Raw genomic sequence first — 72,089 nt, forward strand, 5'->3', positions numbered from 1 at the left:
TTTCGTTTGATTACATGAAGAAGATGAAGTAGTGGTAGTTTGAATCAAATCTGATCCAGCTTTATGCTTTTTCCTTTATCAGCTTTTCTGCCAGATTTGTTAGTTTAGGAAATTTGATCCCCACTTTACTTTTGCATCTTGTCTGTCCATTTTAGGAAAGTTTCCAGCATGCTCTTTTAGATACAGGTGTTCTCAGTTGTTTGATCTTCAATTTGAATGTTTGTTTCAAGTTTAATCGTCAGGCATGTTTTCGTACATAGTCCGTCTAGTGGACCTGTTCGTTAGAGTTTTGCCTTTTCCGCCAAGTCTAGTAGATTAAAACTTAACCCACTTAGTTGCGTGGCAGCAGCCAAAATCCCTCCAAGACATCCTGAACGCATGCTTAACACCTTCTTCCTCGTAGGATCGACCCTTACATCCCTATACTAGTTCTTAGTATTGTGGGTTAAGGTTTTGAAAGTGGCTCTGATAGCGCGTCTGACGACACGCAGATAGGTCTAGGTTCTGCTTGACCAGTCTGGTCCGATAAATATGCTTGATCCATTTGCAACCCTACTTGTTCAATTTTACACTGCCCGTTTTGAGCGAGCTTCAAACACTAATTGTGGATACCCAACTCCTACACTCCAATTTCTCGTTTTAAATTTTCTCTTTCAAAATTTCTCACTTTTCAAATAGATCCCTTTAGCTGCGACGATGCTACCATTGGCGATGATCTTTTGGACACCAATTTAAGCTACTTTTTTTCGATCAGCTCGCAATGTGGTGGCATTGTCGACGCCCCACATGACAACTCAGGAATCCAATCAATGGTGGTTAATATAATACACACTGAGAGAGAGTAAGTCAACCAGCGATGGGGTTCGACGGCCGGCATGCATCAAATTATGTTTTCTTCATTTATGTTTTAAATCATTAATCTATCTGTTCCATAAAAATAAATAATTTTAGATACATAATAGGTTTGAATGAGAAATCAATATGTAGAACAGAGATAGAAAGAATAAGCGACTGAAGTATTGTTAATGGAAAATGAGTTTCACTTCATTAGAATAGAAAAATTTGCCAAAAATATAAATGGTCTTGAGTTCAAAACTTCTACGGCTTACAAATGTACTCCCTCCTTCCGACGCTACTTGACACACTTCTTTTTCACATTCATTTTGGAAAAATGATACTCCCTCGTCCCACAATAATTGTCCACTTTGGTTACGACACGGGTTTTAAGAAATGTAAAAAAAAGAGAGTTGAAAAAGTTAGTGGAATATTGGTCTCACTTTTATATATTAATTTTATAATAGAATGTGAGTGAAATGAGTTAGTGGAATGTGATGCCTATTTACCATTTATGGTAAAAAGTGAAAGTTGACAATTAATAGGGGACAGATGAAAATGGCAAAAGTGTACAAATAATGGGGATGTAGGGAGTAATAAATAGTTACAGTGGAGAAAAATTTAAGTAAGGGAGAAAATACTCATATAGATGAGACTCTTCTTTATATTATTTTATCTCTTACTTTACTTTTTCTTTACTTTAACTATTTATTATCATTTTGTAAAAATAATTATGAAAAAGAAGTGCGCCAAGTAGTATGGGACGTAATGAGTATATATTAGTCTTAAATTAGATGGCTCTTCGTGTCGCCAAAGAAGTTCAAAATATGATTTAGAAGATTTAAGTTGAATATGTTGGGGTAGGCAGCGGAAGCGTGCGTTCAAACGAATCACATAATAATTATAATCTATTTAGCAGATTATTTAGACAAATTTTATTCGCGTAATTCTCACATGTATCATGCTCATAACTTGAATTTATACATGCTTTAGCGCAATTAACACCTAAAACATGTTTGCTACGGAGTAAGCCAATTTACCTCGTTGATTCACTGAAGAATCGAAGATAGCTCCCGCCTTCTCCACGTGAAGATCTTGAGTACTAAACCACAGATCTTCTGACTGGTTTCCGGACTGTAATCTGATGTCAGTGTGGGCTAATCTCACCAGAATACTAGGACTTGAATAAAGAAGACTGACACTGCTCACGGAGGGAGCTGAAAATCGTCCCTCGGCTTAAAGGAGAGGGGGACAAAAATTTGATAGAAAATAATGTGTATTTTCTGTCTTCTTTATTCTCCTACATATATTAAAGTCACATATTGGAACCAGTCAGGGATCTATGGAAGAATTTGGATATGGCCTCCCCCAATTAGCTTTTTACTGATTAAATTGAACCCACAATTTAATATAAGCTTATATTGGAATATTACGAGCAGCCACTACAGAAGTAATATTGCAATGCCCATCCAAATCCGAAATTACAAGTATTCTGTGTTTCCAATTGTTTGTCATTTATTTCTCATGCTTAAGATAGAAACGTCCATTAATTAATTAATTTCTGCTATGGAATTAATTAATTAACATATTATTATCTCCAAGAGTGGACTTAGCAAGAAACGCTTATTTATTATTCATAGAGTAATTAAACTCCAACTAGCTAGGTTCCGAATAATAAAACCTTGTTTCGAACTCCTCTTGTGGACGTTATCAAACGAGACTCACCTCGCGCACGATTCAACATAATAGCAATCCTAGCACCGCTAGATATTAATCACCACTACCCAATATACCAGGATTATTGGGTTGCGAAAAACCCGCACCTTTTGGTAAGTCAAAGTAGTGCATAATCAATACCGTATGCTCAATGCTAATGTACATTGATTAAGAAATTAATTATCAAGACCTCGTCTTTCAGTAGATAGCATAAAGACTCGTCTTGTCGTTAGATCCAATTCAGTGCTATACCCCACCAATGTCATCTTATTTTAGTAAGGCTTAGAAACATGCGGACTAACATTGCAACCTTTCACGATAGGTAGTCTAGGCCTATCTAGGTTTTGAAATTTTTATTTTTCTTTGTTCAGAACTGACCGTGTTACCTTAAAGTGGACGACGCCCACAACCGGTCTACTAAAACAAAGACTTAGACTTTGTTACTTTGCATATACATTTAAATATGCAATAAACATCCATTAAATGTAAAACATAACAACATTATGATAAAAATAATCTGTTTCATTCCTTTGGAAAATAACATATAGAGTTTTACAGTATTCAATCACTCGAAAGGTGATTTCTAGTATACAAACTCTAACAATATCCCACTTATACTCAAAACAGCTTTCGAGTCTACAAAATATAGGTGCACACGTCTAATTCTCCCACTTATACTGAAAGCGAGTTGAGGTCTTGAATGAGTCGAACTCCCATCAAAATATAGGACTTGAACTCCTTCAACATGGCGTTCAAACGGTTTCACCGCCAATGCCTTTGTAAAAGGATCTGCCAGGTTTTTCTCTGACGCAATCTTGACCACTTGTATGTCTCATCTCTGCACTATATCTCTAATGATATGATACTTCCTCTCTATGTGTTTGCTCGCTTTGTGAGCTCTTGGTTTTTTTGAGTTTGCCACAACACCAGAATTGTCACAATAGATGGTGATGCTCTTGGGCAGATTCGTAACCACACCTAAATCCATAAGGAAGTTCTTGAACCATACAACCTCTTTTGCAGCCTCTGAAGCGGCCACATACTCGGCTTCCATGGTCGAGTCCGCGATGCATTTCTGCTTCACACTCTTCCAAATTACGGCTCCACTTCCTAAGCTGAACACATGTCCAGAAGTAGATTTTCTCGAGTCTTGATCAGATTGAAAATCTGAGTCAGTATATCCAAAAGGACAGAGCTCGGCTGCATTGTAAACTGGAGCATAGTCCTTAGTCTGTTTAAGGTACTTGAGTATGTTCTTTACGGCAGTCCAATGTCCTTGGCCCGGATTCGACTGATATCTTGCCACCATGCCAACAACAAAGCAAATATCAGGCTTTGTACAAAGCATAGCATACATGAGACTTCTAACTGCCGAAACATATGGAATCCTTCTCATCTCTTCTATCTCAGATGGCGTTTGGAGCACATCTCTTGAGATAGATGTATGACATATCTAAAAGGTAAGAAACCTTTCTTGGCATCTTGCATGCTAACGCGACTAAGTACAATATTGATGTAGGGTTCTTGAGATAAGCACAACATCCTCTTTTCACGATTCCGAAGAACCTTGATCCCGAGGATGTGTCCCGCGTCTCCCATCTCCTTCATCTCGAACTGGTTCGACAACCAAGTTCGTACTTATGACAACATCTTTTTATTGTTTCCAATTAGAAGAATGTCATCTATATATAAAACCAAGAACACAACATTCCCCTTTTTGACCTTCTTATAAACGCAACTTTCATTTGGGCACTTTTCGAATCCAAACTTATGAATAGTTTGATCGAAACACTCGTTCCATGACCTAGATGCTTGCTTGAGGCCATAAATGGACTTCTTAAGCTTCCAAACCATGTGTTCCTTGCCCTTCGTGGCATATCCTTCGGGTTGTTCCATGTAGATAGTATCCTCAAGACTCCCGTTCAAGAACGCAGTCTTAACGTCCATCTGCCACACATCCCAATCCATGTAAGCTGCTATAGACAATAGTATCTGGATCGATTTGAGCATTTCCACCGGGGAAAAGGTCTCGTCGTAATCGACACCTTCCCTTTGGGTATACCCCTTGGCCACTAGTCTTGGTTTAAAGACTTTAACTCGTCCATCGGGTCCACGTTTACGCTTATATATCCACTTACTCCCAATGGCAGTACAACCTTCGGGTAGGACGGACAAATCGTAGACGTCTTTGTTTATCATAGATTGTAGTTCCGAATCCATTGCTTTCATCCATTGGCAATGATCGACATCTGCCCGCGCCTCTGTAAAGTTCCAGGGATCGAATACATTGTTCCCCCAAACCACTGTATCTATCGGGCTCATGAGAGACCCTCCCACTGCGGTGCAGCACTACAATGTTTAGAGTAGAAGTTGAAATTTCAGGAATTGTTTGTACACTAGGTACAGATTCTTGGTTAATGGAACTTGTGACAGAAGTTAGCTCGTCAAGAGCCACTTCACTGTCGGGTTTATGATTCATTACATAATCTTCCTCTATGAATGTCGCGTGAGTACTCACAATGACTTTCTTTTCTTGGAGACTGTAGAATTCATAAGCTTTCGATCCTCTATGGTACCATATAAACACACATACCTCCGTCCTTGATCCCAGCTTAGTTGGATCCTTTTCCAATACATGAGTCGGGCAACCCCAAATCTTGAGATGTGCTAGATTAGGCTTGCACCCAGTCCACAACTCATAAGGAATAGAAGGTACGGATTTTGATAGTAAGTTTTCTAAACTATGACTTACAAAAAGCAAGGCATGTCGCCAAAATGAAATAGGTAGTCGTGCAAAACTCATCATCGACCGAACCATGTTCAACAAGGTCGTATTCATTCTTTCAGCCACGCTGTTCAGCTGGGGCGTGCCCAGCGCGGTCAGTTGGGATTCAATTCCTGCCACCGATAAGTAGTCAAAAAACTCGGCACTGAGGTATTCGCCTCCACGATCAGATCGCAGGCTTTTGATACTCTTTCCATGATACGTCTCCACATATGCCTTAAACTCTTTGAACTTGTCAAAAGATTCAGACTTGTGACGCATTAAATAGACATATCCAATTTTCGAGAAGTCATCAATAAAAGTGATGAAGTATCGAAAACCACCTCTTTCCTCTGTTGGCATTAGTCGACATACATCGGTATGAACGAGCTCAAGTACTTCATTGGCCCTATTTCCCTTAGTCTTAAAAGACCTCTTGATCATCTTGCATTCTAAGCATGATTCACACTTATGAAAATGTTCCTTCTCTAGACCTTTAATAGGTCTTGTTCCACAAGAGAATGGATCCTCCTTTCATTGGCATGACCAAGTCTAAGGTGCCATAAGTACATTTCGTTCATTGAACTTGAAGGTGCTTTTCTTTTTCCTTTGAAATTTTCGATGTTGTATTGAGTTCTGATTTGTGATTATTAAACTGTGTAGATGTGATTGTGTACAGATTATTTTCCATGATACCACGACAGATATAAGAACCATCTTTCTTAATATCACAATTGTCATTAAAAGAAATCGAATATCCATCAAAAACCAATTTAGAAACTGAAATTAAATTTCTTCTATAAGAAAGTACAACAAAACATTCTTTAAAATAAAAAATCTATCACTACTAAAATGCAAATAAAGATCTCCCACTACAACGGCCGCCACTTTTGTAGCGTCGTCCAGCTGGACTTCGATCTCACGATCATATAGCCGTCTTGTCACCTGCAATAAGTCAGGATCAAAACAAATATGATCAGTGGCTCCAATGTCTATGACCCAAGTATGAGTAGATGTCGAAGTCAAACATGACTCGACCACTAGAGCTTGGTGCATACCTGTAGCCTTGCCCTTTTTAGGACAATCTGGCTTCCAATGCCCCTTCTCTCCAAACTTGAAACACTTCCCCGAAGGCTTCTTGTTAGCCTTCTTCTTCTTCTTCTTCTTCTTCTTCTTTCCCTTAGCAATCTTAGCCGTAACAGAGTTTGGTGCCCTCTTCTTTCCTCGCCAGGCTTAGAGCCAGAGCATTGGGGCGCCAAACTCAACATGGCTGCCTTAGCCTGAACTATAAGGTCCTCCACCGACTGAAGTTCAGTCAACAACTCTGCCAATGTGTAATTCCTTTTGTTCATCTCGAAGTTGAGCTTGAACTGCTGGAAGCTAGGGGGAAGACTCTGAAGGATAATTGTTACTTGGGACTCGGGATCGATCGTCCCTCCCAAAACCTCAATTTGATTGAGGTGGCCCATCATCTCGAGGACATGGTCCCGCACAGACATGTCTTCCTTCATTGTCTTCGTCATGATACTACGAAAGGCTTGAGACTTAGTCGTTCGATTCTGAGTACCAAAAAGATTTGTTAGATTTTGCATAATCTCGGTGGCAGTCGCCATGGCAGAATGCTGATGCTTTAGTAATGAAGACATAGAAGCCAACATATAGAACTTAGCCATCTCATTCGCCTTATGCCACCGTCTATGCGCATCTCTAACTCCTGCCGCAGCGTTAGCCGCCGACACTGGAGGTCGTGGGGTTGTGAGCACAAAACTAGAAGTTTGAGTAGATTAACCGCAAAACTTTTCAAAATCTTACAACTGTAAAATTAAAATTTTATACCATCCTTAAGAGGTCAATACGCATTAAAATTTTACAATTTTACTGGTCACAACACCTACGAATAGTCCAGAGACCACATAATGGCATGGCCGCCTAATGTTGCCTAAGCAAGACCACTAGATTTAGCATTACAGTATCTTATTTCTACATCACACTCCCATAACAATGTTCATGGGCTGCTAATAAAATCAAGCTATCTCATAAATTATGTGTGAACTCCTGAATCTCGTAGTTTCTAAGGATTATTGTCCCCACATAATGCGTGGCGATAATATTGGAAACCACATTCCAGTTCATATTATTTATATTTGAGAAATCCGTCCTCATGAACTTACTATTTCTTAGGATTATTGTCCCCACATAATGGGTGGCGATAATATTAGAAATTAGCTTCACAAATTGCAGACCAATCGATGGAGACCATATACAAACATTAAGTTCGTAATTAAAGCTTAGATATTTGGGTTGTGGTTTTTCTTTAATTATCCTTAGCCTTGAGGCAGATAAATGCTTAATTAAATTCTGTTGGCATTTAATTGACAGAATAATTAGATCTTTCGTTATCTTTTAGTATCTTACTTTAGGAAACTAATTGTTCTAGAATTTAATTCTTATTTATGTCTTACATAAGATACTCTAAAATAAAGGAATTATTTAAATCTTAATTAGACATAAAAAATTAAATTCATATTATTTCCATGTTCAAGATAAGGAAGACAAATTATATTATTGTATTATTTAATGTATTCCTATATATCTATCCTTGTTAGGATTCTATATATATAAATATTAGGAAAGTATTAAATTATTATTGTCCATATCATCTGGGAATCAAAATAATATTATTTATTTCCATAGATATAGTCAATAATTCAAATATTCCTAAAATCTAGGGAAATCTTCCCAAAATATTTATTTCCATTAAATAATAATATTTTAATGATATCTTTTAATTAATGAATTAAATAATCATTAAAATAATCCAACATCGATATCTCGTTGTTCGAGGTTTGCACGAATCAACGACGATGAAGATCCGACGAGTTCATCGTCGGATATATGTCGAGCTTGCGTCTCGGGCAGTGGTGCCTGTGTCTCGGCATCACGGGCCATCGGGCTCCTTCTGCTCTCGGACAGCAGCGCGCACGGAGGCGTTGCTGCTCTCGGCTAGGGGCGACCTCCCGTCTCGGTCCCTCGGCCCAACGGGTGTCGATAGCTCTCGGCTAGTGGCACGCGCGGTGGCGCGGCTCCTCGTCCAGCGACGACCTCCCGTCTCGGCCTGTGCTGCTCCCACTGTTTCGGCCAGCGTCACGCACAGGGCTTGCCACTCTCGGCCATCTTTAGGTGCAGCGACCGGGACACCTTCCGCCTAGGGCTTGGACTGGGTGGCTCGCGGTGTCTCGGCGGTTCTCGGACGAATCGCCATGCCGCGCCAGCAGCCATCGGTCAACCTTGGTGCGGGCGCGGCCTAGGGTTTGGTCTCGGTCGGCTGCGGGGCGCGTCGCCTCGTGATTGTGAACCCTCGGCTCCCACTCAGTCGAAAACCCTCTCTCGATCGCGTGTGGTGCGATCCGTTTCGGCGCGAGCGCCGACGGATCGCACGTCTCGTATGATCGAAAATTCAAGTTCTTTGATTCAATAGTTCTTGAGTTCATGCATAAAATATAAACAAAAACACCAAGAACATGCTTCGCAATCAAATAACACATGCATACATGAATTTCGCGAAATTTAAATTTAAATAATCAGAGCCAAAGACTAGCTCTAATACCAATTGTTGGGGTAGGCAGCGGAAGGGTGCGCTCAAATGGATCACATAATAATTATGATAGAAAATAATGTGTATTTTCTGTCTTCTTTATTCTCCTACATATATTAAAGTCACATATTGGAACAAGTCAGAGATCTATGGAAGAATTTTGATATGACCTCCCCCAATTAGCTTTTTACTGATTAAATTGAACCCACAGTTTAATATAAGCTTATATTGGAATATTACGAGCAGCCACTACAGAAGTAATATTGCAATGCCTATCCAAATCCGAAATTACAAGTATTCTGTGTTTCCAATTGTTTGTCATTTATTTCTCATGCTTAAGATAGAAACGTCCATTAATTAATCAATGTTTGCTATGGACTTAATTAATTAACATATTATTATCTCCAAGAGTGGACTTAGCAAGAAACGTTTATTTATTATTCATAGAGTAATCAAACTGCAATTAGCTAGGTTCCGAATAATAAAACCTTGTTTCGAACTCCTCTTGTGGACGTTATCAAACGAGACTCACCTCGCACACGATTCAATATAATAGCAATCCTTGCACTGCTAGATATTAATCACCACTACCCAATATACCAGGATTCTTGGGTTGCAAAAAACCCGCACCTTTTGGTAAGTCAAAGTAGTGCATAATCAATACCGTATGCTCAATGCTAACGTACATTGATTAAGAAAATTAATTATCAAGACCTCGTCTTTCAGTAGATAGCATAAAGACTCGTCTTGCTGTTAGATCCAATTCAGTGCTATACCACACCAATGTCATCTTATTTTAGTAAGGCTTAGAAATATGCGGACTGGCATTGCAACCTTTCACGATTGGTAGTCTAGGCCTATCTAGGTTGTGAAATTCTTGTTTTTCTTTGTTCTGAACAGGCCGTGTTACCTTAAAGTGGACGACGCCCACAACCGGTCTACTAAAACAAAGACTTAGACTTTGTTACGTTGCTTATACATTTAAATATGCAATACCACACCAATGTCATCTTATTTCAGTAGATAACATAAAGACTCGTCTTGCTGTTAGATCCAATTCAGTGCTATACCACACCAACGTCATCTTATTTCAGTAAGGTTTAGAAATATGCGGACTGACATTGCAACCTTTCACGATTGGTAGTCTAGGCCTATCTAGGTTGTGAAATTCTTGTTTTTCTTTGTTCTGAACTGGCCGTGTTACCTTAAAGTGGACGACGCCCACAACCGGTCTACTAAAACAAAGACTTAGACGTTGTTACGTTACTTGTACATTTAAATATGCAATACCACACCAATGTCATCTTATTTCAGTAGATAGCATAAAGACTCGTCTTGCTGTTAGATCCAATTCAGTGTTATACCACACCAATGTCATCTTATTTCAGTAAGGCTTAGAAATATGCGGACTGGCATTGCAACCTTTCACGATTGGTAGTCTAGGCCTATCTAGGTTGTGAAATTCTTGTTTTTCTTTGTTCTGAACTGGCCGTGTTACCTTAAAGTGGACGACGCCCACAACCGGTCTACTAAAAAAGGACTTAGACTTTGTTACGTTGCTTATACATTTAAATATGCAATACACATTCATTAAATATAAAACATAACAACATTATGATAAAAATAATCTGTTTCATTCCTTTGGAAAATAGCATATAAAGTTTTACAATATTCAATCACTCGAAAGGTAATTTCTAGTATACAAACTCTAATAGAATATACATAAATAGGATTGTTATCAAACAAAGAACCATATCAAAAATGAAAATGAAGAACCAATATTATTCCTTGGATATCAAGATCCAAGGTATCTCATTTATATCATGTGCCAGTGTAACATTTTAATTAGTCTTTAATTTTATTCAAAAATAGTATTATTGACAAAGTAACGATACATTTTTATATTAAAAAATCAAACCAACATTATTTAATGCAATTGAGCATATCAGTTTACAATACATAACATATAAGTTCTCTTTAACATCAATTCCAGTCAAAATCTTTAACATGTTTTGGTAACAATTTTTATCGTATTTTTACACTTAATCCTATAATTGGGTATATCAATTTATAACGCAACACATATTTGTTCTCTTTAATATCAAGCATTAATATGTTTTAGTACACTAACAGCATATTTGGGCTACATCATATCTCTATAACATCAGTAGTAGTATTAGTTTAAAATAAACATATTTTAGTAACGGTTTTATCGTTTTTATGTCAACAACATAATTGAGAATATCAGTTTATAACATGAAACATAACAATTTACAAACACAAAATATATCAGTTCTCTATAAAAATCAAAAGAGGCATAAAAGCTTACAACATATTATCCATGCATATACGCACCCCGTGTAGTCTTTCATTTTCTTAGTGCAAAATATAATTTTAAAAGGAGCCTACTATAATAATCCTATTATTAAACAAAAATGAAAAGATGCATATTTGAAACATCGATCAGATGCCATTAATTCCTATAATGAAAATTACATAGAACATACATATCATGTGCAGCTCGTGTTCGTGTTTACCTATATTATTTAGGTTGTCTTAATATGTGAATAATTGCATACCTTTTGCTAACTATTCATGAATAGTACAAGATCATATGTATGTAACTACAATTATATATAGAGAATAAAGTTTTGATAATATCCAAATGTGATATCGCACCTTCCACTATAGTGACTAATGGAGTGAGTATCCACATGATTACGAAATAAAGCTCTCTTTGGAGTAAAATTTGGTCCTCCATCTTATTTTTCCAATCAAAATCCCAAAATCTTTATATAATTAAGTGTATCCTTGATTGGTTTCCTTTTTGTGTAGCCAAAAGGCTAGCTATTTGACCCTTATTTTAGATTTTAATTACTGTTTATGTTAGCTGTCTATTGTATTCCAGTTTAATTTGAATACGCCACTCCAAAAATAATAATGTTGCATTTCATTTCATCTTTATATGAGTGTTATGCATGTGTATATATATAGTTGATAAAATAATGCGAGTTGTAACATAGCACGAGAAATAATGATATGCAAGATAAAGTTGTGATCAATTGAAAACCACATTATAATGAGAACCGAGAACTACATTAATTCGCTAATTTATAAATATCAGTTGGCATCATAAAATATATCAGATACTAACTTTGAATATCACAAAATTCTACATATATTCATGAATTAGAAAACTGATATTGAGTTAAAAACTGATAATACAAACTGATATTAATGAATCAATAAGATATGATCCTTAATTCTCATTTTACTACCAAGGAATAGGCTTAGTGAATAGGAATAATTTTAAGGAATAGGACCCATTCAAGATACATATAATTAATATATATGTTGGGGGAGTGAAGTAGAGAACAAATGCTCAAGTAATGAAATTCAACTAGTATTTTATAGGTCTCAAAGCTACAGTATAATATATGACATATTATAATCTTGCAAAAAATACACCGAACAAATGGATATATATTCATAAGATAGGTGAGGACCCATTAGACCAACATGGGATTAAAAAATCACATGACATGATGAAAAGTAGAGTAACACATTCAATTGGGGTATGTATGTTTTTGAAAGAATTAAGGGTAGATGGTTTATTCCATGAGTTCCTATCAACATCTTTGCCACACATGCACCAAAAAAATCCCTAATTCCTATAATTAGGCCTTTGCAACTCCAAATTCCCCTTACTCACATAATAGCACAACCTTTATTCCCCAATCAAATATCATTAGTATTAAATATCCATGGCCAAAGCCCTAGCTCCAAACTAACCAAAAAAACCAAAAATGGAGTCCGATCTCCTCACCTTGGACCTCAACCTCCCCGGCGACGTGGTCGAATCATCGGAGCCACGCGTCTTCTCATGCAACTACTGCAACAGGAAATTCTACAGCTCCCAAGCGCTCGGGGGCCACCAAAACGCCCATAAGCGGGAGCGCACGATGGCAAAGAGGGCCGGGGCCGCCTACACGCACCACGAGGCGCTCGGCTACCCTAACATGGCTTCGCTCCCTCTTTACGGCTCCAACTTCAATAGGTCTTTAGGGATTCAAGTCCACTCCATGATACATAAACCGGCTTTTAATGCGCGGCCCGGCTGGGGGAGGAAGCCGCTCCAGCAGCACCCGGCCATAGGGCGGCTCGCGGCCGAGGTGGGATCGTCGTCTAGGAGGTTCTCGGCGGCGGTGGAGGGCTTTAGATGGGATGGTGGAGGGAATCAAGATCATGACTTGAAAAAGTTGGACTTGTCTCTCAAGTTATGATTTTTTCTTTTTAAATTTCGGTTTGATTTTCTTCTTCTTTTTTTTTTTTTAAGATTTTGGATTCTTTTTGCTGAATTTCTTTAGGATAAATATGTAAGTATGTATATTAGATTATATTTTTGTTGCTTTTAAGTTTTTTTTTCTTTTTCTGCAATTTCCGGTGTAGATTTGGAATTGAATTTCAATAATGAGAAGTGGCTCGAAGCATAATAAGTACTCCCTTCGTTCATAGCAGTGGAGTCATTTTGTCATTTTGGTACGTTCCATAGTAGTACAGACATTTCCCTTGTTAGTAAAAGTCAACACATTTCTTCTCACTTACTTTACTTTCTCTAACTGTATTCTCTCTTTATTTCTCTACATTTTTTATTTTCTACTTTACTCTTCATTTACTTAATTCACTTAACAATATATATAGTCTCGTCTTCATTTTGTAGGCGTTAGATCTTAAAATCGAACGATCCAGATTAAGTTTTAATTAAAATATTGTAATATTTAATTTTTTACTTGAATACACTACTATATATATACATAAATTTTCTACAAAATTTAACAAAAATCTAAGCCAAAGGCTAAAAGAGGTGATGTGGCGGTTGTCTCTTTTTATACAAGTGTACATTATTATCCCTCTTGTTTTTCTTATATGAGCAAATACTAACTAATTCTAGATTTATCATATTTTTATAAAAGCGTAAAATATTGTGCTATTGTTCTCAAAGAGATCTCAAGAATCTTATGATAAAATTTGTTGTCTATATTTAATCTGTGTGTGCAACTTCTTTATGTTTCCATATTGTGAACAATTAGGTATAAAGTCATGGACCCACACATATACAAATTAAATTAATTTGTTTATGTGAGGTGACTTGGATCACATAGTTATAATGGACGACTGTGATTTGGCTTCATCAGAGACCCCACCTGCAGTTGGGAGATATTGACTATCTCTTAATATGTCTTCATCAACAGGTTGGTGTGAATTCATGTACAATCTTCAGTTTCTAACTCACCATTAGTCTTCAACTTTTAAAGTAAGCTTCATTTTTTGGAGAATTGCTAAGATTTAGTCCTATGTTTTGATTTTTATTACATAAATATGCCGACAAAGATTGTTGTTTATATAATAGTAGTATGTTCCTTTACCGTGGAGTCATTTCCTTCTCTAGCAAAGTCAATACTTTTTTTTTCTCGTACTTTATTCTCTTGTCATCTATTTATTTTGTTTATTTCTTATTTTAGTCTTACTTTACTTAATACGATTTTTTTAAAATTATGTGTCAAAAAGAAACGTTTCCGCTACTGTAGAACGGAGGGAGTATTAACATGTATCTTTGATTACATTGATTTCTTACCTAAGAGATCTTCAAAAACAGGATTTCATGTTTAATGGTGGGACCAACTTACATTCATGATTCATGTTAAACTTGATACTAATCATGTCATTATCCAATAACTTAACTGAAATCTAGTCATTAATCATGCATTATCTCCATCTCTGTCTCACTACCACTCTCCTCTCTCTCAAGTACCATCATTGCACACCTAAAATAGACCAATCCATAAACAGGTGTTTCTTTCATATTTAGACTTTTCTTTTCCAATTCTTTTAAATGACAACAGTTTTCAATTGCCTTCAGTAATTTCAACAGTAATTTGCTCAGTTAGGTTCGCTCTACATAAATAAATGCATATTTAGTTTGATTCAATAGAATTATAGTAGTACTATTTTGTATACATACATGCCAATATATTTCAGATCTCCACTCCTAAAATTATATATTTTCCTATTTATTCGTTCAATAGAATTATAGTAGTACTATTTTGTATACATACATGCCAATATATTTCAGATCTCCACTCCTAAAATTATATATTTTCCTATTTATTCGTTCAATAGAATTATAGTAGTACTATTTTGTATACATACATGCCAATATATTTCAGATCTCCACTCCTAAAATTATATATTTTCCTATTTATTCATTAAATTGCTATTCTTGTTACCAAATTTTATGATCTACTACTCCCTCAGTTCCATTAAATGTCTCATATTTAACCGGTAGCGAATTTTAAAAAATTGTTTAACTTTGTTAGTAAAAGTTAGTAGAAAGTGAGTCCAACTTTTATATATTAGTTTGATAATAACATATGAGTGAGAATAAGTTAGTGGAATGCAGGGTCCGCTATTAAAAATGGTAAAAATGAAATGAAATATTTATTCGGGACCATCCAAATAATAAAATATGGAATATTTAATGGCGAGGGAGTATTATTTTTCTGAAACGATCGTCCATTATACGGAAACAATGAACCTTCTCTATGGAAAAATGGCTGTACAAATTATAATTGGCAACAACAAGTGTTCGCTTTGAAAAGTATTTTATGTTGTTTAATTGTTTCTTGAGATGAGGAACGAAAATTTATGTATTTTAGATCTACCCTGAAACACTCATATATCGATAAGACTAAGATATATAAGTTATATGGATTATTTGGCTGTTTGGTAGATAAAATAAGGCCATATTAGGCCATTAAAGTCCATCTCGGCCCGCTAAGGCTCGGAATGAATTAGTTCAAAATGGTGGATTATTTAACAGTCCAAAACAGTGAGATAGCATATGCTTATCTTGAAACTCATCTTAATTAATTATCTTGTACTAATTTAACGTGCCTACCAAACATGCGCTAAAGATGAACAATATCACCAAGTTATAAAACCTAATCTACGAATCCTACATTTTTTTGCATAATACTCTCTCCGTCCCACAAGAAAATGCACACTTCCCATTTTAGTCCGTCCCACAAGACTATGCACTTTCTAATTTGGGAAAGTCTTTTATCTCTAATAAGGTGTGACTCATTCTCCACTAACAATACTTTAATTACTTTTCTCTCAACCTCTCTCTTAGTTTACTAATTTTATATTTAAACCTGTGTCGAACTCAAAGTGCATATTCTTTAGGCACGGAGGGAGTAATAGGAGTAATATTCAATCAGCTAAAACATTTGGGATCTTATAATTAAACAAATTGTAACATAAAAAACGTTTGTGCACTGCAGCAATATTTCCACTTTTCCAGTCTATGGATTTGCTAGCAAATTAATCCTACAAAAGACACACAAGTGTGTTATTTAAAGTCAGCATTAACGGCTTACATAAAGTATTAAACAAAAGTCAGGATTTTGGATTATGATTTTTTGTCTTTTTAATACGCTTTATTGTAACACTGTCTAGCGGAATTAAGTCACGATAAAAAAAATACTCCATTCAATCCCTAATACTAATATTGATATTGATATTATACCCAAAATTACTAACTCCAATTTGGGGTCATTTAGTAATGAATATAGATAAGATAAAATATTATAATAACACATATTTTAGGTCATTTACAGTAAAATAACTTAAAGAGGAAGTTGTCTCTCCTGCCAAACGAAGGATGAAGGCTGTGAAAAAGCTCATATAATCAATTGAAGTCGTATGAAAATTGTTTTCTACAAATTCCGAATAGGAATTTAAAAACCAGTGACGGTAAAGGTTTTTTTCTGCATCCGATCATGTGAGCGATGTAGACACATAAGAGATCATAGATGCACTATACTAATTCTTCATCATGAGAATTATTGATGAAGTTATGGCTTAAAAGCAAGCTACTTCAATTTTTCCCCTTCAAAACCATTTTTGAGTTATTGAATACTATGATGGTGTGGGGTTAGTGGGTAGGTAGGGCACCACCAGCTTCATTAATTATATCAAAAATAGGACAAGAAGCACATTTTATGCTACTTCATTCTTCACCAGTGTTGGTGGAATGAATTTAAAGTTCCATCAATGTAGTACTAATTAAAAAAGATAAGATCTATGAGATGAGATGCTGTAATACCTGATAAACAACCACAATCACTATGGATTCAAGTACAAGATTATGGAATATAATTATGTTGGGGAGTTATCTCAATGGAACAAATTGAAATTACAACACATGAAAAAGTTGACACCAACATTATTATAAAATAAAAAACTTTCAGTTCCAACTGCCCTTTCAGTTTTTTAAATGTGGACTTATCTATCTCTTGCAAAGTTCTTATTAGCTCAATGAATGTTGCTACTCAATCATGACAAGATTTGGGGACCTCTTACTGATATCTAGTCTTGTTGATATCATACTCCCTTCGTCCATGAAAAATAGATCCACAAAAAGTAGTTTTATTTCTAGAAATAGAAAGTTTCTCACTCGTACTTTACCCATTTTTTCTCCTTTCTCTCATATTTTACTTACTTTTTCTCCATATCTCTCATACTTTACCTATTTTTTCTTCTACTCTCTTACTTATCAATTTCTCATTAAAACTCGCACCGTTCACAAATGGGACTGTTTTTTTGCACGGATGGAGCAAAAAATGTAAATTATCTTGCCTCAAAAGTCTCAAAGAAACCTACTCTATTCTTTTTTTTTGGTACAAAGCCGCGGCAGCGCCCTCGAAACCTACTGTATTCTAGTGAAGTTTAAGTTGGAAGATACTCCCTCGGTCTGCGAATGGAAGTCCCGTTTTTTAATTTTAGTCCATCCGAAAATAGGAATCCCGGTTCATTTTTACTCTAAATGGTAATAGAGTCCTACATTCCATTAACTCATTCCACTCACATTTCATTTAAAACTAATATATACGAATGAGACCCTTATTCCACTAATTTTTCTTAACATTTCTTAAAACTCGTGCCGCCAAGAAATGAGACTCCTAATGACGGACGGAGGGAGTAGCTTCTAAACTGGTAACTTCTGCTCTATGAACAAGGCTTCATTTTGTAACCTAACATTTGCATGTCACCCAAATAGAAGATGTTCAATAAAAACTTCTACTTACAATCTCAGCTGTATTTTTATCTAAACTATGAATTTGAATCCAAACTTCTTTTACAATATAACAAGATAGGCTCCCATATACACCCAGGCCAATATTTCATTCAATCAATGTAGAATAGATAAAGATATCCCAGAAATAAGCATACAGACTATATGATCCGGCAAACAAAAAACATGAGAATGTACCTTTCTCTATTACTACTTCTGAATAAAGAATTTGGCCAGTCCTCATAATATATTTTTGCCTCTCCTCGTATCAATTTCTAGATCCGCCCCTGTATGCTAGATCCGAGTAATAACACTCTTTGACATAAACGATACGCATGAACTGGTGAAGGCATGCCGTGTGAGGCTTGATTCTGTTTCTGACATTTCACCTGTAAAAGCTTAACAAATATTGATGACATCTGGCCATGGAGATCAAATAAACCAAGACTTGAACCAGTAACATCAGGTTAAGAATGATCATGATTTTTAAAACTTTATCAGATATAATTCTCATTTGCCAAACCACAAATTTTTTTCGACTGACTGGCGAAATTCTATAAATGGGCTATTCTGGAAAATCTATTCCATAATTGGGCCCGGGTTTTTTTTTGTTTGTGTCTTTGGGTGTTACTAGACTAGCATTCAAAGAACTTCCTAAATTAATGAATCTAAACTTTTCATGGCTTCAACCAAGATTGAGTAAAAATGTGGAATTTTACAAAGAGCAATCAGAGAGCTTTTCCTTTTCCCTTTTCTAATCCCCCAATAATTCAGGCAGTAAAAAACAAACAAGGGTCTTTTCCAAGTTAAAGTCAACATAAATCATGGTGAGTAAGAATTAAGATCCTTACAAGCATCAAATTCAACGATTTTTGCATAGGTGAAGGGTTGGTAATGAGAGGTCAGATGCATGAATGCACACATGTTCGAATGATAAAGACATCCAGTTATTCAAAATGGCTGTGGCTAGTTTTTGAGAAACTATAGAAAGAAAAGAAAAGGTATCACCAAACAAGGCGAGTGCGAGTAGGAGTACTCAAATGTGCTACAGCATCTTCCTAATACCATAACAAAAAAATACTCCTCGGAAGAGAACATTTTTTTTGGTCCGCAAACTTTGTCAAGATACCAATTTTGATCCGTAACATTTGAAACTATTTTCTGAACTCCATTAACTTTGATGTAATATCGTTTGAGCTACTTTTTCACTATTTCACTATTTTCCGGCGAGATCTGAGCGATGTTTCTCTAGCAAAGCCAGCTTTTGTGCTAACTCGGCGCTTGGTTGAACGGTTTTGTTATCCCAGCTAAGTGGAGGAGGAATCTTTGGTCGATACAGTGAGTTCCGAGAGCCTAATTAGTCCAACTACTACTTCATCATTGCCTACAAGGTATTTCCTGGACACTAAAGAACCGCAACTCATTAGTCAAGAGAAAATATCAGGTTACCTCTTTGACACCAGAGGGCCTAAGCCTATTAGTCATACAAGACTTTCACCCTTAAACATAAGTGGATCACTTAAGCAGCTGACCCACAATCAAACAATCAAAATGCGGATTTTTGATCCAAGATAACTGTAATGCCCCCAACCAATGTTTTAAAAATCGGACCGGACCGACCGGTCGGACCGCGAATCGGTACGTAGTCTGGTCCGGTTCACCCCTTTAAACCACCACTGCATTGAACCGTCGTGAACCGGTGGAACCGGCCGGTCTGACCGTGAATCGGAAACCGGTTTTCTATTTTTTTTTTCAAAATTTTTTAAAATTTATCCGGTCTGACCGTGAATCGGAAACCGGTTTTCTATTTTTTTTTTCAAAATTTTTTAAAATTTATTGTTGGTAGAGGTTGAACTCATGACCTCTTTGCTAGTTAAGAAGACCTCTACCACTCCACCACATGAGCTCATTGAACAATTTGAACATTAAATATTTTTATACATTAACCATTAATTTTATCTACAAAAACTAATAATTCATTTTAATTTTATTATTCTTTAATATAATTGTTAATTATAATATATATAATTATCATCCTTTATATTTTAATGATGCTCTACTTACCACCTATATTATTATTAGTACCATATAAGATTCATTATTTACTATAAATAAATTTTTTATATTACATACTTAATTTATATACCCTAGACATTAATGAATAATCTTATCTAAACTAATTAATAAGTACTTAATTCGTATTTAATTATATATTATTTTACGAAATAAATTTTCTTAAATTAATATAAACATTATCTATTTTAATACATGAAATATTAAATTTTTTATCTAGACTAACTAATATTAAATATATATATATATATATGAATATATTTACTAAATTTTAATATTATTTATATTTATACATCACTAATTATCTATAAGGTTCAATGTTTTGTGATATATTATTAATTATAAATCATTTACTAAATTTAATATATTTTTATATATATTTGCAACAGTAAAACGGTTAGACCGGTGGTTTGACCGGTTGGACCGGTTGAACCGTGAACCAGTAACGTCGCCGGTTTGTTTGCCGGTCCGGTTTTTAAAACATTGCCCCCAACTCTTTAAAACGAGGGATGCTAACTAAAATATGTATTTCTTTTATTTTAAAATTTTTGAAATTTAATATCCAATTAAAAAATGAAACAATTTAATAAATTGAAAAGAGAAAACATCATTTACATTTTATTTTAGTTCTTAAAGAAAACATTGCCATTTGACCCATACAAAACATATATACGTATTTCATAAAAAAAACTGAGCCAAAATAAAATAATTTGCCTGTTCGGAACACATCCCCAAAATACACAAATTTATTAGAAAACATATATGTGGGTCACGGCCCACACAAAATCAGCATCATCAGAAACACGATTCAAAATATAGTAAGATATGAACTAATCGTATTCACCCAAATAAAAATATGGATACTAGTCAAATATTGGGTTGGGATACCATGGACCACGTTACTTTTGCCTCGTCACCGACTCCTTAACCTGAAAAACATTAAATAATGGGGTGTGCATACGCTGCAAGCAGTTATAATCAATTGTGTAATGAATTATAACATAATGAACCACTTCAACTTAGATGACATCTATGTGAGCATGCCCCTCTTGCGTTGTGGGCTGTCTGTGACCCATATGATCTCTTGTTGCTCTGACTATTGTATCGAATGAGTTGTGTGTCATACATGACATCATTCATTTTTCTTGAATGCTTCCGCTAAGACAAATGTTTTGTTGAACTTATGTTTCATTGACACTCTGATTACTCGAACTTTTGCATGTTCACATGACAATCGAATTAAAATAAGTCATTTCCTTTATTTGAGAATGCACAAGTATGATATTGCCTTGATTCCCCTTTCTTCCATGCTTCTTACATCCTTCCATAGTCACGATCAACAGTACTTGCTATCCTTAGAAAGGGCGGGCGTGACAAATGCAGTAAAATATTATTTGATAGAGTATTGGTGAAACTGGTGGCACTTGTTATAGGTTGCCAATAAAAAAATTCACAAACAACATACCAAACCCGAAAAGAGCTAGGGAAAAACGAAGCAGTTGGCATGGAGCATCAACAAATATTTAACGAACACACATCTTGGTGTAGAAACAACAAAGTCACACGAATTACATCAAAATATTCCCAAACAAGGACAACACAAAAAAACATAAAGTGAATGACACAAGCCAAGTTGTTAAGGAGAAGGCAGAATTCTATACTTGAATTACGAGCTGCAGATAAAGTCTCAAATGATACAAAGACAAGAAATAGGATTGAACAAACGATAATGTCACATAGCAAAAACGGTCAACAACAATGTTGCAAATGACAACAATAGCCCAAAGTAAACTTGTAGTCATTCAAACATAGATGTATGAGAGGTTTGATTGATAGAAGATTATATACTCCCTCCGTCTCAAGATAGTTGGGGCATTTTTTTTGGGCACGAGGCTTAAGAAATTAATGTGATAAAGGTTACGTAGAGAGAGTAAAGTAAAATGAAATAAAGTAAGAGACATGAATAGAGAATAAAGTATGAGAGAAAAAAGATCTTGACAAAAAAAGAAATGACTCAACTGCCCTGGGATAACCCAAAAAGAAATACGACTCAACTATCTTGGGACAGATGGAGTATTTGAATAGCATCAAAACGAATTTAGTGGAAAAAGTTTGTGAAAATAAATATGTTTCCCTCATAAATGATAACTCACAATACTACAAATCAATCGAGAATATCTTAAGATATGTGGGAGAAGGTCAATATTCATAAAAAAAAATAGTAGTTTACAATTCGATAGAGAAGAGTGAGTTAGCAGCACAATGCTTTCAAATTAGGCGTCAATCAAGGTATCAATCCAACGTATAGGTACTGTCAACAGGAAATTTAGAACGGAGAGATTCTTGGAAAACAAAAGTACGGATGACTAGAAGATACTCTCTTCGTCCCAATAAATATGAAACATTTGGTTTTATGTAATGTTGTTTTATGAGTTAATGTGGAGAGAGTAAAGTAAAAGAGATGAAAAAGTAGAGATGGAGTTATTTCTACTTTAGAAAACGTTTCATTTTTAATGAGATAATAAAAAAAATACAACGTTTCATTTCTAATGGGACATATGAATTATATTACTGGTAACAAGTTTACGAGGTTTACATGACAACATGTTCACTTGCCAGAAATAAAAGTACAATTAAGAACCTACGATATTTAACATAATTACTAATAGAACTAATACACACTCAACATTTGGTGTATTTGAAATGATTCGAATCTCGTGATCAATTGATTATAACATCCTGCCAATTAAGTTGAGTTTTATCATCATTATATAAAAGTTGAGTTTTGGACTGAGTTTTAAACATTTATAAAAAAATTTGGGTAGGATTTTGAATATGTTTCATTTATATTGAAGGTAACTGAATTATCATTTCTATTATAAATTTAATGTCTGAAACCCATCTATTTAAAAGTTGTGTGAAGTTGGTGCCGTTACTTATTTTTTCACGTGTCATTTTTTTTTATAAAAAACACTCGGTGTGGGCAGAGAATATAATAAAAATGTAATGTGAACATGATCCAAGCCCAAAAGTGACTAGGATCCAAGATAAGAACATGAAAAAACAAATTGGTCCTACAAATCGGGTATCTCCATACTATCGAAACTAAGCTAGAACCAAAATGGACGAGTGGAAGGAATAGATACGAAATACCAAAAACTACCATAAACATAAAATCAATCCACATTGCTGCGTCGAAAGTGGAAGTTAGGATATCCCATCTGGTCCATCCTAACAAGCGCCTTCAGGTAACGAGGCGCATAAACTGAATCGTAGAAGGACAGGACAGGGGTCTGGCCCCCCCTCCCTGCAAGGAAGTCGGCAGCACGGTTTCTTTCTCTATAGATGTGTAAGAGTCAAACCTGCCGCTGAGAAGTCATACTTCGAATCAAAGCCATATGATGTCTAAGATCCGCAGAGCCAAGCTGTCCGTATGACAGTAAAGTAACCAGAGCCGTTGAGTCCAACTCTATCCAGATACGTGGAGAAAGCTCCATGGCCATCGAAAAACCTCGGATGAGAGCCAAAAGCTCCGCCTCGACGCTCGATGATCCAGCAATAGGCTGGAGCAAAGAAATTGATAGAACCGAAATTGCTGCCGATTCTTATTTGCTTGAGGATTAAATTCATTTATTATGGTGAATGATGTGGTTGTTAATTTCTTGCAAATTAATATTATTGTGATTTACTTTACCAAAAAAAATAATAATATTGTGATTTTGACTAGCTAAATAAATAATCATTGCCAACCTATAATTTAATGCCCACACGCCACTAATTTTTTCAACCCACTTTCTACTATATTTCTTAAAATTCGTGTTAGGTCAAATGATGCCAAATTTTAAGGGATTGAGGGAGTAGAAAATTGTAACCGCATATAACTGCATAATTAAACTTTATCGTTTTCTACATGTGAACATATATTGTGGCGTGTGAAACTCAATTAATGACCTTAATTTTGCATGAAATTTTGAATATTGTTGATGATCATATAAATAAATACTCCATTCGTCCTATAAAAATTGGTCATTTGGGTTTTGTACGGGTTTTAATGTGTAATTGGTAAAGTAAGAGAGAATGAGAAAAAGTAATTGAAAATGTGTAGTGGGTGGAGGGCTCATAAATGATACAGTAGAGAAGGAGAAAATGATCCAACTAATTAGGAATCAAGGAATGAGGTATGATTGTTTATTGGTTACCCTAAAGGATCGAAAGATTATGAATTCTATAGTTTCCGAGATAAGAAAGTCATAGTGAGCACTCACGTGACATTCTTAGAGGAAGACTTAATTATGAATCATAGACTCAGCAGTGAAGTAGCTCTTGACGAGCTAACTTCTATCACAAGTTCCATTAACCAAGAACAAGTACAGAGTGTACATACAATACCCATAACTTCAACTTCTAATCCAAATGTTGTAGTGCTGCGTCGCAGTGGGACGGTCACATGAACCCGATAGATATATTGGTTTAGGAGAATCTTTGGATCACTCTTCAGACAACAATGTGTTGGATCCCTGCAGTTTTGCAGAGGCGCAGACGGATGCCGATCATTGCGAATGGGTGAAAGCAATGGATTCAGAACTACAATCAATGATAGACAAAGACATGTACGATTTGTCAGTCCTACCAGAAAGCTGTACTACAATTGGGAGCAAGTGGATATACAAACGTAAATGTAGACCCGATGGACGAGTCAAAGTCTTTAAAGCGAGACTAATGGCTAAGGGGTACACCCAAAAGGAAGGTATCGATTACGATGAGACCTTCTCCCCAGTAGCTATGCTCAAATAGATCCTTATACTCTTGTCTATAGCAACTTACATGGATTGGGATGTATGGCAGATGGACGTTAAGACTGCATTCTTGAATGGTAGTCTTGAGGAGACCATCTACATGGAACAACCCGAGGGATATGCCGTGAAGGGCAAGGAACACATGGTTTGGAAGCTTAAGAAAGTCATTTATGGTCTCAAGCAAGCATCTAGATCATGGAACCATTGTTTCGATCAAACCATTCAGATGTTTGGATTCGAAAAGTGCCCAAATAAAAGCTTCGTGTGTAAGAAGGTTAAAAAGGGAAGTGTGGTGTTCTTAGTTTTATATTTAGATGACATTCTTCTAATTTGAAACAATAAAAAAATGTTGTTATCAGTATGAACTTGGTTGTCAAACCAGTTTGAGATGAAAGATATGGGAGACGCTGGACACATTCTCGGTATCAAGTTTCTCCGTAACCATGAAAAGAGAATGTTGTGCTTATCTATCACGACCACAACTCCCTAGTGAGCGTAGCTATTCCGTGACTAAAAATAATCTCATAAATCATGGATTAAACATAATTGAAAAAAATCAACTCGAATTAATAGTTTCGAAGGCGAATGGTTACATAGTCAAAAGAGAATCAGAGTATCAAGACTAAATTCATAGATTCCTAGAACATAGTTCTATTGCAGCGGAAGAGTCCAAGACAAAATAGTATGTATGAAGACACACTACTTTGGGCTAGCTAACTACTTATTAATAGTCATTTCTCAACACCTTTGCCTCCTCGTTCACGTTCAACCTGCATGTTAGAAAAGAAACATGCAGTGCTGAGTACTTGATATACTCAGTGAGCATAGTGCCAAAAATAAGTTATTTTTAAATAGAATAGCGTAACACGCTAATTAGTACTTGAACTATTTCTCCTTAGAAGGAATGCATGCACTCTATGGCATAGCATCTATATCTTTATTCTTGTCTCATAGGATCTCTAGTCCTCTCTCGGGCTTCACTAAGTGGTAGGATTTATTTATTCACTCCAACTGAATCCAGAAAATTCTATTATCTCAAACAAACAATCACTTGAGCACTTATTAAAAAAAATATGGATTCTTGGAAAATCCCTTTTTAAATATTTTCTTTGAATTTTCTTAAGGCCGCAGGCCGCCCCGCCCATGGCGTCGCGGGGCGACGCCGGTCGGCTTCCGCATCCTCAACTTCATTATTCTACATCCTTGGAAACTTAGTAATTTATCCGAGAATTAATTAATTAAGCTCCAAGCTCAAATCATTAAATTAATTCCACTCCAAGAATGTAGTCTATCCACAGTTAACACAATTAGCTTACAAGCTCGTCAGTTAACTTTCTCGGCCCAACTAATTAAAACTGGTCCATTAAAATATAGCCCTCTAGCCCAAGTCACCAACCAATAAAATGTGTGGCCCAATCTCGAACTTTGTTTTCCTTCTGAAACCATCGGTCCGTAATTAGAGTCAAATCCTCTCAACTTGTGTATTCTTTCTACACAAGAATTGGTCTAAAATAAAATATTGCAACAGCCTCATACTTTATTACTTAGGGGATCGACCCAAAACGAACAATACTCTTAATTAATTCAAAAGGGTATCAGCCCAAACCTTCATCACCATCTTGGCCCAAAACAAATAATTAAGATTGGCCCAATTGCTTTAAAACAAAAATCAGCCCCAACTCCTTTATACTCCATCTCGGTCAACTTCTTCTACTCCATATTTCCACTTCCATTCTCCATTTAGATTCCTAAAGAAGAACAGCAACGGCGTTTCCCCTTCTCCCATCTCACTGCCTCTGGCGAAATCGCCACCCCTCTGCGACGCCGGAGCATCCTCGGTTACGTTTCCCCCTTCCATAATCTCCAACATCTTTTCCTAATTTCTCCAAATCTGGAAATCCCCAGTTGAAGGGAAACAGCGGAGGTTTCGAGAGGCAGCGCCTCCACCGCCTTCCGTCTCTCCACGGTGACTAGGCGTCATCAGTCTCGGCCCCGTTCGTCGGCGAGCACCGCCGGTGTGCCTCAGGAGCTGCCGCATTACTGCTCCGTCCCCGGAGACAGATTTCGCTGCTCCAGCCGTCGCCGACTCATCCTCGGCCTTAAGCTAAGTCACTCTTCCCCTTATTCCCCTTACTTATTCCTTTTTGGCAGTGGCTACGGTGACTGATCGTTGGTGCTATTTCTATGTTCTCTAAGTTCTTGGCTAAAAACTGTGTTGTTCTACATGATGCAAAGGTGTGGGGTTGTGATGTTACCTGTTGTGGTGAAGGAAGCTTCCTGTGCTGTAACTCTCTATGATACTCAAGCTCTCTACTCTAAATCTTGCTATGTTGCTGAATTTTTGTGGTGCGTGGGAGGGGAATTTGATGAGTATGTAGGGGTTTTTATAGGCAAGCCCTGGTGTACCTTGGCGGAATTAAATGATGCTGCCACCTTCTTTGTTTCTTCCTACATACAATCCCCTTTATTGATCCTCATTCCCCTCCTTTTTCATGGTTGTAGAATGGCTCCAAAGGATACCTAGTACTTGGTTAGTAATTGGAAATGTTTGCCTGTGGCAGGTACAAACAAGGATGCGGGGTTTGACTTGCTCCTTTGGTGAGTTTTGTTTTTGGTCTTCCACTAGCTAAAGGGGGTTGTCCCATTCCCTAATAGGTGTTCATAAATTCCTCTTGTTCCTTAGTAATTAAAAGCTTGTCTCTTATTGTAGGTGGGGAAAAGCTTGGCTGCAAAAGTTGCTGCCCTGTTGCTGTTCGAGAGGGCTTGGGCCTGAGGGGCCGGGTGGATGGCCAAGACTTGGGCTTGGAAAAAGAAGGCCCAAGGTGCAAGAAAAATAAGATTTTGCTTCTTGAGTTTCTCTTTGGCCCATTGGCGACATTTGAAATAGAATAGTACTCCACATTTTCCTTCTCTTTCATTTATGTAGATTAAAGTGTTAGTCGCGAGGTATGCGAATGCTTTCGTTCGGGGAGAACCACTTCATATCTTTGTACAACTTCATTTGATTTCGTAACATCCATTAGATGGTTTTTGTTCGTTCGATTATTACTTAAATTTTTATTTTGCGAACCAACAACATTAAGCACCAATCAAAGTGGTAACAAGTCCCATTTAAAACAACGGAACAAAAGAGCGATTCAAATCTTAGTACGTCATCATAAAAAGGTTAATAAAAGGTGCGGTTATTACATTCTACCCTCCTTAACAAAATTTCGTCCCGAAATTTGCTTACGTCAAACAAAAAGCTCCGGGTAGCTTCCTCGTGACCATGATGCTTTGAAAGAGCAGGTTTGCGTAGGTGTCGTTCAAACAAGAATGTATCCTACTGATCAGGATGAACAATTCCCTGCTAAGCCTAAAACCTGGTATCAATAATTCCTCAACCCTCTTCTACTGGGTAGTATAGTGAAGGTAGGGGTCGAATCCCACAGAGATGGTGACGATTGGAGTGATTGTGGTGATATTCTGGAAGGTTTGGTTAGCTACCACGCTTTGGGTTGAGATTTATCTAGGCTGGAATTTAAGGTGGTACTATACTGACTAGGAGGTGGGAAAGGTGTTGGACAGGCGGCTGTGTACGTGGAAAGTGGGGAACATGGTTTTCAGGAAGTATATGGAAAGTACTAGTTTACTATAAAAGGTTAAACATAATATCAGAGGAAAAAGAGGTAGTTATGTGACTAGGCCTACAGGTCTGAAAAGTAACATCTGAAAAGTAAGGAAAAGTAAAGGACAAAAGCAAAAGTAACTAAAAAGTAAATGTGGTCCCAAATTTGGATGTGGACATTGTCTTCTCCAGCAAGTCTGAACACAAATCAAACAACTCAGGATTCATCACCATAAAAACACAGATTAACAACTTCAAGAACGCAGATCTACAATTAAAACTTCGAATCAAAAGATCGAACACTGAAACTGCAATTATGCTTACTGGTCAACATGCAGGGTGGCATAATAACGTAAACTCGAATTTCACACTAAGACACTTCTGGAAAATAAATCTAAAAAGCCACTGAACTAATAAATCTCAGATCGGACAACTCCAAATGAAATCATGCTTCCAACACTTAGAAATTACTGCAACAACTAGATCTAAGCTACCTAGGCAGAATGAAACAGATTTGAAACGAAAGAGATGCATAAAAAACAACTTCATTGCATAAAACGTTTGGATCTCAACAAAACACTTCAAAGGATGATAAGTACTGAAAATGCAGCAGATCCAACAATAGAAAACAAGTAAAGGTTAACTAAGAAAGCGAATAAAGATTGTTTTGCCACTCCGGGCGATGGAACTGCTACGACTACGGAATTGTAACACCCCTAGTATGGGCGGTCATGACAGAATGGTATTAGAGCAATTTTTCTTTCCGCTCTGGACCCGAGAGTCTTTTTCATTCTTAGTCTATATTTGATTCGCTAGACTAAATAAGGTTAAATTTGGAAGGCTCAACATCCCGCTTCGCCACGCTCAACCAAGAAAGAGGTAATATTTTTTTATGTGACGAAATTTCCTTTTAACTGAGATTGTGAGTATTATTAATTTCATTCGATGTTGATGTGATTATGTGCTTAAAGTGAAATAATTAAGGTGAAAGTGATGTTGTGATATATGTGTTGATTTATCGAGTGATTTGTGATTTGCTCGACTTGTTGATGTGATATGAGATGATGCTCGATCTTGACGGAACAAAAAAATGATTTATGTTTCAAAAATGTTTTGAGGAAAATAAAGTTGAAAAGATTATGTCAAGCCATATTTTGTTTTGGAACTATGCCTATCTGACTGCAACGATGAATGGAATGGATTGATGGGAGACCGTGGGAGGTAACCACTTCCCCGACACTTGAATGTTAAGATATGATGAATGATGAAAGGAACGATGAATGATGAATGGACTGATGAATGAACAAGAGATAGTGAAATCGGGTTTGTCAGATACGGCATATGTTCCAGGAAAATAGATCGAAAGATCACTTTTGAAAAAGGAAAAGAAAAAATGTTTAGTGTTCTCGGACTTTTCCTAAAATCCCGAGTTCACTCAAAGAGTGGCTTGACAAAATCTGTTTTTATAAAATATATTTTGGCACGTGTCCACTGAGTACACCAAGTACTCAGCCTTGCATATGTTTTCTCTATGTGCAGGTTGAGCGGTGACGAGCGCGGTGGGTGTTGAGCATGAAAGTGAAGAAGATTGTAAATAAAACTTTCTGAATATATTATGTCTTCATACATAATAGCTACTCTCGAATGCTTCCGCCAAGTATTGTTGAGATAATTTTATCTCGAGTTGCTGATTGTTGAAAAGACACTCTGATTTTATTCGAGCTTTTCCCATTTGTTTGGAGCTAAAGTCGAGTTTGCACTCTGTGTATCATACACTCTGATATATATTATTCTTTTAAGCTAACTGAGTATTTCTTATGAACTGTTATCCTTAAATGCTATTCTTAAATGTTTGTCCCTTGGTCACGATCGCCACGTTTGTAACACCCCTGGGGTGGGCGGGCGTGACAGGAATAAACTGGCTGGAACGAGAGAATGGAACTCCGGAGAACTAATGATCTTCAAGTGACCATGGCTGTGGCGAGGAACGAGACTCTGGACTGGGCTGAAGGACTGATCTTCCGAGAGAGAACTACTCTAACTAAGAGTGTTTTTCCTAAAGTTGATCCCCCCTTTTCTCTCTCTAAGTGTCTTCCTTTTATAGGGAGGCTTGCCCTTGATTTTTAGGGTAGACTCTTTTCGCAAAATGACCCTTTTGCCCTTACTTGTGGCTGATCTTCCCAGCAATCCTTCTTCTCCATCTCGAGCCTTTTTTGGCATGCATACTGGCCAGTATAGCAACATTCTGATGCCCTTTTCACCTGAGTTGTCCGAGCCTTTCCATATTGACTAGAACACTTTCCCTGCACACTTTAGCAACTGTTTTGCAGATATATTCCAATTATGCACATCATACTGACCAGTAACCAAGGCCTAGAATACGACTTATCATGCTTCCATAGAACTTTCACTGTTACAATAGCTTTATTCCTCAACTCTTTTACTTTCCGATCTAGGATTGCTTCTGGCTTTTCTTCATAGCTCAAATCAGGTTCTAACACCATTTCTTCTTGGTGGACTATGTGTTTGGGGTCGAACACATATTTTCTCAATTGTGATACATGAAAAACATTGTGCACATTTCCGAAGCTCGGTGGAAGTGCCAACCTGTACGCCACAGGGCCGACTTCTTCCAGTATTTCATAGGGTCTGATAAAGGGCGTCCTTAGCTTGCCTTTGACACCAAATCTTGTTATTCCTTTTGACGGGGATACTTTCAGAAAAACTTTGTCTCCCGCCTCGAACTGTAGGTCGGTTCTGCGAGCATCTGCCTAAGATTTTTGCCTATCCTGAGCTTCCTTAATTCTTTCTCGGATCTGTCAGAAAATTTCTATCATTTCTTCTACAGAGTCCGGTCCAAGAATCTTTCTCTCACCGACTTCATCCCAGTAAAGCGGTGATCTACATTTCTTTCCATAAAGTGCTTCATACGGGGCAATATTTATAGTTGCCTAATAACTGTTGTTGTAAGAAAATTCTATAAGTGGTAGTACTGGCTACTAGTTCCCTCCACGGTGGAGCACTACGACTCTCAACATATCCTCCAACGTCTGGATTGTCCTTTCCGACTTCCCATCCGTCTGCGAATGGAATGCAGTACTGAAGTTCAACCAAGTGCCTAGCTCCCGCTGTTGGCTCATCCAAAATCTAGAAGTAAACTTTGAATCACGATCTGAAGTGATAGTTACCGGTACTCCATGTAAGCGTATGATCTCCTGCACATAGATCTGTGCTAACTTGTCCGATCCATACGTGATACGAATTGGTATAAAGTGAGCACTTTTGGTGAGGCGATCTATAATCACCCAGATGACAGTATTTCCTCATTGGGACTTTGGCAGTCCCGTCACAAAGTCCATTGCAATGTGCTCCCATTTCCATTCTGGGATCTTAAGGGGTTGCAATTTCCCATAGGGTCATTGGTGTAGAGCCTTCACCTGTTGACATGCCAGACAACTTTCTAAAAATGATGCTATGCTCCTTTTCATGCCATCCCACTAGATTTGTTTCTTTATGTCCTGATACATTTTCGTACTCCCAGGATGGGTAGTGTATGGTGTTTCGCGTGCTTCACTCATGATCTCATTTCTGAGTACCTCGTCATTCAGTTCACGAAACCTTCCTTCAAATTTGAGAGCGTTATCCGCCTCTTCGCGGTAGCTTACATCTTTTCCCGTCCTCACTTTCAGACGGATTTTCTCTGGGGCTTCATCTCGTATTGGAGCCTCAACTACTCTGACCCTTAGGCCTGGCTCAATCACCAAGGTGGCAATCCTACTTTCCACCATCTCAGGTGCTCTTACTACCTCCAACCGCATCTTACCAAACTAACGTATCAGCTGTTCATTCTGTGTGAGAAAAGTGGCCAATTAGGGTGTAGTCTTCCTGCTCAAGGCTTTGCCTAGCCTGGATGGTAATTTATACCATAATCATAATCTTTTACTAATTCGAGCCATCTGCGTTGTCGCATGTTCAAATCTTTTTGCTTAAATAAGTACTTGAGACTTTTGCGATCCGTGAAGGTTTCGCATGTCTCCATATCTTCAAGGCATGCACCACTACCGCCAATTCCAAGTCGTGCGTTGGGTAGTTCAACTCGTGCGGCCTCAACTGGCGTGATACGTATGCAATCACCTTGCCATTCTGCATCAGCACACATCCGAGTCCGACCTTTGATGCATCTGTGTACACCACATAACTTGTTCCCGGTCTAGCACGGCTAGGACTGGTGCGGTGGTCAACTTTTCTTTTAACAGATGGAAACTTGCTTCACATTCTGGTGTCCAATTGACTTTAGCTCCTTTCTTGAGTTGCTGAGTCATTGGTCTTGCTATTTTAGAAAATCCCTCAATAAATCTTCGGTAGTATCCGGTCAATCCTAAGAAACTACGAATTTCATTAGGTGTTGTTGGATACTGCCAACGTTGTACAGCTTCCACCTTTGCAGGGTCTACTCGAATCCCTTCTTCCGTCACAATGTGTCCAAGGAAATTCACTTCGTTAAGCCATAACTCACATTTGCTAAAATTAGCATGGAGCTTCACGGCTCTTAACATCTCCAAGGTGGTCCTTAGGTGTTCTTCGTGTTCCTTCTCGTTCTTCGTGTAGATGAGCACACCATCTATAAAGTGTCACGACCGCCCATACTAGGGGTACTACAAACGAGGCGATCGTGACCAAGGGACAAACATTAAGAATAGCATTTAAGGATAACAGTTCATAAGAAAGACTCAATTAGCTTAAAAGAATAATATTTTAGTTTATCAACTGTTAAACAACAAGTTTTTAGTTTAAAGAAACTTAATGTTGAAAATTCATTATTAATTAGCAAAGACTTAGCAAACGATTTTTCCAAAGAAGCAGCGGGGAAAATAAACATAAAAAAATCCAATTAACTTCTAAAAGAAAACATTTATTTTAGTTTACGAAAAACCATTTTAGAGTAATGAAGTAAACAACGGATTAAAGTCTAACAGAATTTTGACATACTCAAAACAATACGAAATAAAGTAAGGTCTTGAGGCATAGTTCAAAGATATAGCAGCGGAAATAAGGCTTCAAAGAGAGTCAAGGATGACGCCTATGTATCAAGACAAACGCATCCCAATTTCCTAGGCCGACTCAACATCCACCGCAACATCCCGCTCAACCTGCACATAGGGAAAACACATGCAGGGCTGAGTACTTGTTGTACTCAATGGGCTCATGCCGAAAACATTTTATACAGTTATGTCATCCATACCAGTGATCTCGAGTTTTATGTGTAGTTAAGAAATATCACGAGAACACAAAAATATTTCAAAGTCTGGCCAGACAATCAATCTCCCCACTTTCTCATCAGTGCATCAATCACAATCCTCATATCACAGTGCGACGAAAGTGTGGCCACACTATTCGCCCACGAGACCGGCCGACTAGCAAGGACGGCTCACGATCCCACCAGTGTACACAACCTGATAGGGTTTGCGGCCGTACTCAGACCCGAATTCGTTTCACAACTCTGCCATATAGCCTAACGGAGCAAGCTCAGACGAACTAGGCATCAGACAAAAATCTCATAAACAAAACATCATGGCATGACATAACAGTTAAACCACCCTTATAACACCACAACATATTTTCGAAAAAATAAAGAGATTTGAAAAAGAAAACCCACCTCGTTTGCTTAAACAATTCAATATCCACTCAAGGCAACCCTCGTTCCTTGTGCTCACGTACACACAATAACCCTTGTCAAACCACAATACAAATCAGCCTTCCATCAAGTCACATTATCATGCATGTCCTATCGTTCCTCTTATCATTCTCTTAAATTACCCATCCCAACATTCATCAACATAATGAAAACATGCCATAATATTTCTCAACGTGTCACACATAATCACGTCATAGGATACATTCCTAAATCGTACATGCATCATATAATTCACTCAAATTTGGCAACAAGTGATATTTCCACATAACAACAAATCTGGCAGAACTGCGCGGTTGGTTTGTAAAAATCACCAAAAATCCATCCGACCTCATATGAAGCTAACATTTGGTCACAACACAGTAGACACATTTAAGTTCATCCAGTTAAAATTTTACACCAAAATAACGTTATTTTGTCAGTCAAAACAATAATGTAACTCTCTGGTCGAAACACAAAATTCTGGCAGCACTGTGCAGTTCAATTGAAAAATTCACCAAAATTTCATCCGATGTCCAATGAGGCTGAAATTTTTACACAACTCAGAAGACACTTCAAATTTTATCTAGAAAAAAAAAATTCGCATCAAAAGGAGGCCATTTGGTCGGTCAAATAGAAAACGAAACTTTCTGGGCGAGAATACAAGTTTCTGGCAGAATTGGGCAGTCAACTTCAAAAGTTTATTAAAAATTCATCTTTCATCAAAAGGGCTGAAATTCACATACAAAACAGAAAACGTCTTGAAGTTTACTCAGTTATAATTTCGTGTCAAAATTCGATCGTTTGGTTGGTCAAACACACGTCGGAATTTACTGTCCGAACACCACAGTATTCAGGCTTCACAATTTCGAAATTAGGGTTTCTTCCCCATTCATCCAAACACAATTTTTTTTCATGCTTCCAACACACAATCATGCTTAAAAAGGTTCTCACAATCACGTTCTCATATAATCACACATCATTCACCAATGGTTCATTCAAACTTCACACATATTCAATCAAAATCACATGTTCACAATTGTTCTCATACAAACACAAATTCCCACCAATTAATTATGCGATCTAAGATTCCTACCTCACTATATGCATGAAGGAATCAAGAACAAGGTTTTCGATGGTGAAGATGAGGGAAAAGATTCAATTATACCTTCTTGAATCGAAAACCAAACGGTAGAAGCAAAGATTGATACGATTCGTCGGGAACTCTTGAAAATCAAACTCCAATGGATGCAAGAACGAGGATTGGAAGGAATTTTGGAGAGGATGAAGAGAGGGAGAGGAGAGTGGCGTGTGGAGAGAGGGAGAGGATGGAGGTGGACGAAAATTTGAGGGAGAATGGGGGCTAGGGTTTAGTTTAGGTGATTAAATAGTCATAGGTTTAATCCCATTAATTAATTAATTGTGGAGGAATAAAATAGAGGCCAATAAATAAAATCCCACAATTAAAAGGAAGGCAAGTTTTCAAAAATTATGGCTAGAAATTCAATAAGGAATTTATTTGGTATTTACTTGTAGAGGAATAGATTCACAATTTAGGAAATAAAACAATGAATATATTCCATAAACAAGGGAACAAAATAAATTAAATCTCCAAGTAGGAAATAATGAGGGAGGGGGCGAAAATTGGCTTAATTAGCCACAAGGAAATAATTCCACTCTTAATTTAATTGGGGTGAGGGAATAAAAATGTGGCAAAATTTAATTGGATTTAAAATAGCTAAAGGAAATCAACAAGGTACCAATTAAATCAAATAAACTAATTCATCCTCCTAATTAAAATAGACAATATTCGAAACTCACAAAAATAATAGGTTAGAGTTCGAATTTCATGTAGCACAATTTAGGGATAATTTGATTTGGATTTAATTTGGATGAATATCCCAAAACAATTAATTAAATCCAAGAAAGAATAAAATTTCCAATAATTGGAGGGGCCGACAATAGCCACTTTATTTGGCTAGAACAAGATGCATGATCTTATTTAAATTGATTTTCCCCACATTAAAATATAAATAGCACTTCATTCCAATTCCCCCATGACGATTTATTCCACATAATCAAACTCAATCACGTAGCAACAATTTAAATTTCATAAATGAAATTTTCAATCGACATATATTAAATAAAGGTCACAAAAATTTGGGATGTTACATAAAGGCTAAGACGGACTTGTCCAAGTACGGTTGGAAAACGCGGTTCATTAGATCCATTAATACAGTTGGGGCATTTGTAAGCCCAAAGGCATTACAATGAACTCGTAATGGCCATATCTGGTACGGAATGCAATCTTGGGTACATCATCTTCCTGTCGGACCTTTAGGTGGTGATAACCTGATCTCAAGTCCATTTTCGAGAATACACCGACTCCTCGAAGCTTGTCAAATATGTCACCAATCCTCGGTAGAGGGTGCTTGTTCTTGAGCGTCAACTTGTTCAACTCTCGGTAGTCGATACACATTCTCAGTGTTCCGTCTTTCTTCTTCACGAAGAGTACTGGTGCGCTCCATGGTGACACACTAGGTCGGCTGAACCCAGGTCTAATAGTTCTTGTAACTGTATCTTTAGTTCTTCTAACTCTTTAGTACGATTGGTGAGGCCATTCCCCATCTTAGGTTTCATCGTAACTGTTGGGATTTACGCACACAAGGCTTTCACACACTCAAGAAGATCACACACACACTCACTGTTGTATGAGATCACACAATGCAGAAACACACACACTCACACTTTGAGTATTGAAGATGATAATCTTGGAGAGAAACTGGAAAACTCTTTATTGATTAAACTCTACTCTAAACTACATACACGGTGAGCTATTTAAAGCTCTACAATCAAGTAGCAACTGCTACTAACTAACTACAAGAAGAATCAAGAAAGCAAGAAGAATAACCGCTACATCTCAGCTAACTAACTGCTGCTCCAACGGCTAGTTCGGCTAGGTTGCTTCTTCCTTCTCGGTTCAAGACCGAACTCCTTCCTCGGCTCAAGACCGAACTCCTTCCTCGGCTCAAGACCGAACTCTTCCTTCTCTGCTCACAACCGAACTCTTCCTTCTCGGCTCACAACCGAACTCTTCCTTCTCGGCTAGTTCCAGCTCAAAGCCGAGCTTCCTTCTTCTGCCTTCTTCTTCTCGGCTAGTTCCAGGCTAGTTCCAGCTCGGTAAGCCGAGCTTACCGAACTCTGCCTTCTTCTTCCAACTGAAATGAGCACTCCATTATTACAATTCTCCACCTGAGGGCTCATCTCAGTTCTTGCACAAACATTGATCAATTTCTTATTCCACTGTCTAGGACTTTGGTTAAGTCCATAAAGACTTTTCTGTAACAGGCACACCTTGCCTTCTTCTCCAATCTTCACATAGCCCTCTGGCTGTTCCATGAAGATAGTTTCCTCTAGATCTCCATTTAGGAAGGCTGTCTTCACATCAAGCTGTTGTAGCTCCCAGTCAAGCTGATTCACCACAGCCAATAGGATCCTAATTGAAGTGTGCTTCACAACAGGTGCAAACACTTCATTGAAATCGATTCCCTCCTGCTGTGTAAAGCCTCTAGCCACCAGCCTTGCCTTGAACCTGACTCTATCCTTATCAGTGGTCTCAATCTTTCTTTTAAACAACCACTTACAGCTTACCAGCCTCCTTTCCTTACCATCTGTACTCAGCTTGGATTTGTCCACCAAAATCCATGTTTTGTTCTTGAGTAAAGACTCTATTTCCTCATTCATGGCTTCAATCCATCTTTCTCTATCTTTACTCTGCATAGCTTCTTTATATGTGAGTGGATCTGCGCCATCAATACTTTCAGCTGCACACAGAGCATAATACACAACATCAGAGAACTTTGTTGGTGGCCTTGTTTCTCTTCTAACTCTGTCCCTTGCAAGCTGATAGTCTCTGATAGAGTCTGATATAGACTCACCAGCCTGGTTGCCCTGAGTTGGAGCCTCTTCTTTATCTGAATCAGACTCACTCCCTGAGTCAATAACTCCACCTGCTCCTAGGCCAACCCCCACAGGCTCCACCTTGAAGAAATCACCCTCATCTTCACTGGAGTCCAGCTTATCTTTCAGGTATGGCATCTGATCCTCCAAGAACACCACATCCCTACTCACCAAGACCTTCTGCTTACCGGGCTCAATACACCAGAGCCTATACCCCTTAACACCCCTCTGATACCCCAACAAGATACATTTCAGAGCCCTAGCTTCAAGCTTGCTTTGCCTAGCATGAGCATAGGCCACACACCCAAACACCTTATACTTTGAGTAGTCACTATGAGCTCCATACCACATGTAATCAGGAGTTTCAGATTTCAGGGCAGTAGATGGGCATTTATTGATGAGATAGGCTGCTGTATACACAGCCTCACCCCAGAACCTGCTGCTCAAACCAGAACCAAGAAGTAGGCACCTCACCCTCTCTAGGATTGTCCTATTCATCCTCTCCACAACACCATTTTGCTGAGGATTACCAGGAACAGTCCTATGCCTCTTCATACCCTTCTCTTTACAAAACAGATCAAACTCCGCAGACAAGAACTCTAGGCCATTGTCTGTTCTTAAGCATTTAACACTTCTACCCTTCTCTAGCTCAACCTCCTTACACCATATCTTGAACTTTGTGAGTGTTTCAGATTTTTCTTTAAGAATATATACCCACAACTTCCTTGTATAGTCATCAATGATAGCTAGATAATACTTTCCTCCACCAATTGAACACACCGGTGAAGGCCCCCAAAGATCACTATGTATGTAGTCTAAAGGGGCTGTAGAAGAGTGAATACCTGTAGGATAGGGTGCCTTCTTAGCCTTTCCAAGTATACACTGCTCACAGGGGTTCATCTTGTTGAAATCTCTAGAGATCAGACCCTTCTTGATGAGTTCTTTCAAGCTTCCTTCAGCTGGGTGGCCCAATCTCTTGTGCCATAGCATTATGGAATCATCTGACACTGCATTGCTTTCTCCATCAACAGCCTTAGCCTTCAGATAATAGAGAATATGCTCTCTGTCAGCCTCCATCATCACTGCATCTCCAGATTTAACAAACAATTTTCCTTGACTCATCAATATGGTGAACCCTTTCTGCTCCAGCATTCCCAATGAGATGAGATTCCTCTTCACTTCTGGAATATACCTCACCCCAGTTAGGATCTTTATAGAGCCATCTTGTAGGCTTAGCTTTACCTTCCCTATTCCTCTGATCTGACAAATGTGATTATTACCCAGCACCACAGTGCCGGCTGCTTCTTGAAGGTCATGAAACCAGCTCCTATTTGGGCACATATGGAAGCTGCACCCTGAGTCCATAATCCACCTATGACTGACCCCACTGTCACTAATATTCATGAGTTGAGCCGGGGGATCAGCACTCTCCACACAATCAGATTGGTTGTGTCCCTCAGAGGCTATCTTTCTCTTCCATGCATGACAATCTTTCTTCAAATGTCCAGGTTTCTTGCACCAATAGCAAGCTTTGGTTTCCTTCTGAGCATCAGAACTTGAGGGTTTAGGGCCCTCAAACTTCTTCTTGAAGTTCTGCTTCTTGAACTTCTTCACATTCAAGGCCTCTGCAGCTTGAACATTGGAGCTTGCAGAGCCTCTGTTGGCTGTCTTCTGGAGTTCTTTGGCCATCAAGGCTGAATAGACTTCTGCATAGGTGATAGGTTTATCTCTTCCATAGATAATTGCATCACTTAGCTGGTCATACGAGCTAGGCAAGGCATTCAATGTGAGAATGGCCTTATCCTCATCTGAAATCTTGACATCAACAGATCCCAGGTCATCAATGATCTTGTTGAACTCCTCTAGCTGCTCAATGATGGACCTATCTCCAGAAAAACTATAGGCATACAGCCTCTTCTTGAGATACAGCCGGTTAGCCAAGGATTTGGCCAAGTAAACTTCATCTAACTTGTCCAAGATCTCCACCGCAGTCTTGGCTTCTTGAACTTCCCTCAAGACCTTATCTCCAAGGCACAGAATCACTGCAGAATGTGCCTTGAGCTGCATCTCCTCCATCTTTGCCTGAGCTTTATCATCAAGCACTGGAGCCTTTCCTTTCTCCTCTGGTTTTGCAAGAACTGCGGCCAAGCCTTGTTGAATCAAAACCGCCTTCATCTTCATCTTCCACAGGCTATAATCATTCTTGCCTGTGAACTTTTCTGCATCAAGCCTTGCTGCCATCTCTGAAACCGTTTGATCCTCTGCAAATCAGCTTCAATATCCCTTCCCACAGACGGCGCCACTTGTTGGGATTTACGCACACAAGGCTTTCACACACTCAAGAAGATCACACACACACTCACTGTTGTATGAGATCACACAATGCAGAAACACACACACTCACACTTTGAGTATTGAAGATGATAATCTTGGAGAGAAACTGGAAAACTCTTTATTGATTAAACTCTACTCTAAACTACATACACGGTGAGCTATTTAAAGCTCTACAATCAAGAAGCAACTGCTACTAACTAACTACAAGAAGAATCAAGAAAGCAAGAAGAATAACCGCTACATCTCAGCTAACTAACTGCTGCTCCAACGGCTAGTTCGGCTAGGTTGCTTCTTCCTTCTCGGTTCAAGACCGAACTCCTTCCTCGGCTCAAGACCGAACTCCTTCCTCGGCTCAAGACCGAACTCTTCCTTCTCGGCTCACAACCGAACTCTTCCTTCTCGGCTCACAACCGAACTCTTCCTTCTCGGCTAGTTCCAGCTCAAAGCCGAGCTTCCTTCTTCTGCCTTCTTCTTCTCGGCTAGTTCCAGGCTAGTTCCAGCTCGGTAAGCCGAGCTTACCGAACTCTGCCTTCTTCTTCCAACTGAAATGAGCACTCCATTATTACAGTAACATACTGAGTTCTCTAATATTTGCATTGGTCGTAATTGTAGCCATTGAGCTAGCTGGTTTGACCTCGTAACCTCCCGCTTAGCTGGGGTAGTCTACATTTCAACGTCATTAGGATACTTTTGTGCTTGTCGCGATCTATTTAATAATGATTTAGCACAAACTTCGTTTTACTTATGTTTATCTTTGAATACTGAAATAGTGCATGTGGAGGTGTAGGCTTCTTTTTCCAGACATTGCTAATTCCATATTTCTTCGTATTTTGTTGCTAACATTCGTTCTTACTCCATATTATAGGACTCCATATTTGTTCTCTTGCGATAACTCTAAAAAAATCGATTCTTCCCTTCCGTAGTAGGGATGGCGAGGGTAGCAATGATGTCACACGTTCTTTTTCCCGAATGTCTCTCCAGCTTTGGCTTTTGCTTGCCACCTTTAAGATGAATCTCTTTTGTTTATGGAATTCGTTTCGTCAAACAAACTACGAATGGACTCGCATTTTCTCCATGATTTTCATTACATAACCATGATTGAGTCTTCATTTCTTGTGGCTCACTTATCTTACTCGTAATAAGCATTTCGATCGATCAATTGTTTATGTATATATAAAGGTCTCGTACATCATCAAAAGTCATTTGATCCATGTATATTCCTTATCATTTCTCTTCTCAAGGCTAGTTACCTTTCTACATAGCATAATATTCGATCTTTTACCAGCTTGTTCTAAGCGATACGTAGACACCTTGATATGGAATTACAAAATCACATCAATGATTTCATAGGTCCATTAAAGACACTACACTGAAATGAACTATCTAGGAAAATCAGCTAGGTCAAACCTGTTAGGGAAAAGTGCAGTATGCTTGCCTTAACTTCAAGTTGCAGAAAGAATTTTTTTTTGGGATTGAAATAATACACGTATTGGAACTGAGATAGAATAATTTCACCTCTGTAAGAAAAATCTCCCCACAACATGGTTACAAAATAGAGAGGTGAACAAAAGTTCCAACTTAATATGACATACTCTGGGGAAAAACATAAAATGTTTAAATGACGGGATTATTTTGGAGGTCATAAATGTAAGCATCTTAAGAATGAAGTTTTATTGCATGAGCTCAAGAAGTAGGGATATGGATCTTATATATTGTGGTTCAAAGGAGACAACAACAAATAATGATGCTTAAAACATAGGAGTATTCCAATTTTGGGAACTGAAACTGAGTCACCACTTTCGTGGGAAAAAAATAAAAGTGGCGTATTACTTGTAAAAACGCGAGTCAATCAAAAGTCTAAAATAGACGGCAGGACACCATTATTAAGGGGGTTCAGTGAATGTGCGAGGAATGAGATTATCCTGAAGGTCATAGATATAAGCAACTTTAGAATTGAAGGTCTATGGTCGGAGCTTCCAAAGTCAAAACATTACTCTTTATGAGCGATGAGTTAGAGGACCGCAGGAAATAAACTGTAAGTGAGTCATAACTTGCATAGAAAAAGAAATACTGACGTGTTACTTGTAAAATTACGACTCAATCTGAAGTCTAAATGGACGAGGGGTACTATCATTTAGGAGGATTCTTAGAAGGAAATTTATGGAAATTTGTGGGAATGTGACACTTCCCTTTTTATTCTTTCGGAGCTCGAACATGATAAGAGCGTTCTAGAAAACCATACATTCCAAGCTAGGACTCCCGGTGTCACAACTAATAACTGTAGTTGAAGGTCATATTTCCATAGTGTTCTTGATACGTCAAAATGGACATTCTCGTAAAACATTGCATTCTTTATCGTGCTTGACAACATACTGTAAGGGTTGTTTCTGAGTCGTGTAGTCATTTTTGACATGTTACCCAAGACTGGATCATTTAATTAGACCACAGTAACAATATCTTTTCGTGTAAGGATACATCTCCTTTACTGGATCGAGGGTACGCTCAATTTGGTTATGATTGAATTATCTTAAAGACAATGAGAACTTCATATTGTCCAAAACATTAAAGCGTTCGACTGACGCCCATGTGTCGTAGGTAGTTCCTCGTATCTCGTGTGATCGTTACCATCTAAGAATAGATGGATTCATTTATAAATTATAAGGTCCATTCTTATACATTTGGAATCGTTCCAAATACGACATCATAAATTGTTGTTTCGTCAAGACATAAGGTATCGAAAAAAGGTGTGGGGTCCGTTTTCGGACTCATTCATCTATATTTCCTCACTTTTCTAAAACAAAATTAGGGGTTTGCCCTAACTTGCATATATTCGTTCATTTTATCGCTTAGAAAAGCGGTAAGGAAGTAATCAACTTACAAAACTGTTTAAGAGCGTTCAGCCTAACATACTTCTTAGGCATTCTATGTTCGCACACATTAGTCATTCCGTAACTCTCTAAAATCTTCCTAAATCTATCATCACCCTTCGCATAATTGAACATACGCATTCATAATACTTTGGCATTTGTCTCAAAGACAACCTTATACTTAACATATTAAACAGGAAATTTCACAATCCGTGAGAAATGAAGTTTACTTTTTTTTTTGCAAACCTTGAATTTTTCAAAATATTTTCATTTATCAAGTTCTTTCATAAATAACTGATCATTTCCTTGTAAGAACTTCTTCTTACCTCATTGTTGCGGTTGAACGTGATGAGTAGAGGTGTTGGGCTCCCTTAATTTTAACATTTTAGTCATATTCCAGTCTGGTACTATTATCCTAGACCAAGGCTTGAAAGAAGGTTCTTGGGTCCAGAGCGAAAGAACGGTGCTCTGATACCACTTTGTCACGACCACAACTCCCTAGTATTAGTGAGCGTAGCTATTCCGTGACTAAAAATAATCTCATAAATCATGGATTAAACATAATTGAAAAAATCAACTCGAAATAATAGTTTCGATGGCGAATGGGTACATAGTCAAAAGAGAATCAGAGTATCAAGACTAAATTCATAGATTCCTAGAACATAGTTCTATTAGAGTGGAAGAGTCCAAGACAAAATAGTATGTATGAAGACACACTAGTTTGGGCTACCTAACTACTTATTAATAGTCATTTCCCAACACCTTTGCCTCCTCGTTCACGTTCAACCTGCACGTTAGAAAAGAAACATGCAGTGCTGAGTACTTGATATACTCAGTGAGCATAGTGCCAAAAATAAGTTCTTTTTAATTTGTCAGCCACAATTGAGTGAACATGGGGTTTTCATTTTAAAAGGTCCGAATCACTAAATTCCTTCCATTCCACAAAATTGATTGTGCAATCACATAAACATAGATACCATATCTGAACGTATGTGAACCAGGAATGTGGCCACATTCCACGAAGGTCACTGGACCGGCCAACTCGAAAGCTAGCACACAGTCCCCATATGTGTACACTAGTCCGGGTAGAGTTTGCGGACCTACTGGGACCCGAATTCGATTTAACATGTTTGGCATAGCCAAGCAGATAGGTAATCGTAAAACGAATCACGGCATGACAAACATATTTAAAATACATTCACATTTTCACACAAAGTCACATTTTGAAAAGAATGCCCACCTGATATGCTTATTCCTCAATTTGATTACTAGTGTTGGCCTCGCTCTGCCCTCGGGCAAAATTTCCTTTGAAAATAGAATAGCGTCGCACGCTAATTAGTACTTGAACTATTTCTCCTTAGAAGGAATGCATGCACCCTATGGCATAGTACCTATATCTTTATTCTTGTCTCATAGGATCTCTAGTCCTCTCTCAGACTTCACTAAGTGGTAGGATTTATTTATTCACTTCAACTGAATCTAGAAAAATTCTATTATCTCAAACAAACAATCACTTGAGCACTTATTAAAAAAATATATGGATTTTTGGAAAATCCCTTTTTAAATATTTTCTTTGAATTTTCTTAAGGCCGCCCATGGCGTCGCGGGACGACGCCGGTCGGCTTCCGCATCCTCAACTTCGTTATTCTACATCCTTGGAAACTTAGTAATTTATCTGGGAATTAATTAATTAAGCTCTAAGCTCAAATCCTTAAATTAATTCCACTCCAAGAATGTAGCATATCCACAGTTAACACAATTAGCTTACAAGCTCGTCAGTTAACTTTCTCGGCCCAATTAATTAAAATTGGTCCATTGAATATAGCCCTCTAGCCCAAGTCACCAAGAGATGCCAAGAACGTGTTCTTACCTTTTAGACATGGAATCCTTCTATCTCAAGAAATGTGTCCCAATACATCGTCTGAGATAGAAGAGATGAGAAGAATATCATATGCTTCGGCAGTTGGTAGTCGCATGTATGCTATGCTTTGTACAAGGCTTGATATTTATTTTGTTGTTGGCATGGTAGCAAGATATCAGTCGAATCCTGGCCTAGGACATTGGACTGCCAAGTACCTGAAAAGGACTAAGGAATATGCTCTAGTTTACAATGCAGCCAAGATCTGTCCTTTAGGGTATACTGATTCAGATTTTTAAGTTGACCAGGAATCGAGAAAATCTACTTCTGGATATGTGCTCACCTTAGAAGGTGGTACCGTGATATGGACGTGTGTAAAACAGAAATGCATTGCGGACTCTACCATGGAAGCTGAATATGTGGCCACTTCAGAGGCTGCAAAGGAAGTTGTATGGCTGAAGAACTTCCTTCTGGACTTAGGTGTGGTTTCGAATCTTACCAAGAGCATCACCATTTATTGTGACAATTCTGGTGTTGTGGCAAACTCGAAAGAACCGAGAGCTCACAAAGAGAACTAACTCATAGAGAGGAAGTATCATATCATCAAAGATATAGTGCAGAGATGAGACATACAAGTGGTCAAGATTGCGTCAAAGAACAACCTGGCAGATCCTTTTCACGAAGGCGTTAGCGGTCAAACCGTTCGATCACCATGTTGAAGGAATGAGAGTTCGACTCCTACAAGACCTCAACTCGATTTCAGTATAAGTGGGAGAATTCAATGTGTTAGCACATTTTGTATACTCGATAAAGCTGCTTTGAGTATAAGTGGAAGATTGTTAGAGTTTGTACACTATAAATCACATTTCGAGTGATTGTATATTGTAAAAACTCTTATTTTATTTTCCAAGGAATAAAACAAATTATTTTTTTCATAATGTTGTTATGTTTTATATTTAATGGTTGTTATATTAAATATTTAAACGTATAAGAAACTTACCAAAGTCTAAGTCTTTGTTTAGTAGACTGGTTGTGGGCGACGTCCACTTTAAGGTAACATGGTCAGTTCTGGACAAAGAAAAAGAAGAATTTCACAGCCTAGATAGACTTAGACTACCTATCATGAAAGGTTACAATGCCAGTCCGCATGTTTCTAAGCCTTACGGAAATAAGATGACATTGGTGTGGTATAGCACTGAACGGATCTAACAACAAGACGTGTCTTTATGCTATCTACTAAAAGACGAGTGATGTGTATTTTTAGAGCTTTAAAGTCAATAGAAATTTGACACTCAAGTTTAAATAAGAACTCTAAAACTACAACTTAACTGCAAGAATGCAGCTGTAGTTGTAATACTTAGGGTGTCGAACCACAAGGAGGCGTATGGTTATCTGATTCGAAAGCAAGTAAATTTTGGAATTTTTGGATTAAGAAACTAAATTGAAATAAAAACAAGTTAAGAAATAAAATGACAACACAAAATATAACCAAGAGATTGAGAACATTGCTCCTAATATGCTCCAGATGTGAATTATGGACCAATTAACCTATGGATTAAAGATTAATATAATGAAAGTTGTAAAAATCTCGTTCATTCTACTTACACTGAACATGTTCATAGATGCTTGAATTAAACCTTGCTGAACACAAAGATCAAATTCGTACTCTTCAGATTATCACTTCTACAGACGCATAGTAAGCTCTAACCCAACTTCTAAGTTCCAACGTACATGATTCATTTACAAAATCAATTGAACATTCCTACGAAAGCACAGTAAATGTCCCACAATTATTGTAACGACATATAAATTAACTTATCCAAGATTCATATGTTGAACATGATACAAATCTCAAACTCTTCATATCTACGTTTCCACCTTTTAACCAAGTTAAAAAAACATTGTCTAAAAGACATGATTGTATAATAAATCAGGCTAGAATTATAATTCAATGTAAAAAGCATTGTAGAAAAAGATCATAAATTAATATTAATCCATAGAATCCAAAAGTAATTCACATCTTTCACAAATTAGGAGCAACGTAAAAGTTTAATTACACATCCACAACCAATAAAGAAGAACCATATAACTCATGTAATTGATGTGTAGATGATAGAAAATCTCCTCCGGACTGATGGAAGTTGAATGATTGCACCTCCAATCTTCCTCTCTTCCTCCTCTTTCTCTGATTACCGTCCAAACCGTGTTGTCTGAGAAGCCCCCCAAGAATCTGCCCAAGTCTCCTTTTTTATAACCCCCACGCCCACTTCTGTTTCTTTTTCACATCAAGAAACCAACTCCAAAACTGCTCCAATAATTTATTTAGAAACTGCCGACTATAGCAATTCTGGCAGGTCGCCAGGTTCACCTCAAAGCCAACCCGGCGAGTCGCTAGGAGGCTACTGGATTTTGAAGTGCATTGCCGGTGAGTCGCCGGCTTCGTCCGTCTCCAACCTGGCGGGTCGTTTTTACTGTTTTGGAGTTGCTCTATCATCAATGGCGAGTTGCCGACCGTCCTACATCAATTCCAGCGCGGTGCCGGAGCTGTGAACTGCAAATATCGATCTTATGCCGGCAGCTTTCCGGTGTTGTCTCTGCTGCAATATTCAGTTGGTCACCGGGGTCGTTGGAGCTCCTAACCGGCTAGGAATTGTTGAGCTTCTGGAATGATTCGCGAATGTTGTTTCGTCTCCTACACTAAATCGGAAATTTGAATGGAAATGTTGCTGCAAGTGATCAAGTTGGAAAGAATTTCACTTAATGTTCAAGTGAATTATTTTGTTTCCTTGCCAAGCATTTCAAAGTCAAAAGCACATTCTTGCCACTAATTGTTCAATTTGGATCAAAATAATTCACAAATACACTTGTAATTTGGTGAAAAGAATTTGAATATTTGATTTGCATCAACATAAATATTTATTTATTAATCAATATATGTTAGCATTGAGCATACGGTAGTGGTGATTAATCATGATTTATTGGGTAGTGGTGATTAATATCTAGCGGTGATAGGATTGCTATTATATTGAAACGTATGCGAGGTAAGTCTCATTTGATAATGTCCTCAAGAGGAGCGCGAAACAAGGTTTTATTATTCGGAATCTAGCTAGTTGGAGTTTGATTACTCTATGAATAATAAATAAGAAGTTAATTAATTACCTCTATAGAAGACAATAATTAATTAATGGACATTTCTATCATAAGTACGAGATATAAACAATAAACAAAACAAAAACCCGAATTACTTGTAATTTTGGATTTGGATGGGCAGTGCAGTATTATTTCTGTAGTGACTGCTAATAATATTCCAATATAAGCTTGTATTAAATTGTAGCTTCAATTTAATTAGTAAAAAGCTAACTTAAGTACGAGAAATAAACAATAAACAAAACGGAAACCCGAATTACTTGTAATTTCAGTTTTTGATGGGCAGTGCCGTATTATTTCTGTAGTGACTGCTAATAATATTCCAATATAAGCTAGTATTAAATTGTAGATTCAATTTAATTAGTAAAAAGCTAACTTCGGGAGGTCATATCCAAAACCTTCTATAGATCCCTAATAAGTCACATTCTAGGCATTGGTTACTGGTCAGTATGATGAGCTTAGCATGCATTCTCTGCAAGAAAGTTGCTCAAGTGTGCAGGAAAAGGGGTACAAGTCAGTGAGAGAAGAACCGGAAGATTCAAGTGAAAAGGACACCAGAAGGGTGCAATACTGGTCAGGATGCATGCCATAAGGCTCGAGATGGAGAAGTGAGGATTGCTAGAAAAGACTGACTATTCAAAAGGGCAAAAGCGACATTTCCACATCAGAAGGCAACCCTAAAAATGAGGGCAAGCCACCCTAAGGTCATATGAATTAAAAAAGGAGAGCACTTAGATAGAAAAACACTCTACACACTCGGATATCCTAAGTTTCTACCGCGGAGACTAGCTCCTCGTTCCTCGCCATCAGTCATGATCACTTGAAGACTCTGGTACTCTGCCGGAGGAAGTTCACCACCGTTCCATCCAGTCGTTGTAGTCGCCATAACTTTTGTTTTATCGCCCGAGAGGCAAAACAATCTTTACTTGCTTTCCGTAGTTTAACTCTATTTTAGTCGTTTTATTTGGATCTCTTGTTGATCGTTGTTACTAATTGGAATTGACGTACTTTGTTTTGGATCCAATCGTTATGAATTTGAAATTTACTTTTTTTGTTCATCTTTCTGTTGTTAATGTCTTCTTCTTGCCTAGATTAGTTAGATCTAGTAGTTTAGCGTAGATCTCTAATTGTTAGAGCATGGATTCTCTTGGATAGGATAGATCTGGTTTTATTGAGTTAAATTTCAAGTGTTTGATCATTTAATTCGAAGTGGAATGCATGAAATCTATAATCACGTAGTTTTTGTCACCTTGCATGATTTAGACTTACCGGCTTTAATCTTCTCGATTTAGTTTTTAATTTCAAATTTCAATTTGTGGAAAGTGTTGTTTTAAGTTGTTGTTCATGGAGTTTTTGTGCATCTGCAATTTCTGCATACTTGTTGGAGAAGATAACACCCAGATCTAATTTGTGGACCACTTTACACATTTTAGCTATTTTAACATTTGTCCTTCCACTTTTCGTCAGCTTTTCAGCAGATCTGGCAGTCCGTCAGCTAGTTCGGCAGAATATTAGTTGCAGTCGCTATCTATCCATTTTTAGTACACTTTCACTTTTCACATGCATCTCAGTCTTCTGAACCATCCTTTCGCGTACTCGACTTCATTTCGATATGAGACCGTCTTACCAGTCAGGACAATATAGGTCCCTTTCAAGTTTTATGTCTAGGTAAATCTCAACCCAAAGCGTGGTACCCAACCAAACCCTTCCAGATTATATCTCAATCACATTTCGCACTCATCCATCTTTGTGGAATTCGACCCTTGCTCCACTATACTAACCAGTTGAAGTGGGTTGATGAATTTTGTTGATAACAGGTTTTAGGTCCTCGTGCCAGCGACACGACTAGGTCTGGGATTTTCCCCTGATCAGTTGATTACACGACCCTGCACTAAGGCTGCTCTTTCAATCCCTGACTGGGCTCAATATGAACTTAATATAAATAGGAGAATAAATGAGACAGAAAATACAATTATTTCAGTTTGCAATTTTCGTCCTCCTCTTTCTTATAGGAGCTCGAAAATTTCTTAGCTCTTGATAGAGCTTCACTTTCAAGTGTCGTGTAAAGCAAGGATGTATCCTACTAATCAGGATAGAAACCCCAGCTAAGCCTGAACCTGCCTATCAAAGAAATTCCTCAATCCACTTCTACTAATTAGTATAGTGGTGGTAAGGGTCGAATCCCACAGAGATGAATGCGCTTTGGAAATTGTGGTGATATTCTGGAAGGGTTGGTAAGCTACCACGCTTTGGGTTGAGATCCTATCTAGGCAGGAATTTAAGGTGGTACTCTACTGACTAGTAGGTGTGAAAATGATTGACGTGTGGCTGTGTACATGAGAGTGGGGAACAAAGTGTTTCAGAGACATGTGGAAAGTAGGTGGTTACTATAAAAGGCTAAACGGAATATCAGAGAATAAGTGGTAGTTAGGTAACTAGACTGACAAATCTGTAAGGTACCAGCAAAAAAAGTAAGGATAAAACAAAAAGCAACTAAAAAGCAAAAATGGTCCCAAACTTGGATGTCGATGTTGTCTTCTTCAACAAGCACGAACAAAATCAAACAAACTCAGATTCCATAGATGAAATTACAGATTAACAACTCCACAATTCAGATCCACAAATTAACTCACTAAAATTCAAAGATTAAACAAGCGAAATCGAGAACTACACATACTGGACGACATGCAAGGTGGCAGAATCACGTAAACTCAGATTTCGCACTTAATCACTTCAGAAATTAAATCTAAATAACAACTTAACTAACACTCACAGATCGAGCAACTCCAAATGAAATCATGCTTTCATTAGAAATTACCGCAACAACTAGATCTAAGCTACCTAGGCAGAATGAAACAGATTCAAACAGAAAGAGATGCATAAAAATAACTTCATTGCATAAAACGTTTGGATCTAAACGAAGTACTTCAAAAGCTAACAAGTAATGAAATTGCAACAGATCCAACGTAAGGAAAACAAGTAAAGATTAACTATGAAAGCATATAAAGATTGTTTTGCCACTCCGGGTGAGGAAACTGCTATGAGTACGAAATGAACTGGCTGGAATGGTGGAAGGTGAATCTCCGACGGAATTCTGGAAACTTCAGGTGATCATGGCTGTGGCGAGGAATGAGATGTAGGACAATGCTGAAGGAAACTGATCTACAGAGAGAAAATATTCAAACTAAGGGTAGAGTGTGTTCTTCTTTCTCTCTCCAAGTGGCTTGCTTTTATAGGAAGGCCTGCCCTTGATTTTTAGGGTAGACTCTCTTCGTGAAATGAGTCTTTTGCCCTTGTTTGTGGTTGATCCTTCCCAGCAATCCTTCTTCTCCATCTCGAGCCTTTTCTGGCATGCATCCTGGTCAGTATTGCACCCTTCTGGCGCTCTTTTCACCTGAGTTATCCGAAACCCTTCCATACTGACTAGAACCTTTTCCCTGCACACTTTAGCAACTGTTTTGCAGATATAATCCAATTACGCACGTTATACTGACCAGTAACCAAGGCCTAGAATGCGACTTATCAAACTGCTCACACTTACCACATGCTTGTCCTCAAGCGTGAAGAGCAAACAAAAAGAAATAAGACGAATTCTAGCCTGGTTACACCCCTGACCGACTCTATCCTAAGCTAGACTCTAAAGTTGACGCAAATAAAACACATGAAAGACACATAAACACAAACACACGAAACATTGAAACACATTGATTGGGCTATATTTTCAACCATCCCTCCCCTCGGGATCAGGTGCAATTCGGCCTTAGACAGCCTTGAACTTCTGCCGCCCCCCCTTTCCTTCCCAGTCAGTATATCTGCTCGTCAAGATCACCCAAACTCGCGGCCAAACACCGGATTCGCTCAGTCACTCATTCCTCACCGGGGATGTTAGGACTATTTTCTCTCAATATGCTGAACCACGGATGCTTCGGACTCAGATTTCACGTGCAGCTCCTGAAGGGCTTAAGGCTTATACGGGGTTATTGGGTTGTAGCGTTTGGGGTGGATGTTCCTAAGGCTCTAAGGTTCAAAACTACTACTTTATTTTGATGTGGGAGAACTGTGTGCATTTGAGCTTTTGGCTGCTACTTTTCTTTGGCTGGACATTTTTTGATATTGGTCTCCAACTGGTCAGTAGCGTCTTGTGGCTTCGCTACCCTTATTCCTTCTTATTTCTTTTGTGGTCAAGTATTTTCGACCATTTTCTTCAACATTCTTTATGTGGCTTCGCCACCCTTATTCCTTCTTATTTTTTGGGACCTGGAATTCTTCCTGGTCGTTTTCCTCCTTGCCTCTTGTTTTCTTTCTCCAGTTGGTTTTCTTCTTGTATGTCCTTCTAGCCAGTTGCCTTCTTACCTTATGCCTCGCACATACACAGTCCCAGCGGCTAGGGGGTTATATATGGGTGTAGATATGGCTAGAAAAAAAATGGTTCTAAGGGTGGTTTTTTTTTTGGGAGGGGGGGTTTCCTACTGCCTTCAGGTCTTGCTACATGCGGTCACCTTACCCTAGGCATCATGTGGCAGCCACTCTTTTCTTTTCTAGTTTGGTGGAAAGTGGTTCCACTAAGCTTATAACTCACCTTGTAAGAAGACTTTTGTGTTTGGCTCTAAGGATGGATTTTTCTCTCATATTTGCATCATCTACACTGACTAGGAGATACTAAGGGGGGTGGTTTCCATTTTCCAGCATGTCTTATCTCCCTCAATTCCCCTTACCGCCAGTTCGAGGCAGTTGAGTTTTAAGCCCAATCAACACGTATAAAAAAAACTTGAGCTAGACAAACATTGACACGTACAGTTAACACAGATCACACATATATACATGTCATACTGGCCATTGTATCTCTCTCCCACTTCACAACTGTCTGCCCTCGGATAGGGCTGTGAAGTGGAAAATTGGAATGGCTAGTATGGCCGACATACAGACACACCAAAACATGAACATCACATGCTTATGCTAAAAACTTCTCACACTTAGACTATGCAATAGGCTAAGTGGGAGAGTTTTAAACCTAAACAGAGCTCAACAAAAACAAACACATATATACATAAACTCCTCACACTTAGGCTACGCAGTAGGCTAAGTGTGAGTTAACATGTACACGAAAAGAAAACAACATAAACACATGCGCCAAAGTAGCAAACCCTTAGACTATTGAATAGGCTAAGTGTTATGAATGGGGTTTGCACATATACTACACAAATTTACTCTACCTAAAAAACAACATAACACAAATAAAATAAGAAAAACGAAACTGAAAAGAAAAAAAAAACTAACTGGTCAGTGGGGTGGTCACATGTTTCTCCCGCTCCTCCGCGGGGCAGGACTGGGTGCAGGTGGTTTTTCTGGTTCCTCTTCCTCGGTATCGGATTGGTTTTCCTCAGATTCTGCGGGTTCCTTGTCACCTTCCTCTTCTGGCTTTTCTCCTTCTCTCTCGGTTACCTGCGGTTCATCATTCCGGCCTCCATGGCCGCTCGTACCATCTCCTTAAACTATCTTTCTTGTCGCTATCTCCTTCAGAATACTTTCCATCACATTTGTCAGGCGAGTCAACTCCGCCCTGGCTTGCCGGTTCTCCTCTGCTAGCTCTGCCACTGCCCTCTCCAAATTCTCCTACCTCTGCGCTTGAGCTTGCGTGCTCTGGCTTGCTGCAACTCTTCCAGCCGGGATAGCCTCCTCACCCATCGCGTAAAAATGCGGGGCACCTTCCCTGATATAGACAGTGTTCGTGCGGACGAAAAAGGGCGTATCAAACGGGCCAGGAGGGTCCACCATGATTAGGGGAGATAAGCCTTTGGCCTCCGAGATAGTGATGTTGTTCCTTACGAATGCTTCCAAGATATGGCAGAGGGAGAGATTTCTCACGGGATGGGTGGCAATGAGATGACACTGATAAGTTGTCCAGAAACCCAGATGTACTTTCCTCCCGCGCTTGGCGCACCAAAGGAGGTAAAGTTCTGTCATCGATGTCCGAACGGCTGAATTTGACTGCCCCAACAAGTTGAAGTCCAAGTAGAGTTGTACCAGACGCCAGATCGGGTTGTTGAAGTGAATAGAGCGGGATATAGTAGATGATAACTGTCCCGAAGCCGGGTGAGTTAATTCTTCCCATGCCTCCTGGGGTTCAAAGTCGACGTGCCTACGGGGAATTCCCCGTTCCCTGTTCCTCCACTCCGGCCCTATGGCTTCCTCTAATCTACACATCCCAATCTGACCGTCCATTCAATCAAGATCATGCTCACTTCCCTACCGAATACCCTAAAGCTCATCCAAGTCTGTGGTGACCCTAAATCTGAAGGTAGTGAAAACCTCCTTTGCCAACCTTATAGGTATACTGGGATCCTTGTTCTCTAACAGCCAATCAAAACCCAAATCACGCAAATGCAATAAGAAAGGCTCACGGGCATTTAATTCATCAAGGGAAGGGAAATAAAGTACCTTCCCGCCCTTGAATTGCTTGCTACTATCGTCCTTGTCATCAAACGCATCCTAAAGCTTTTTCGTGCTGAAGTGTTTCATGTCCGCAATTAGCTCGTCAGTGAGCTCCACCTTCCAACGCCGGTACTTCAATCTCTCCGTCGGAGGATGACTGTTGATCCCATTAAACTTATTGATTTTAATGTACTCCAAGAAACTATATGGTAGATCAAATGGATTATAGTTTGGGTACAAGATGGTCAAATCCTGCTTTGAGTATAAGTAGGAGATTTTAGGGTGCCAGCAAGCAATAAGTATACTCGAAATCATACTTTGAGCATAAGTGGGAGATTGATGGGGTTTGTATACTAAAAGTTGCTTCGAGCGTACATGACCTTGTACAGTCACTCATGCACGTATATAAGAAACTCTACATCCACTTCGAACCTTTATTATGAGAATAAATACATTAACATAATAGTTTATTTAATGACACTGACACATTAAATAAATGAATCTACGGTTTTTTGCATTGTAGGTCAAGTAGTGAATCTGAGGGGTTCACAGTAGAGGACTTGACCTTGCAAGAAAATATATTTCACGATCTAGATAGGCTTTGGCTACTATTGGAAAGGCTGCAGTGTTTGTACGATTGCTCTTTTCTCTCTAGGAAAGGCTAACAACATTAGTATGGTATAACACTGAACGGGTCCAACAAAGAGAGAGTATTCTTTATTGCTACCTACTGAAAGAAATGATCTCGGGAGTTTAGTATTTCTTAGTCTCTGTAATTATTATTAATATTGTTCATTTGATAATACGTCGTTTTGACTTATAAAACGAGTGTTTTTCGCAACTCAATGCATGATATCTTGGATGGTAGTAATCAAATGGCGTGAAAATATTAAGAATATTATTACTCCCTTCGTCCCACTCAAGATGGCCACATTCTTGAGTGACACGGGATTTTAGGAAGTGTTGTTAGGTAGAATAAAGTAGAGAGGAAAAAGATAGTTGAATATTTTAATGAGGATAGAGGAGAGAGAAGGTTATTTCCAAAATTGGAAAGTGATCATCTTGATTGGGACAAACAAAAAAAGAAAGGTGGTCATCTTGAATGGGATGGAGGAGTACATTGAATTCGCGTACAGAGGGTAGTATGATTTTATTCCCAATAGGTGTTTGGAAAAGGATTTTATTATTCAGTAAAACTGGACAGTTGGAATTTATTTCATGAATAATAAATAAAGTTTCAAACTAGAAAAAATCTTTCAAAAATATATTTATTTAATTCAAGTCCTATAGCAAACAAAAGAATTAAATTAAAGAATAAAGAAAATCTTAAAATGCGGAAAATATTATAAATCAAAATAGAACCCAAGTCTTCGTAATTTGTAAATTGATTGAGATATTGATACGCTCAGATTTTGCACTATTTTAAGGCCATTTTTTGGTCCGTTTTGAGTGTCAAAGTTGCATTACATGTCCATTATTTGCATATTTTATCCATTTTTATATTTTGACGTGTTTTGTGAGAAATGTGCAAAATAGAGCTGAAAAAAGGCATAAAAAGGTCAAATCTGGATGCTGGAATTGAAGCGCAACCCAGCGGCTCGCTGGACCCATGCCAGCGGTCCCTGCAACGAGTCCAGTGGGTTCTGGAGCTGTCCAGCGGCCCGCTGGGCCCAGTCATGCACGATAGCCTATGTTCAAACTTAATTTGTCAGCGATCCTTAAGTCCGATCAGGGCATTTTACATGTCATTCTCTTTGTCTTCGAAAGAGCTTCACGGTGGTACCTTGATCATCTCAATAGGAATTATGTGGAGAATGTTATAACTGTTCTACCAAAGTCGCGCTAAGCTGTCAAGTGTAGAATATTAGGCGGAAATTCAAAGAAGGAAAGAAGACATTACCTTGTGAAGCCAAATCTTTTCCTTAACCTATGGGACACGAAAATTTCATATTTACTATTACTTGGAAGAAATGTTTTACCAAATTTAAATCCTTTTCAATCCTATATGTACCCCATAACCTAATTCTTAATATTCACCAATTCATAGCCCCCAAAAGGGGAGCCTTCATGGCTCCCCCTCCATTCTCCAACCCTAATTCCTCCATCCATCATTCCATCACCATTCTTGGAGATTGGAGTAAGGCAAGAGAAGATTAAAGATTGCACAACAATTCGTCATTGGGTTTTGAAAGTTGTTCTAAAAACCGTGTGTACTTTTATGCTAGGTCAGGCTTCTCAACCCCAGAGAATCCACTAGATCACGAGGTCTAGAAACTCAGAGGATCTCAGAAATCTCAGACGTTGGACACACAAATTCCGCATTCAAAACTCTCAACCCGCTATACTATAGATTAGTACAGGGAAATAGGGATCGATCCCACGAAGATGGATGCGTAAGAAAGCATTTGGGAGATTCTGGCAAAGGAATTGGTTGTTGCCACGCAATTTTGGATTGAGGAAAGCTATTACTCCCTCCGTTCCATGTTAATAGAGTCATTTTACCATTTTTGGAAGTTCCAAGTTAATTGAGTCATTTCTATATTTGGTAAAAAGTAACCCCCTCTCTTACTTTATTCTCTCTACATCTCTCTTACTTTATTCTCTCTTACTTTATTCACCAACCACTTAACACACTATTCTTAAACTCCGTGCCGAAAAGAAACGCCTCTATTAACAAGGAACGGAGGGAGTACTAGACTTGGGAATTAAATCTAACACTAGACCTAGGAAACTGAAAACATCATGTAGGCTTGGAACATCATCTTAACATCAATCCCTCAAACAAATTTCCTTGACCTAGTAAACAACTATCTAATTTAGCTAGACAGAAAGAACGCAAGCAGTAGGGACCATCTCCCTAAAAACAGCAAAGTACGGAGGAAAAGCTGCAACTAATGAACTATGAATTTAACTAACAACAACCTGCATCTCGTTGCTTGATTTAAACACGAACATGGAAAAAACAGAGCAAATAACCAGATTCAAGCAAAACATACAGATTCGTACGTCGGAAATTGATGATTAATCGGAAACCCATAGATCTAAATCTACTAGACGTAGTAAGCAGAACACAGAAATGAAACATCGAACTCAAGCATAATCAGATAACTCTGTTTCAGATCCACACGTCGGACGCTTAATCCACTCCGGATCCAAGCAATGTGAACCCGATTCCGACCAGGAACAACTCCCAAAGCCGAGCTTTGAACAACGAAGCTCGGTGAAATTCGCAGCAACAAACGAAATGAAAATCAGTAAATTGTATCTTCGTCCTACATGAGGATGGTGTTACCCAACAAATAAACTGAAAGTAAACCCCCAAAACCCCTCGAATTTTGAAACCCAAGTGTGTAGGAATGTGTGCGAGTGAACCGAGAGCCAAAAGAAACAAAACGCCCGAAGCCCCCCCTCCCTCCGAGTTTTGCATGCTCTCTCCTTTATATAGATGTGGAGGTGATCATTCTAGAAGCCTTCACAGAAATCTCTATTCTGCCCTTCAGCTTTAGTGATCTCCTTCGTCTGGTCATTTTTCTTCAAATTGTTCACTTTATCGGCAAATTTCCCTCGCCAGGCAATTGTCTTCATTTCTTCCTTGGCCTGGCGGAGTCTACTACACACCTGGCTTAAAAAGATGTGTTAGACCCCGTAAATGCATGAAATTAATCCCCTAACCAATGCATAAAATTAGCCTTATCAAACTGCTCACACTTTAACCATGCATGTCCTCGAGACACAAACAATGCATGGTTATCCTATGACCGACTCTGGACACAAACAAGACACAATTAGCCTTATCAATGCATGGTTATCCTTATCAATGCATAAACAAGACACAAACTCCTAGACCTAGACATACAACAGACTCACAAAAAGAAAATAAACACTTAAAGAAAGAAGAAAAAACACAAAGGCATGAACTAGTTTCAACTTTTAGGCAGTCGTCCCCACAAGCTTAAGGTCTATCCGATTCGTCTACAGTCTCCAAATCCTCCCATTTCCTTCTTCTACCTAATCGGTCTGACAGTTCGTCAAGATAGCCTATTGACTTCCCATTTGTTGGATTCACTCGATCGATCATTCCTCACGAGAGATGTTAGGATCGATTCACTCTTAAGTCAATGACACACCACTGATGCTTCGGGTTACTATTGCTTCCTGCCCTAAGATCTCTTTTTTCTTTCTATTACCCCTTTTATATATTTTTTTATCTCTCTGGACTTCGTCCAGCTTATACCTCCGTTCTTTTTTCTCCCCTGGACTTCGTCCGACTTATACCTCCTTTTCCTGGACTTCGTCCAACTTATACCTCCAGAAACCCTCTTTTTTCTCCTTCAGACTCTTCTCCCTAAGCATTCAGTGGCAGCCCCCCTTCTTACATCTTAGTTCAAAGTGTTTAGGCTTATAACTCACTCTTATAGTGGAGCTTCACAATTAGGTCATCTAAGGCATCCTCCATCGTTCTTACTTCATTCAAACCGAATTCAGCTTATTAAGGAAAAAGGCCTCAAAGTTGACATGCATCATATCTTCAATTGTTCTTACTAAGAGAATCTTGCCTTATTGTATTCACTAGCTCATGCGACACACAAAAACCTAAAGACTCCTATTCACATTAACAAAAATTTCACTAACTCCCTCCCCCTCCCACTTCACTCAAGCTTGTCCCCAAGCTATCCCAGTGAAGGGGGGAAACAGGGAAGTAAAAACAGATCTAACAACACACAAAGCACAACACACAAAACAACAAACAAGCACAAGCAAAACAAACTTCTCACACTTAGACCGAGCAACGGACTAAGTGAGAGAAATTACAATAGAGCAAAAACCAAAACATGCCCAAAAGAAACACAAACTTCTCACACTTAGACCAAGGATTGGGCTAAGTGGGAGAAGACACATATAAACGCAGAGATATATAAACATCAAGAGGCATGCTGGAAAAACAAACACAAAAGCACAAACTAAAAAAAACAAACATAAAAATGAAAAGAAAACGAAAGAAAAACTGAAAGGTAAAAGTTACTTGGTCATGGGGATCTCAATTCGGGGTTTGGCACCCGTGGGAGCCAAACTGGGGTGGAACATAGGGGCGGGTTACTTTCGATTTCTTCCTAGCCGGCGACGCCAGCTTCTCCTCTTCCTTCTCGCTCTGTTTCGACACTCGCTTCTTCACAGACAAGGGCTTCGATGCAGACGGGGCTAACAGGGCTTGGAAACTGGTGGGGGTTGCTGGAGGGACGAGCTTCCCTGCCCTAGCTGCTTGGACACGCTGTTGGGTCCATAGGGCAATTTCTTCTGGGGCTCGGGAAACTTCTCCTTCAGCCACTTGGTCATCATCATCATCAAGTTTACAGCCTCCGCCATACGATCATTCTGCGCTGATGACCTCACCACCAGCTCAGTAATACTGCCCCTGAGGACTTTTATCTCCTCCCGGACTCCGCCGAGTTCTTTCCTCATATCGCCCATCTCTTTCCGGACTTCACTGAGCTCCTTCTGCATCATGCCCATTCCCTTCTTCATCTCTTCATAATCCTCACTGGTCACTGTCTCGACACCATCCTGTTCCAGTTTCACTTGGGGTTCCATCCTGCCCACCTCATAGAAACACACATCCTTCCCATGCATGTAGAGCAGGCCTTTGTTGAGGAAATAATCAACGCTGAATATTTCTGGCGGCTCGCACATGACTACCTCGGGTGCGGATTTGGCTATCTTCATTATCGTGTTGCGCTTGAGATAAGCTCCGAGAAGGTGACATGTATACATGTGGCGGGAGGGATTGGCGGCCATTTGAAGACAAGCCTGAGCCAGCCAATAGCCCAAGTGTACCTTTACTTCTTTCGCCATGCACCATGTAAAATAGAGGTCAGCAGTGGTTAGGGCAGAATTGGAAGTCCCCATCAGGTTGTAGCTTATAAATGTCTGGGCAAATCGCAGGATGCGGTTCTCAATATGGAAGCTTTTTGAATAGCTGGTCTTGAATTGACCCATCTTAGGATGGGTGACAAACTCCCATGCAGACTGTGGCTTAAACCCGGGTGTGAACTTCGGAGCTCCTACTACTCGCTCGTTCCAAATTCCCTCATCATCCTCTGCGCGAGTGAACAACCCCATCCGTAAGGACCAGTCTCTGATACTCATCTCATGCTCCTCAGTAAACAACCAGAACGTGATCGAGTCCGCGTCAAGATCGGTGGTGGGTTTCAGTCAGAAAGTCGAGAAAAACTCTCGTGCCAATGCTGTTGGCACCTCCGCGTCACTATGTTTTAAAATCCAATCAAACCCAATGGCACCGATGTATTGACAGAATTCCTCATCTGAGTCTATCTCTCGTAACTCATCACGATCGTACCGTTTCCCAGATTTCGCTAGCTTGCCAGAACCACACCGCTCTTTGTAGGTTGCTGTTCTCTTCGGGTCTTCAAACTTCCCCATCGCTGCCAACAGCCCTTTTGTCAGCAAGACCTCCGCTGGCTCGAAATTCAACTCTTCTTCTTGTTCCTCCATCTCGTCTTCCTCTGACTCGGTAGCCGGAGTAGGGCCGACCTGTTCCTTGGCGAAGGGAACCTTGGTAGGGGCTGGGAGCGGAGTTTCAACAGATTTTCCCACTGCAGTCTCCTTGGGCTTCTTGTTCTGGGAGGTAGCTGGATGCTTACATTTCCTTTTGCGTTCCTCCGCCAAGTTGCGTTCTTCTTCTTCTTCTTCTTCGTTCTCCTCCCGGCTAGACCCAGGGGCTTCCTCCACTTGTTCGCCCTCTATTTCCGGGGCTAGGCACTCCTCCTCTGTGGGTAGGGTGAGATCTTCGATCTTATCCCTTAGACTCCTCCTGGCCCTAAATTTGGCCTCCCTTTTATCCACCGGTGAGTCTAGGTCCTCCGAATTCTCCACCAGATCTACCACCAATTTTAGCCCACTTTCTTCGGGCATCGAAATCGCATCAGTAACGGGAGCCTCTACCCCCTCAGACAAGCCAGGGGTTCCCCCCTCAATGTAAACCGGGGTTTCCCCCTCAGCAACTAACAGATCAACACCAAGGGCTTCACTGCCCATAAACTTTTCAGGGGTTTCCCCCTCAGCAACACCTTCTTCAGAAACAGGGGTTTCCCCCACAACAACCACATCTGCAGAAACATGGGTTTCCCCCTCAACAACCACATCAGCAGAAATAGGGGTTTCCTCCTCAACAACCTGTGTCGTTCTCTGGTCACCGACCGCCATGTCTCGAGTTCCACGGCCAGACTGCCCTCGTCTTCATGTGCCTCGGCTTCTGCATGCAAAATTGCTGGTTTGGCCGTCGACTCTTCTGGAATCGTCGGCGGTGGTGGTGGTGCGGTTGTTGTTGTGGAAGTTTTGGCCTGTTCCATCATTGTTGTGAAGAGAGTGAAGGCCTTCATCGTCTCCTCTGCACTGCCAAACTTCTTTGTCAAATCTGCCATAAACGCCGTCGCGTCGGAACATGCGGTGGTGATGGGGTGTCCAGTTTCCGATGTGTTCTCCATGTTCAGAATCTGCAAATTGCGCAAAACTTGGAAGGATTTTTCGATTAGGGTTAGACAACTGTGGGTATTGCGAGAGAGAAATTGGGGGATTTTTTTAGAGTTAGAGAGAGAGTTCGGGTTTTGGAAAATAAAAGAAAAGAAAGGAAATTGATATTTCAGATAGGGATGGAAATGGTCGCAGATGGTTGCAGGCGTGATGTAAGCAACCGTACGCCTACCCATAGAGTGAAAATTTGAAATTCGAAATTTCATAACTTCCCTCCCAAACATTCTGGTCCGAAAATCTCACCGCCTCAAGTAAACGCTACTCTCCGCAATACCATACTTAGAAAAGAAAACAAAAAATGAAATGCCAGACTCCTAGGTCAAGGATTTAACATGTGACTAATCAATTTCCCTAAGAAGTCTGGTGTTTCGAAAATATTTTTGGAAGATTAGATTTTTTACTTTGTTTTTTTTTCTTCAAAAAGCAATTAAACTATTTACACTTCCAGCTGAGTACTCTCGAGATCCCCTGGTTCAATGTATAGATTAAAAATTGCATTCCCATTTACCTGACCCAGGAATTCGTCGAGAGCACTTACTCACTAGACCGATTAGGCGATGATAGAGAGTGTGCGTAGTGGCACTTCCTCCACCACACACAACTTCGAATTATCCCTAAAAATCTTCATGCGGTGACCATTAACAAGAAAAGGAGTAGAGTTTGAGGCACTTCCCTGAATTTCCACAGCTCCATTTGTTCGAAGGCCAACAATTGTGTACGGCCCAATCCACTTGGACTTCAGCTTCCCAGGCATCAGCTTGAGCCTGGATTGGAAAAGGAGCACCTTCTGACCTACTTGTAGTTACTTGACCCGGAGATTTTTGTCATGCCATAGCCTCGTCTTCTCTTTGTACCACATTGCGGATTCATACGACTCTAGCCTTAACTCTTCCAGCTCTTGAAGTTGCAACTTCCTTTCTTTCTCCAAAGCCTGGGGTCTCATATTAATCTCCTTCACCGCCCAATATGCTTTGTGCTCCACTCCTACGGGCAGATGGCACATCTTGCCAAACACCAGCATGTAGGGCAACATTCCAATTGGCGTTTTGTAAGCTGTCATGTAAGCCCACAATGCATCTTCGAGCCTCTTGCTCCAATCCTTTCTTGACGGATTCACCATCTTCTCCAATATTACCTTGATCTCCCTATTTGAGATCTATGTCTGTCCATTAGACTGAGGATGAAACGGGATAGAAAGCCTGTGGTGGACCCCGTATTTCCTCATCAGAGCTTCTATGGTTCGGTTACGGAAATGCGTCCCTTAGTCAGATATAATAGCTCGAGGCACACCGTACCTGTTAAAAATATTAGCTCTAAGAAACTTAGCCACCTCTTTGGCTTCACAAGACTGGGTAGCCCTGGCTTCTATCCACTTTGAAACATAATCTACAGCCACAAGGATGTATGTATTCTCATATAAAGATGGGAATGGACCCATGAAATCCATCCCCCAGACGTCGGATATTTCGCAGACGATCACTGGGACTTGCGGCATCTCATCTCTCCTTGAAATTCCTCCAGTCTGCTGACATCTCCCACAGTTTTGACATAATTCAAAAGAGTCCTTGTGTAATGTAGGCCAATAAAATCCACTGTCTAGGACTTTCCTTTGAGTCTTTCTCGGTCCAAAATGACCTCCACACGCCAATGCATGGCAATGATTAAGCACATCCCTCTGCTCCCATTCGGGGATACATCTCCTGATTACCTGGTCAGCTCCCATCCTCCATAAATAAGGATCGTCCCAGAAATAATACTTCGCCTCGCTTTTAATCTTCATCTTCTGGGCCAGAGAAATTTCTTGTGAACTGGGCACCTCTCATGTGACCAAGTAATTCGCCAGGTCTGCGAACCATGGTTTGGCGTTCAGCTGACACTTCCCTTTCTCAGCATCTCCTGGACCTGTTATTGCCATTATTTTCTCCCAACTGATAGGTCTAGGAGATTCTCCTATGTAGTACAGATGTTCCTCCGGGAATGCGTCAGGTATAGCTTCCTCTGTTTCTCCCTGGAAAATCCGAGTCAGATGGTCAGCCACTTTATTTTCTGTCCCCATTTTGTCTCTTACTTCCCAATTAAATTCTTGCAAGAGTAACACCCAACGGATTAACCTTGGCTTGGACTCCTTCTTCGCCAGCAAGTACTTGATAGCCGCATGGTCAGTAAAATCTATCACTCTCGACCCCAGTAAGTATGGTCGAAATTTCTCAAATGAATACACGACTGCTAACATTTCCTTTTCTGTGGTGTCATAGTTTTTATGGCCAGGTTGAGTGTCTTCGAGGCATAGAAGATCACATAACTTTTTCCATCGATCCTTTGACCTAGTACCGCTCCCACTGCGTAGTCGCTTGTATCACACATTATTTCAAACGGCAGACTCCAGTCGGGTGCCATGATGATAGGGGCAGATACTAATTTGTCTTTCAATAGTTGAAAAGCCTTCTTACATTCTTCGTCGAATATGAAATCAACATCATTATGCAACAGATGGGTGAGCGGCTGAGCAATCTTCACGAAATCCTTTATGAATCTTCTATAAAAACCTGCATGCCCTAGGAATCCCCTGACTAATTTCTGATTCGTAGGGTAAGGCAATTTCGAAATCACATCGACCTTTTCTTGGTCCACATGTATGCCCTTCTCCGAGACTACATGCCCCAAGATGATTCCCTCGGATACCATGAAGTGACACTTTTCGAAGTTGAGGACCAAATTCTTCTCCTGACATCTCCTCAATACTAAGTCCAGGCTGGCTAAACAGGACTTGAAAGAGTTCCCGTATACGGTGAAGTCATCCATAAAAATCTCGATACATTCCTCCAGTAGATCCGAGAAGATACTCATCATGCAACGTTGAAAAGTGCTTGGCGCATTGCACAGCCCGAACGGCATCCTTCTATAAGCATACATGCAAAAGGGACACGTAAATGTAGTCTTCTCTTGGTCTTCGGGATCTACATAAATCTGGAAGTATCCACTGTATCCGTCAAGGAAGCAAAAATATTGTTTTCCTGCCAGCCTCTCTAGCATCTGATCAATGAAGAGTAGAGGAAAATGATCCTTCCTGGTTGCTTCATTCAGTTTCCTGTAATCGATGCACATCCTCCACCCAGTGACAAGTCCAGTGGGCACCAATTCATTCTTGTCATTCTTAACTACCTGAATTCCTGATTTTTTAGGCACCATGTGAACCGGACTGACCCATTCATTGTCTGGTATGGAGTAAATTATGCCTAGAGACAGTAGCTTTAAAACTTCCTTCAGAACTTCCTCCCTCATGTTTGAATTTAGCTTACGTTGCGGATCTCTGTAGGCCTTAGCACCTTCCTCCAACCTGATGTGATACATGCAAAGATCCGGACTGATCCCTACTAGGTCTGAGAGAGTCCATCTTATTGCCTTTTTGTTCCTTCTGATTACCTCCAGTAGATCTCTTTGTTGTTCCTCGGTCAAGTTACTGTTAATTATGACCGGGAAAGTCTCATTTTCTTCCAGATAGGCATACTTGAGACCTGGTGGGAGCGTTTTCAGTTCCTTCGTGGGGGTACTTGTTTCCTGGGGCAAGGGATTGTTTTCTGTCACATCTGTTATCATTCCCTTTCCAGACCCAGAAGAATCTTCCATGCTACCTACATGGGCTGATCCCCTTGACCCTAGCTGTATCTGTATTTTTACAAAACTCCGAAATAGCTGCGACCAGCTCTTCATCTGATACTTCCCTTGTGTGCATTGCCTCACACCAACTAGCTACCTCACTATCAATAGAGTGACTCAACTCTGAATTTTTAATATGTTCCTGCATCAACTCGGTCTCAAGATATTCCTGGACCAGGTGGCTTAATAACATCGATAGCATGTAAATTCTCTAAATCTAGAGGTTTCTTCATTGCTTCATCTATGCTAAATGTATATTTCTCCCCATTATAGTCCAGACATATTGTTCCATCAAAGACATCGATAATGGTCTTAGCGGTACGCAGAAAAGGTCGTCCAAAAAGCACCCCGCTAGACTCGGCAGATTCATTATCACTCATTTTAATAACATGGAAATCGGCCGGATACAGAAAGTCATGCACCTTGACTATAACATTTTCTAAAACTCCTTCTGGACAAATGCACGACCTATCCGCCAATTGGATCGCCACTTTTGTATTCACCATCCCTACTCCTACCAACTTTTTGTATATGGAAAGCGGTAAAACATTTATCGATGCCGCTAAATTACACATGACATGCTCAATTCTGACATCACTAATGGAAATGGGTAAGGTGAACATACCTGGGTCAGTGCATTTCAAAGGCATCCTGCGTTTCTGAATCACTGCTGACACGTTTTCTCCAATCAGGATCTTCCCACTGGGTCTTGCCTTTGCAGCTATGAACTCCTTGATGAATTTGCTGAAGACCGGCAGTTTCAAAGCATGTAAAAACGGTAGGTTTATCTCCAACTTTCCAAAGATATCCATGAAACCCACCGGTTCATCCTTCTTCTTCTTAGCCTCTCCTCAGTGCGGAAATGGTTTCAATTGTTTCCCTGGTTTTGTAGATCCTCCAGCTGGAAGCTTGCCTATTTCCTCCCTTGCTAATTCATTCTCTGCTTCCGGCTCTGGGTCTAGGAAAAATGGTTCAGCTTTACTAGGTAACGGTTTCTCTAGATCACCTTCCCGAAGGTCATCTCCTCTTACGGTGCTCCCTACTTTCGAATTCTCAGATTCAGGAACTGAGTTCTTCCCTTCCTTGCCTTCTGTGGGAGGTGTCGCTTCATTCATCCTTATCACTGGACCGTCATAACCTCGCCCAGATCTCAAAGTGATTTGACTGATGTTAGCTCTGTCTGGTGGCCTTACTGAGGCAGGAATCTTTCCTTCGTTCCATCGCATCTCGCTCAACGAAGTCACGATCTGGGACAATTGTTTGGCCAACATGTCCATTACTGCCTTCTGCTCCAACTGAGCGTCTTGAAGCTTATGCACCGCGTCATTGTTAGATTGCAAGTTGTTCTGCATAAGTTATTGCGAGCTAACTAGATCATGCACCATATCATCAATATTCCTTGGTGGCTTAGAAATGGGTTGGCATAAGTTGTTACAAGTTGTTCGGTCCACTTCTTTGGTTCTGACGAAAGTTCCCCTGACTTCCTGAACTGTTGTTGTACTGATTTCCTGGCCCTTGGTTCCCCTGGTAAGGAGGTTGGGAATTTTGATAATTTCCTGGGTAATTCCTTTGGTGTGGCGGCACATAAGAGTTCCCCTTATGGTTTTTATTCTTGTTTCCCCAATTCGAATGATCTCCCTGGTTCCGGTTGCTCCAGTTATTCTGCCTCGCCTGATTTCTCCAAGACCAGTTAGTCTGCTTTTCTAGTTGATGTGTCAACTGGGCGTTCTGTTGTGGAGGTGGCTGGTTCGGATTGTTGTCAAACCATCTAAAATTGGGATGGTTTCTCCATGGTGCATCCCTCTGTCTCCCTGGATTCTAACTTCCATCTGGGTTCCAACACCCCATCGCATTAACTTGAACCTGGTAATCTCCTTCTTGAGGACCATAATATTGATGGGGTGAAATTTCTCCTGGACCTGGAGGCTTTTCTTTTCCTTGTGAGGCTGGCAGATTAGTCTTCTCGATTGCATTCAAGAGTGCTTTCTCAAGCCTATCTATTCTCGCCTCTACTCTTTCGTCATCTTGCTCTCTCAGCGCATTTGCTGACCCTCTCCTCATAACATTCCTCGGGCTGTCGTACGCCTTTTTTTCCTCTATCAACTTTCCCAAGATCTCTCTCGCTTCACTTCCCTTTTTCTTCGTAAAATTTCCCCCGCTCGAGGAATTCATCAGATCTTTCGACTTAGGGTTTGCTCCTTCATAGAACCGATAATAAATCTCGGCCTCGATCATTCTATGATTCGGGCAGGAATATAACAATCCTTTAAACCGCGACCAATACTGACTAAGAGACTCATCATACTCCTGCTTACACTCCACGATTTCCTTCTTGAGAGCGTTGGTCTTGTTTGAAGGGAAAAGGTAATCCAGAAACTCCAACTTGAAATCCCTCCATGTACGGATGGAATCCGGAGGTAGCCTCAGTATCCATGTGTTAGCCTCTCCCTTCAGGGCAAATGGAATTCCACGTAGGCGATAATCCTCCTCTGTTGTATCGTTGGGCCTTTTTTGAATACTGCACAGCTTGCTAAACTCATTTAAGAACTCGTATGGACACTCATTTCTACGTCCAGAGAACGTCGGTAGAATGCCTAACATATTTTTTTTAATATCGATGGCCCTCTAACGCAGATTCATAACTATAGCCTGGGCTGGCTCTCCATCTAAATGGGCAGTGAGCGAACCAATCTCCGGATCTGGATCAACTTCGTGTGCCATGTCTCTGATCTCTGCCTCCTATGTGTCTGTTTCTGAAGATGACTTATGATCCTCATTTCCTGACGAGCTCCAATCCTCGTCAGTTTCTGAACCAAACGGAAATGGATCTCCCGTAGATAATTCTGATCTTGTGGTGACCGTAGATGCTGTGTCCTTGACCTGCCATGTAAACTGATCGTTCCTCCACCCAGATGAGTTACCCCAGTGTCCAAACCGTGAGCCTCTGCTCATAAACTGAAAGTAAAGAGAAAGAAAAACAAATCGAAACTATATACGCCAAAATCTCTAAACACAATCATAAACTACGCCATACATCCCTGGCAACGGCGCCATTTGAAAGTTATTCTAAAAACCGTGTGTACTTTTATGCTAGGTCAAGCTTCTCAACCCCAGAGAATCCACTAGATCACGAGGTCTAGGAACTCAGAGGATCTCAGAAGTCTCAGTCGTTGGAGACACAAATTCCGCATTCAAAACCCTCAACCCGCTATACTATGGATTAGTACAGGGAAGTAGGGATCGATCACATGAAGATGGATGCGTAAGAAAGCATTTGGGAGATTCTGGCAAAGGAATTGGTTGCTGCCACGCAATTTTGGGTTGAGGAAAGCTATTACTAGACTGGGGAATTAAATCTAGCACTAAACCTAGAAACTGAAAACATCATGCAGGCTTGGAACATCATCTTGACATCAATCCCTCAAACAAATTTCCTTGACCTAGTAAACAGCTACCAAAATTAGCTAGATAGAAAGAACAGTGGGGACCATCTCCCTAAAAACAGCAAAGTACGGAGGAAAAGCTGCAACTAACGAACTATGAATTTAACTAACAACAACCTGCATCTCGTTGCTTTATTTAAACACGAACATGGAGAAAACAGAGCAAATAACCAGATTCAAGCAAAACATACAGATTCAGACGTCTAAAACTGACGATTAACCAGAAACCCACAGATCTATATCTACTAGACGTAGTAAGCAGAACACAGAAATGAAACATCAAACTCAAGCATAATCAGACAACTCTGTTTCAGATCCACTCGTCGGACGCTTAATTCACTCCGGATCCAAGCAATGCGAACCCGATTCCAACCAGGAACAACTCCATAACTCCGATTCAACAATTCCACTCCGATCAATCGGCAATCCAACCAAGATTCTACTCCAATTCAACAAATCAAGTGCGAAAAGCGTCCAACTAAGCAAATAACCTTAAACTCAGAAACAAACATCATCCATACTCGAAATCAACACCAGCTTAACGGAAAGTAGAAATTGCATAGAAATGAACAACGAAAATACGACAGTCACAAAGCCGATCTTCGAACAGCGAAGCTCGGTGAAATTCGCAGCAACAAACGAAATGAAAATCAGTAAATTGTTTCTTCGTCCTACATGAGGACGGTGTTACCCAACAAACAAACTGAAAGTAAACCCCCAAAACCCCTCGAATTTCAAAACCCAAGTGTGCAGGAATGTGTGCGAGTGAACCGAGAGCCAAAAGAAACAAAAGTCCCGAAGCGCCCCCCCTCCCCCCCCCCCCGAGTTTTGCATGCTCTCTCCTTTATATAGATGCGGAGGTGATCATTCTAGAAGCCTTCGCAGAAATCTCTATTCTTCCCTTCAGCTTTAATGATCTCCTTCATCTGGTCATTTTTCTTCAAATTGTTCACTTTATCGCCAAATTTCCCTCGCCAGGCAATTGTCTTCATTTCTTCCTTTTCCTGGCGGATTCTACTACACACCTGGCTTAAAAAGATGCGTTAGACCCCGTAAATGCATGAAATTAATCCCCTAACCAATGCATGAAATTAGCCTTATCAAGTTTTGTTTGCTTTTTCTTTATGTTTTGTACTTTAATTTGTAGTTTTTGCTATCTGTCTATAAGTAGCTAAACTATGAGATTTCTTTGGATGTGTTATTAACTTTTATTGGTTTATACAATTCCGTTTTGCTATTTAATATCCGTTTTGTTCTTACTTCGTTTCTTCCCTAAGTTGTTCTGTAATATAACTCGATATTCCGGTACTGACCTTTAGCTATACTAGATCTACTCTGTATACTTGCAGGTATTTATAGTGTTAATAAAAAGTGCATCAAATTTTTGGCGCCGTTGCCGGGGAAGTGTTAATAAAAAGTGCATCAAGTTTTTGGCGCCGTTGCCAGGGATTATTCTTGCTTTAAGCTCATATTGTAGAAAGGTTGATAATACTAATTTAGAGTGTAATATTATTTAATTTTAGCTTTCTTTTTTTTGATTTTTTTGAGGTACATAGGAGAGCAAGGAGCGCAACAACGGAGGTGTTCCAATATTACTTTAATTTTTAGGTTTTAATTTTTATTTTCGTTTTACTTAAAAAATATATATTTATATATATATATATATATATATATATATTCTGCTTAGTTTATTTTCACTTTTCCAAAAAAAAATTGGAGCAGCGAAAGAGAAACAGTGAGGACAAACCATCCTCAGCGGTCCACTGTACTACAGTCAGCGACCGTTGTGGCGAGTCAGACGCGACATTCTATGTAAGGTATGTTTCCTTCTTCATTCTTTTTCTTTCTAACCCTAGCATCCACTTCTCCTTTCTCTTTAAATTCTATATCTCCACATTATTCACACACCCACACTTCAAATTTGCTCACCTACTCAAATTCTTTGGATTCTATCAAATTGTTCTTATGCTCAACTGTCAACCAATGCAAGGTACGTTCTTCTTGTAATTTCTGAGTATTGATCTTGAATTCTTCCTTTGACTGACTTTGTTGTTGGTATAAATTTTGGTAGTTTGAATTGGAGTTAGATGGGGGATGATATACTTGTGATAAATTGTTGAGTTGGATTTGTTGGAATTTATCATTGTTGTGTATCATTGTTGGGTGTACTTGAATTAGCCTTTTTTTTGTGGATGAAATTTTAATACCCCGTTGACTTGATTGTTGATACGCATAGTTCATGTTCATAGCATTGTGAGACTATTTTATCTTGCATGACTTGTCTATATTTTTGATCTTATATAGTTTTGCATGATCTTGGTCTATTATTGGAAATTCTTGCAAATTATTGGGGGATAGAGATCATGATGGGAAGATGATTATTGAATCAAGGTAGATTGATTGGTCTTGCATGAGATTATTTTTACACCTTGATTTGATTCGAGTTTGGGAGATTGTCAAATATTGTGTTATATCCTACTATTTTCTTTATTCTATGCTCACAAAGCGAATTTGAAGGTACAAAGGCATCCCAACAGAATTCCCACAATGGGGGATAACTCATGAGCTTCAAAGAACGTCAAGCTAAAGAGGAAAAATAAGCACTTGTTGGGAGGCAACCCAACCATTTATTTCTAGTTTATAAAGTACAT

The 72,089-nt window shown here is 39.2% G+C and overlaps 1 protein-coding gene and 1 long non-coding RNA gene across 2 annotated transcripts; both read left to right on the top strand.

Annotated features, from left to right (window-relative positions):
• The first annotated feature begins 12,510 nt into the window (after positions 1-12,510).
• On the top strand, positions 12,511-13,408 carry LOC121802863 (zinc finger protein 1-like). The gene has a single exon (XM_042202557.1). It carries the CDS (start codon positions 12,716-12,718, stop codon positions 13,190-13,192), a length of 477 nt encoding a protein of 158 aa, XP_042058491.1. The 5' UTR covers positions 12,511-12,715; the 3' UTR covers positions 13,193-13,408.
• A 13,219-nt stretch (positions 13,409-26,627) lies between these two features.
• Positions 26,628-27,968, top strand: LOC121802616. Its single transcript, XR_006050822.1, has 2 exons — positions 26,628-27,512; positions 27,625-27,968. It is a non-coding gene; the product is annotated as an uncharacterized LOC121802616 (long non-coding RNA).
• The last annotated feature ends 44,121 nt before the right edge of the window (positions 27,969-72,089 follow it).

This window comes from Salvia splendens, chromosome 5 (genome assembly GCF_004379255.2).
Source record: "Salvia splendens isolate huo1 chromosome 5, SspV2, whole genome shotgun sequence".
Lineage (NCBI taxonomy): Eukaryota > Viridiplantae > Streptophyta > Magnoliopsida > Lamiales > Lamiaceae > Salvia > Salvia splendens.

Coding starts and splice junctions, on each gene's coding strand:
- LOC121802863 (XM_042202557.1), top strand. CDS start 12,716: ATGGAGTCCGATCTCCTCACCTTGGACCTCAACCTCCCCGGCGACGTG.